At 43.8% G+C, this 72,089-nt stretch overlaps 3 protein-coding genes and 1 long non-coding RNA gene across 4 annotated transcripts; 1 reads left to right on the forward strand and 3 right to left on the reverse strand.

The window, feature by feature from the left end:
* The first annotated feature begins 12,163 nt into the window (after positions 1–12,163).
* LOC136477233 (endoglucanase 20-like) lies at positions 12,164–15,095 on the forward strand. Its single transcript, XM_066475337.1, has 8 exons — positions 12,164–12,467; positions 12,596–12,808; positions 12,876–13,079; positions 13,661–13,738; positions 13,830–13,976; positions 14,109–14,217; positions 14,337–14,503; positions 14,583–15,095. The coding sequence occupies exons 1-8, from the start codon at positions 12,225–12,227 to the stop codon at positions 14,946–14,948; spliced, it is 1,527 nt and encodes a 508-aa protein (XP_066331434.1). The 5' UTR covers positions 12,164–12,224; the 3' UTR covers positions 14,949–15,095.
* Positions 15,096–15,166: 71 nt separating this feature from the next.
* On the reverse strand, positions 15,167–23,223 carry LOC136477234 (uncharacterized). The gene is made up of 5 exons (XM_066475338.1): positions 22,748–23,223; positions 16,833–16,870; positions 16,382–16,649; positions 15,883–16,166; positions 15,167–15,798 (listed from the first exon to the last, which is right to left on the reverse strand). Exons 1-5 carry the CDS (start codon positions 23,048–23,050, stop codon positions 15,354–15,356), a joined length of 1,338 nt encoding a protein of 445 aa, XP_066331435.1. The 5' UTR covers positions 23,051–23,223; the 3' UTR covers positions 15,167–15,353.
* A 1,094-nt stretch (positions 23,224–24,317) lies between these two features.
* LOC136473416 (protein unc-13 homolog) lies at positions 24,318–29,186 on the reverse strand. The gene is made up of 5 exons (XM_066471066.1): positions 28,721–29,186; positions 26,896–27,759; positions 26,171–26,614; positions 25,770–25,962; positions 24,318–25,700 (listed from the first exon to the last, which is right to left on the reverse strand). Exons 1-5 carry the CDS (start codon positions 29,096–29,098, stop codon positions 24,778–24,780), a joined length of 2,802 nt encoding a protein of 933 aa, XP_066327163.1. The 5' UTR covers positions 29,099–29,186; the 3' UTR covers positions 24,318–24,777.
* Positions 29,187–49,908: 20,722 nt separating this feature from the next.
* LOC136473417 (uncharacterized) lies at positions 49,909–56,133 on the reverse strand. The gene is made up of 3 exons (XR_010762613.1): positions 55,805–56,133; positions 51,690–51,794; positions 49,909–50,246 (listed from the first exon to the last, which is right to left on the reverse strand). It is a non-coding gene; the product is annotated as an uncharacterized lncRNA (long non-coding RNA).
* Between the last annotated feature and the right edge of the window lie 15,956 nt (positions 56,134–72,089).

The raw sequence follows: 72,089 nt of genomic DNA on the forward strand, positions 1-72,089 counted from the left end.
CCAACCAAGACAAGACCAACAAGTAATGTAATACAATGGCTCTCAACACTATATACAATGCCATTAATTCTAAGGTGTTTGAGCAAATCAGGGATTGTGAAAGAGCAAATGAGGTGTGGAGGAGATTGGAGGAAGCATATGAGGGCACACTAGCGGTGAAGAGTGCTAAGTTGTACATTCTCAAGGATAAGTTGACAAGCTTCAAGATGAAGGAAGATGAGAGAATTCCAGAAATGTTCCATCGGTTGCAAGTGATTGTAAATGACTTGAAGTCCTTGGGAGAGAAGATCAAGGATGATGATGTCTCTCATCGGTTCTTGATGTGCTTACCTCTAAGATTTGAGATGTTGAGATTACTTATCATAAGAGGAGGATTGAAGGAGATTACCCCTAACCAAGTACTAGGTGATGTCATGACCCAAGAGACATACCATGTGGAAAGGGAGGGGGATGACAAGGATGACAAGAAGGAAGAAGAAGAAAAGAAGAAGAAGAGTATAGCATTCAAGACTAGCTCATCATCATCCAAGAACAAGGGCAAGTCGAAGAAAGAATCAAGTGATGATGATGATCTTAGTGATATTGATGATGAAGCTATGGCCCTCTTTGTACGCAAGATGGGAAAATTCATAAAGAAGAAGGGCTATGGTGTAAGAAAGAGAAGAGATCACACCAAAAGTAAAGAATATGTGAGAAGATGCTACAATTACAAGAGTCCCAATCACATTATAGCAAATTGTTCCTACAATAGTGACAATGATGAGGATGAGAAGAAGAAGCACAAGAAGGATAAGAAAGAAAAGAAGGAGAAGAAGGAGAAGAGAATGACCTTCCAAAAGAAGAAGAAGGGTGGAGGCTATGTGGTCACTTGGGATAGTGATGGCTCTTCAGATAGTGATGACTCTAGTGATGATGACAAGAAATCTATCAAGAAAGCACTAGCAAGCATCGCCATCAACAACAAGCCCTCCATCTTCGACACTCCATCGACATGCTTCATGGTAAAGCCTACCAAGGTAAAATATGATGTGAGTGATGATGATGAATGTGAAAGTGATGCTTGTAGGAGTGATGATGATGACAAAGAGTACTCTAAGGAGGAGCTCATGGACATATGTGAGAAAGTGCACACTTGCTTTGAGATGAAGAGAAAGGAGTGCAAAGAATTAAACAAGAAAGTCAAATTTCTTGAGCAATCTCTTGATGAGCTCAATGCCACTCATGAGAGGCTAATGGAAGCCCATGATAAGCTTGGCAAAGCTCACTCTAAGCTTGAGAAAGCTCACTCCTCTCTCGTCGAGCAAGTCAAGAAGGAGGAGGCCAAGAAGGAGCAAGTGATCGTGTCTTGTGATGTGGGACTAACATGTGATCTTATTGATGAAACTTTTTATAAGCCCATTATAGTTGCTCCCACTAACACTTCTTGTAGCACTACTACTTCTACTTCACCTTTGAGTGATGGTCTCACTTGTGATGCCTCATTAATGGTGGAAAATGATACCCTCAAGGAGGTGAATGAGCTCGCTCGTGCCTTAGGCAATGCCTATGGTGGAGATGCCTGCTTGCTAAAATGCTTGGGTAGCCAAAGGTTTTCTCTCAACAAAGAGGGATTAGGCTATACTTCCAAGAAAGGCAATGCGGCCTTTGTCACTCCCAAAGTTAACTTTGTGAAGGACAATGGTCGGTTTTGCAATAGATGCAAGCAAGTTAGGCATGCAGAGCAATATTGCAAGATTAACAAGAACAAGCTACCTATTGTATCCTTAATTAAATTTGATTCTTGTTACATGCTTGTTAAGGGTGCCAATGGTGTGAAGGCTAAGTTCATTGGTACACCAATTGTGGGCCCAAAGAAGAAGGCCATTTGGGTACCAAAGACCTTGGTAACTAACCTTCAAGGACCCAAGCAAGTTTGGATACCTAAAAAGAATTGATCTTCTTTTGTAGGTCAATTATAAAGCCGGAGGAAGACATTGGGTGCTTGATAGTGGGTGCACACAACACATGACCGGTGATCCAAGAATGTTCAATTCAATCAATGAAAACAAGAGCAATGGGATTGATAGTATCACATTTGGTGACAATGGCAAAGGCAAGGTCAAAGGGCTTGGTAAGATTGCAATATCCAATGATTTGAGCATCTGCAATGTGCTACTAGCAGAGAGCTTGAACTTCAACCTATTGTCGGTAGCTCAATTATGTGATCTTGGTTTTAAGTGCATATTTGGTGTGGATGATGTAGAGATCATAAGTGTAGATGGCTCTAACTTGATATTCAAAGGATTTAGATATGAGAATCTATACTTAGTTGATTTCAATGCTAGAGAAGCTCAATTGTTAACATGTTTGATCACTAAGTCTAGCATAGGTTGGTTATGGCATAGAAGGCTTGGTCATGTTGGAATAAAACAATTAAACAAGTTGATCAAGCATGACTTAGTTAGAGGCTTGAAAGATGTCACATTTGAGAAGGATAAGCTATGTAGTGCATGTCAAGCCAGAAAGCAAGTTGGTAACACACATCCTAAGAAGAGCATGATGAGCACATGTAAGGCATTTGAGTTGATGCACATGGACTTGTTTGGACCAACCACATACACTAGCATTGGTGGAAACAAATATGGATTTGTAATTGTGGATAATTTCACTAGATACACATGGGTATTCTTTCTTATTGACAAGAGTGATGTGTTTGCAACTTTCAAATCATTTGTTAAGGGCATTCACAATGAGTTTGAAACAACCATCAAGAAAGTTAGAAGTGATAATGGTAGTGAATTCAAGAACACTAGAATTGATGAGTTGTGTGATGAATTTGGAATTAGACATCAATTCTCGGCCAAGTACACTCCTCAATCAAATGGCTTAGTTGAAAGGAAGAATAGAACTTTGATTGACATGGCAAGATCAATGTTGAGTGAGTACAATTTGAGTCATTCATTTTGGGCCAAAGCAATCAACACGGCTTGCTATTATAGCAACTGACTCTATTGTCACCCCATGATGGAGAAGACACCTTATGAGCTTTTGAGTGGAAGAAAGTCCAACATAGCATACTTTCAGGTTTTTGGTTGTAAATGCTAAATATTAAAGAAAGGCACTAGATTGAGCAAGTTTGAAAAGAAATGTGATGAAGGTTTCTTGCTTGGTTACTCCACTACTAGCAAGGCTTATAGAGTTTAGAATTTGGCTAGTGGTACTCTTGAGGAGGTTCATGATGTGGAGTTTGATAAAACAAATGGTTCCCAAGAGGAAGATGAGAATCTAGATGATGTAAGAGGCACTCAATTGGTCAATGCAATGAAGAACATGGACATTGGTGATATAAGGCCTAGAGAGATGATTGATGTTGAAGATGACAAGAATCAAGTACTCTCTAACTCAAATTTGCAAGCTAGTGGTTCTCATGATCAAGTTCAAGCAAGAACTAGTGATGACAAAGTGCAAGATCAACAACAAGTGGCTAGTTCATCATCTCAACTAAGTGATCTATCAAATACAAGTAATCAAGTGTAAGTGCTTCAATCAACCAATGTTGCAAGAGATCATCCCTTGGACACTATCATTGGTGATATTTCAAGAGGTGTGCAAACTAGATCAAGATTGGCTTCATTTTATGAGCATTTCTCATTTGTGTCATCCATTGAACCTAAGAAGATAGATGAAGCTTTGAAGGATGTTGATTTGGTCAATGCTATGCATAAAGAGCTAAACAACTTTACAAGAAACCAAGTATGGGAGTTAGTTGAAAGGCCTAAGGATCATAATGTGATTGAAACCAAGTGGGTCTTTTGGAACAAGCAAGATCAAGATGGGATAGTAATAAGGAACAAAGCAAGATTAGTGGCTCAAGGTTACACTCAAGTTAAAGGTCTTGACTTTGGAGAAACATATGCCCCAGTTGTAAGATTGGAAGCAATTAGGATCTTGTTAGCCTATGCTTGTGCCCACAACATCAAGTTGTACCAAATGGATGTGAAGAGTGCATTTCTCAATGGGTATATCAATGAGCTTGTGTATGTTGAGCAACCTCCTGGTTTTGAAGATGAAAAGAAACCCAACCATGTTTACAAGTTGAAAAAAGCTTTGTATGGATTAAAACAAGCACCTAGAGCATGGTATGAGAGATTGAGGGATTTCCTACTCTCTAAGGGATTTAAGATGGGAAAGGTTGACACCACTCTCTTCACCAAGAAGCTTGGAAATGACTTGTTTGTAATGCAAATCTATGTTGATGATATCATATTTGGGTCAACAAATCAATATTTTTGTGAGGAGTTTGGCAAGATGATGGCAAGTGAGTTTGAGATGTCTATGATTGGAGAGCTTAGTTACTTCCTTGGTCTTCAAATCAAGCAAATAAAGAATGGCACATTTGTGAGTCAAGGCAAGTATATCAAGGACATGCTCAAGAAGTTTGGAATGGATGATGCTAAAGCTATTAGTACACCAATGGGGACAAGTGGAAGCTTGGATAGTGATGCCAGTGGCAATATGGTGGATCAAAAGATGTATCGGTCTATGATTGGAAGCCTACTCTATGTGATCGCATCAAGACCGGATGTGATGTTTAGTGTATGCATGTGTGCTAAATTTCAAGCCTCACCAAGAGAGAGTCATTTGAAAGAAACAAAGAGAGTATTAAGGTACTTGAAGCATACACAAAATGTTGGATTGTGGTATCCCAAAGGAGCAAGATTTGAGTTAATTGGATATTCGGACTCTGATTATGCGGGATGCAAAGTTGAGAGAAAGAGCACATCGGGCACATGTCAACTATTGGGAAGATCACTTGTGTCTTGGTCATCAAAGAAGCAAAATAGTGTAGCACTTTCAACCGCCGAAGCGGAGTACATTTCGGCTGGTAGTTGTTGTGCTCAATTACTTTGGATGAAGGCTACTTTGAGTGACTTTGGAATTAAATTCAAGCAAGTGCCATTGCTATGTGACAATGAGAGTGTCGTAAAGCTCACCAACAACCCGGTTCAACATTCAAGAACAAAGCATATTGATGTCCACCATCATTTCATAAGAGATCACCAACAAAAAGGGGACATTTGCATTGAGAGTGTGGGCACCGAAGATCAACTTGCCGATATCTTCACCAAGCCACTTGATGAAAATAGGTTTTGCAAGCTAAGGAATGAATTGAACATACTTGACTTCTCCAATATGTGTTGATGCACTCCCCACTTATATGACATGCCTCTCCTTCGAGCAAAGCAAGGTAAAGTTTATTGACATGTCATCCATCCATTGCTAAGGACTTGTTTAGTGCATCTAGTCATTCTTATCATGTCCTAGTCTCATTCATTAAAATCAAATGAATTTGATGCTTGTATGGTACAACTATTGCTTTTATGTTTGAAATGATCTAGTGGTAGCTTGGGAAAATGATCCTCATTTCACATGGTTTCACCCCAACCTATCTATAATTTGAGCTCACCTTTTTGTGCTAATTATTGACAAAGGGGGAGAGAAAATCACAAAGATAGTAAGATAGGAGAAGCAAATAAATGAAATGACATTGCAAATGAAATGACATTGTAAGTGGAAAAATAAAAAAAGGCACACAAGTAGGGGGAGCAAGCTCATAAACTTGTATGTTGCATTTAAATGTGCATTTCATATATTTGCTTGCATGGCACAAGTTCTAAATTTCAAAATCCATGCTTGTGTGGTGTATGCTAGTTATATGCTTGAATGGTGAAATGAAAAACTAGCATGCATAGGCTAAAATAACTAGACTTATGTTTATTTTGTGGAAACTAGACCCTTGCTTGTAATGTTGATCTTATAGGGTATTCTAGTTTTTGTGTATGTATAGTTACTAATGGTGCTAAGGATGGTATATTGGTGCACTCCGATTGGTATCACGTTTCAAAGGTCCATCTCTTATACCTTAAAATCATATGATAGAAATTGTCTCCTATATTTCCTATCTAAGCATATGTGCAAGCTACAATCCAAACTCTTAGCACATATGTAGGGGGAGCAATTGCTACCATTTGGAGTTCATGAAACTTGTCCATATTCTTTTACACATGATAAATATGCTTGGGCAAGCAACATGGATTCAATTAAATCTTAATTCATATATTTGTGTAAGGGTTGTCATCAATTACCAAAAAGGGGGAGATTGAAAGCTCTAGTTTGGTTTTGGTTAATTGATAAAACCCTAAGTGCTAACCTAGTTTATCAAAGTGATTATGAGATAGGTAGCACTACTCCAAGTGATGAAGCAATGGCGAAGATCATGACAATGGTGATGGCATGGTGATGATCAAATGCTTGAACTTGAAAAGAAGAAAGAGAAAAACAAAAGGCTCAAGGCAAAGGTATAAATAGTAGGAGCCATTTTGTTTCGGTGATCAAGACACTTAGCGAGTGTGAACACATTTAGGTTAGATAGCCATACTATTAAGAGGGGTGAAACTCGTATTGAAATATGGTTATCAAAGTGCCACTAGATGCTCTAACTCATTGCATATGCATTTAGGATCTAGTGGAGTGCTAACACCTTTGAAAATGTTTGTGAAAATATGCTAACACATGTGCACAAGGTGATACACTTGGTAGTTGGCACATTTGAGCAAGGGTTAGAAACTTCACCGGTGGAGTGTCCGCCCGTAGAGTGTGGACAATCTGACGGTGCCACCGGCGCCCTATATAGAAAAGATAGGGGTTCATAGAGTGACCGAACGCTGGTGGCACAGTGACCGAACACTGGGGTCCTGCGTCCGGTCAGTAGCAGCAGTGAGCACGCATCTCAGTCTTGTGACCGGACGCTGGCGTGAAGAGTGACCGGATGCTGGGTACGTCTGGTCAGTGCTGACGTACGCTGACGTGAGGCGCACAGAGGAAACGTTGAGTGACCAAACGCTGGGTGAGTCCGGTCGAGCATGACCGAACGCGTCTGGTCGTGATTTTGTGCGAATGGAACCTTACTAGAAACGACCAGACACTGAGGTCCAGCGTCCGGTCACCTCGTAGTAGCGCGTCCGGTCATCACTTAACCATTGGGATCGGGCGCTCAGTATTTGAAGAGAGGAGACACGTGGCGTGTATCGCGCGACCGGACGTTGGGGTCCAGCATCCGGTCAATCTGACTAGAGCGACCGATCGGCCCGTGTTCAGTGCAGTGAGTAGCCCAACGGCTCTATTTCGTGGGGCTTCTATTTAAGCCCCATGGCCGGCTCAAGCTCACTCTCTTGGCCATTTATATTGACATAGCAACCTTGTGAGCTTAGCCAAAGCCCTCCCACTCATCTCCATCATTGTTTCATCATCATTGTGAGATTGGGAGAGAATCCAAGTACATTGCTTGAGTGGTTGCATCTAGTGGCACTTGGCATTCGTGTTTCGCTGTGGGATTCACTTGTTACTCTTGGTGGTTGCCGCCACCTAGATGGCTTGGAGCAGCGAGGATCGTTGATCGGAGGTTGGTGATTGTCTCCGGCTCCGATCATGGTGATTGTGAGGGGTCTTGTGCCTTCCTCGGTGAAGAGCCAGAAGGTAACTCTAGTGGATTGCTTGTGTCATTGAGTTATCTCACTTATGGGTAGGTTCTTGCGGTGTCCAATTGTGTGGACGAGGTTCGTGCAACACCTCTTAGCCGCCGAACCACCAAGTGTTGGTCGACACAACGGGGACTAGCGTGCCGGCAAGCACGTGAACCTCGGGAGAAAAATTGGTTGTCTCTTGCCCTTTGGTATTCTGCCGATGATTGATTTAGTATTCATCTTGTGATTGGTTCACTCCTCTACACGGAGGTATAATCACCCTACTCACTCATTTATATTCTTGCAAACTAGTTGTGGCAAGCTCTTTAGTGTAATTAGAATTGAGAGCTTGCTTTGTTATTTTAAGTTCATCTAGTGGAGCTCTTTAGAGTAGCAAGATTGAGAGCTCTTAGTGAGTAGTAACTTTACAAGTTGTGTGCCTAGTAATCATTGCAACTAGAATTGTTGGATAGGTGGCTTGCAACCCTTATAGAGCTAGAGCAAGTTTGCATTTCGCTATTTGTCATACTAATCAAATTGCTCTAGTTGATTTGTAGATTTTTAAATAGGCTATTCACCACCCCTCTAGCCATATTAGGACCTTTCAGAGGGCGGTGCACACAGCAGCGGCGACGCGACGACAGCGGCAACTGCGCGACACGGCGGTAGGATGGCCAGGCGCAGGTGAGCGGCGGGCGCAGCAACTCGCGGTTGGTGGCTAGCGGCGTGCCCACCGCGGCCAGGCTGCGGCAGCAACAACCAGCCAGCATGGCCATGTGCATGCGTGCGCACGCGCCTAGTGCACCGACGCCGCGACATCGGGGCTGGACAGCCTGGTGATCGCGCCCAACATGAGAAGACGACCCGAGTTCATGTTATGCATGGATTTTAAAGCGTTCAAAACGTCTAAACTGTTGATCCAATCCCCAAACCACTTTTGCTATACCTTAGAGGGTATATTAGGCTACTAAAACAAACCTTAATACTACCCTACTCCTTAACCCAATTTTTCTACAAAAAATGCTAAACATCACAATGCCTAACCTTCCAAAAGTTCATGAAATTTTCTAAGTGTTAAATGGATTTCTATTTCTAGTTGCACTTTTAAGCTATTGAATATAGTACTTAACAGCATTATCTCTCAACACCAAGTATTTCATTGTCATATACAAATCTCACATGTCAAACTTTATTAAGGTGTTACATATATGTTTTATAGTATTTTTGTTCAATAAAAATTAGTTAACATCTCTACTTGCTAACTTTATAAATCGTGAATTAACTTTTCGTTTTACATTTTTATGACTCATTTAAGTTACAATGCTTTACCTATCCATCACGTCACATGCAATATCACTTAAGTATGATGCTCATGACATGTTTTAGTAGATGATTTACGGTGTAACACCGAGGGTGTTACAACTACGTCATCTCGGGAGGCCACGCCGCCATCCCCTTCGACTGCATCGTTCTGAGAGGCCGGGCGTTGGAGCAGCTAGTGACCCACGATAGGGCCGTGGCACTGGTCAGGGAGTTCGTAGACAAGGGGAAGGTGGTGGCCAACCACCGGCGCCATTATAACATGCTTGTGCAACACTCGATCTACTTTTGAAACATCCAAATGAAATAATTGCAGCATACGTCAGATGAAACACTTGAAACATGCATCTGAAACACTAGCAAAAAACACAAATACACATGAAAAGCCATTGCAAAACCTATGCAACATCCAAATAAAACACTTGCAACATATGTGTAAAATATATGCAACATTTAGATAAAACACTTGTAAACATACGTCTAAAAACAGATGAAACATTTGGAACATACATTTACAACAATCATGTATAGCTATTGCAATATCCCGATCTACTTTTGCAACATCCATATGAAACACTTGCAACTTACCTATGGAAATATTTGAAACATACGCTTGCAGCGCAATGTCACCTTGCTGCTTGGACCAATTGAGCTCTTTGTTGTGGACCTTGACGCTGGCGCGGAGGTCGGCGTGCATGGAGCTCGCCGGTGCAGTAGCGGCGCGGGCAACTCGCCGGCGGGCCAACGTCACACGAAGCTCCTCCCCTAGCTTGCTTGCTGAAGCATCTATCGTGGAGGCTCACCGGCTCGGTGGAGGCGGCCGCAACGAGCGGGCAGCGCGGTCGAGGTGGCCGCGGCGGGCGGATGTGCGGTGCAATCGAGTGGCGCAGTGCAGGTGAAGCATGGTAGAGAGATTATTTTTTCGTAAGGTGAGCGGACGGGAGCGAGCGGACGTGCAGTAGCGAGTGGGTAAACCGTGTCCATCCGTCCAGACGCCCTTACCAGAGCATTAGCATTTTTTTTTATGTTTTACAGTGGTTGGAAAACATGAAACGTTCATTAGAAAGATGGAATGCTATAACAAAAAAGTAAAAATAGGAGATCCCGAGGGAGGAGTACTAAATATGAAGGGACAGTACAAGAACAATCTTTTGTTGATATTTTTGTTTTTTATTAAAAAAAAAATAGGCTAACTAGGTAATTTCACGAGAAATTTTCTAATCCATTTAAACATTTTTGCCTCAATATTATGTGACTTAATGAATTGGCCGGAGATTTGAAATCGATACATGTTTCTCCTATTTGTCCTCTCGCTAGTGCGTTCCTGCCAAGCTGTCCACGCCTACGAGCATCAACTGCATGTAGACAGGCTCCACTCCAGTTGCAGAAGCGGCTCGCTCGCGCTCCTCACCAACGTCGTGGCCGGCTGCCCGCGGGGGCTGCGACCATACGTCCATTCTCCGTGATTGGTACGACTGGTGGGTTGGGCTCCCGGCCGAACAATACGTACGCGCTCGCTGTTGCATAACATATTGATCTATCATCTATATTTACTAAAATTATTTAATAACTTTTTCCCTCAAAAGAATTATTTAATAACAATATAACGTAAACGTGAATGGAAAAGCTTCAAATGTCATGCACCGGTGGCGGTGCATACTATAGCATTAGAATATTTTTAATTTGACGACCTTTTATATGAAGTCACAAAAGGCCAGGAAAAAGATTCTCAAACAGTAATGCTCGGTAAATGAAATATTTATCATCGTCGCCCCTCAAGACTCTGAAAGTAGTTTTAACTGTGCTCATCTACATTTTGTTCATCTTCGATCCGCTTGTTTGCATTACTACCCAAAGCTCTCTATAGAGACGGCCCCTCTATTTTTCTGTCTCAGCAAATCAAGTCGCCTCTACAAATTAGATTTTTAGAGGCGGCTGGGAACAAGAGCTGTCTTTAGAAATCGTTTTTAGAGACGGTTATAAATACAGCCGTTTCTACAAATTGTTATCTAGAAATCATAAATCTGGACCTAAAATTAGGAATTTTTTAATTCAGGGGAGACCCCCACACGCGCGCCGTCACAAGTCACAGATAAATCGTTGTCAAGAGATCACAGACCTAGCAAAAAAGTAGTGATTTTTTTAATTCTTGGAGACCCCACAAGGCAGCCACACACGCACACCGTCACAAGTCACGAGATTTTCTACCACCTCAGGCTTCATGGTGTATCTCCTCGAATCACTCCATCCATCAACCACTTGTATCCATCTGAGATATTCTTTCTCCTTATTTTATTTTCATCTGATTTTGAAATGAGTATTTGAGACCATAAATATATTCAAATAAAAAGCTGTCAACTATAAAGTTGTATAACTTTTTGAGATTTACAACTTTGGTTTTGGTCATTTCTCCCTCCACAGTGGTTTGAAAATTTTGGATTTTACTGTACAATTCCTAGTTTTAAAAGCGTTCGAGCCGTCTCTAAAAATCATTTCTTACATGCGGCCGGAAATAGAGCTTCCTCTAAAAATAGAGGTGGCTAAAAGCAAAATCCGTCTCTACAAGGCGTTTGAGGTTGATCCGTCAGTCTCTATAAAAGAAAAGCTCTCGGTGCTTAAAATCATTTCTGTAGCTAGTAGTGTTATCTTCATTTTTAATAGGAAAATGGATGTGGTTTTTAATTTGTTATAATAAACTAGTAGTAGTTTCGTGTAAAATTTTAAATTCTTGCTCACCAATATAGTATATATAAGCCAATACTGTTACAGTTTGTTATCGCCAATCATTACAGACGACGACACAGGCCGCACCCAATACGCCATTGGATGGCCCTCCCGAAAACCGCAAGTTCATCTCTTGCTACCCCGAGCCAATGATATCCATGTTCCGCAATAAAGGAAAGGATAGTGTCAAGCAAATTTTGCATGAGCAAGCAAAAGATGCTTGGCTTGCTTCACATGCATGGGGATGAAGTGAGATCAAGCTTGCCCAACAACGCCAGGGCCGGAGTGATGGGCCGGGGAGTGAGCAGTGACGTGCGTAGTAATTAATAATCTGGCAGCAACCATCTTTTTTTTTTCTTTTTAATTTCTTCTTACATTTACAAGCAGCTAAACCTGAATATACAAAATTTGTAGCGTGAATGAAAATCAAAACGATCCATTGCTTGGCCTAACTTGCGTAGGTAGATCGGTGCAAGTGTGCTGTATGGGCCTAATAAGTAATAACTGTGTGTGAGGGTCAGCTGTTCATCGATCAGCTAGCTTGCTCTCTCTTCTTCTTCACACTATAAGTACGGTGCCTAGCCATGGCAATTCGCATCTCGATCGAGTTCGAAGAATTCAGAGGGAGAACACACACAACACGTACAGTTTGCGGTAGGAAGGATATATCGAGCTAGCATGGCGGTGAAGGTGTGGGTGTTCATCGTGGCACTGATGTGCATCGGTGCAGTAGGGCTTGGAGCTGACGGCGGCAGTGCGGCCAGCAGTAGGGATGGCTGTCGTCTGAGGTCGCCCAACTACCATGGCGCTCTGGCAAAGGCCATCCTGTTCTTCGAGGGGCAGCGGTCGGGGCGGCTGCCAGCGAACCAGAGAGTCAAGTGGCGCGGGGACTCGGCGCTCACCGACGGCCAACCCGAAAACGTGCACTGTTATTTGCTCTTTCTTTTAGCATCGATCGGTCGCCATTTCTGAATTTGCATTTCCCAAAAGAATTGAATTGAAGCTAAGTTCGTCGTCGTCGTTGCTGCTCCATATACATGTATATATAGGTGAACTTGACGGGCGGGTACTACGACGCCGGAGACAACGTGAAGTTCGGTTTCCCGATGGCGTTCAGCGTCACCCTCCTGAGCTGGAGCGCCGTCGAGTACCGCGACGAGGTGGCGGCGGCGGGCCAGCTCCGCTACCTCCGGTCCGCCATCCAGTGGGGCGCCGACTTCCTCCTCCGTGCACACACCTCCCCGACCACCCTCTACACTCAGGTTTACATAGTAGTATATGTATATCTATTATCAACCATCAGCTGATGATGTTGTTGATCTTTTCTAGGTTGGCGACGGCAACGTCGACCACCAGTGCTGGGAGCGGCCAGAGGACATGGACACGGCGAGGACGCTGTACAAGATCACCCAGAGCTCGCCCGGGTCCGAGGCCGCCGGCGAGGCCGCGGCGGCGCTCGCCGCCGCGTACCTGGTGTTCAGGGACGACCGGGACAAGACCTTGGCCACGCAGCTCCTGGCCGCGTCCAGATCAGTGCGTCCTCACGTTTACGCCTCATCTTACTGTTTTTTTCCTCGATCCATGCATGCACACGCACGACGCAACGCACGCACCCTATCCGGCCGTCGGAGTATCGGAGCATCTGGATTTCCGTTGCATGATTTGTTGTTTCGTCTGATTTTGATAATACATCACCACTAAAGTTAACAAAGCTTTCCACGAGCGAGCAGCATCTTGCGTGCGTGCAAAGACCCTGTCACCAGTCCTCACAGTAAAATCTCGACCTCGGCGAACATTTTTGGTGAATCTTGGGCATGACACTGAACATTTTTGGTGAATCTTGGGCATTTTAACTATCCAGTAATGCCAGTTACCCTGCAATAATCCTGTAATTTCTTTTTGGTGAATCTTGGGCATGATACTGAACACCTTTTTTTTTCTTTTGTTCTGGAAATCTAGAACTTTCATACCGATATTTCAAACTCTAGTCCATCTGACAAAGATTAATTCACACCCAATTTCTTTGAATTAAATATGCATGCATGCGCTGTTTTCTGAATAGCAGTAACTGTTTTTTACTCCATGGTGACCAACATATATCTGATATATATCAGCTCTTCGACTTCGCCAATGACTACAGGGGATCCTACCAGTTGTCCTGCCCATTCTACTGCTCCTACTCTGGCTATCAGGTGGATTATATATTAACCGTCGAATGAATCACAATTCATGCATCTTTTAGCCCTCATGCGGTTTTCGTTTACCCCTCTGCTTGTACCCCAGGACGAGCTCCAGTGGGCGTCGGCATGGCTCTACCGGGCAACCAAAGACAGCAAGTACCTCGACTTCCTGCAGAACAACCAGGGCGGCAGCGCCACCGAGTTCAGCTGGGACAACAAGTATCCCGGAGCTCAGCTGCTTGCAACACAGGTGACTAACTTGATCATCTTGCACATCCCAAAGTCCCAACTGATCATTATTCATCAGTCACTAACTTGATGAACCTCTGGAAGACGTTCATGTGCATGCATCACCAACTGATCATCTTCCTGTCTCCTTCAGGAGTACTTGGCTGGGAGGACAGATCTGGAAGGCTACAAGAGGGGCCTGGACTCTTTCGTCTGCGCTGTCATGCCCAACAGCGGCAACACGCAGATACGCACCACCCCTGGTATGTGTATGATTATGAATCAACTTCACCTTCAAATGACCTGGGCAGATGATCACTAGACAAGTATGGTTTGCTTGACAAGATTTTTCTCATCTGCCTCTCTCACTCTCACACTGCAGGAGGGCTTCTCTTTACCCGCGATTCTGTCAACCTGCAGTACACAACCACCGCAGCCCTGCTGCTGTCAATCTACTCAAAGACCCTGAGTTCTGTAGGTGACCAAGTAGTCCAGTGCAGCGCAGCAAGTTTCTCTCCTGATCAGATCAGTTCATTTGCAACGTCACAGGTAAACAACAGAACACACATACTACTACTTCTTCCCACTCGTTTCTTGGTTTTTGCCGGATTACAATATCGGTTTTCAGGTGGATTACATCCTGGGAGACAATCCGAAGGGCATGTCCTACATGGTCGGCTTCAGCTCCAAGTTCCCAAGGCGGATTCACCACCGCGGCTCCTCCATCCCGTCGATCAAGGCTCTCCCCAGGAAGGTCACCTGCAACGAGGGCTTCTCGTCATGGTTCCCGACCAGCAACTCCAACCCCAACACCCATGTCGGCGCCATCGTCGGCGGACCTGACAGGAACGACCAGTTCAGTGACAACAGGGAGGACTCCACGCACTCCGAGCCAGCAACGTACATCAACGCAGCATTTGTGGGTGCCTCTGCTGCTGCCCTGGGGCAGAACCAGCTCAAGGAGACTGGACGACATAGCCTCAGCCCTAAGTGATATAATCTAACTACAACAGAATATGTAAGGACAGGGTCTGGCAAAGTCCCAAGCATGATATTGTCTTGTAACATCAAGGCTACTTATAACTACCCCTACCCTTGATCATCCTGTATGACATGATAAGAAGAAATAAATAAATATAATGGCAAGTTTCTAGTAGTAAACTATATATCTGCCGAGTCAAAACATCATTCAGCAAAACCCAATCAGAAGACTAGACAAGTACATCAGCTTTACCACCAATCTCGTTTCAATTTGATGGGAATGAAGTGTTTTATCTACAATGATTTGCTGCAGTACTCCAGCAATAGCTGGACAAATCAAAACTGAAGTGGATTATTCTATTTTCTTTATACTGCCATTTGTATAGTAGTGTGCCACTAGGTTTCTGTCTGCCTCCCTTCATGGTTGCTGGTCAAAATGAACCGCTAAGCTGGTCAATCCAGGAACCGCTAGAGATGCCCAACTCACTGCAGTACCAAAGAAGAGTTCCCAGAACCAAAGATCCACCGCGAGAACTGAAGAGAAGATGAGCAGAGCAAGCGTCTCGTATCTATTCAAAGGCCAGCCCAAAGCCTCAGCCAATGTCTTCAAGAACGGAAGGGATTTGCTGTCTATCTCCCGGCTTCTTATTGACCATGCGGTGACCCACTGCACGTCGGCTGGGACCATATTGAGCTCTTCTCGAAGACGTCTTCCCAGGTCTGGCATGTGTCCGCCACCATACAGGACTGCTATTCTCTTGTACCCATGGTTTATTGCTTCCTTAATCTTCTCAGTAGCAACTCTGTTCCTCTCCCCAATGATAACTGATTTCTCCTCAACGGGTGTAGGCACAGCTGTGAATCTTTAATAAAACAAAAAAGGAAAAGAAAATCAGCGAATACTTTACTTAAAAACTTATTTGCCTGATTGGTTTCAGATTACTCACTCAGATGTCAGTTGCTTTGCCAAGAAAATCTTCAGTGCAGCTCCAAAATCTAGCCTAGACAATGCCTCCAGCTCAGGAAATCCATCTTGGTTTTCCACTGGCAGACACAGCCCAGTGATGACGAGTAGCCCAACAAGCGGCATTGGTAGCACACGTGAGGCCCATAGTAACTTCGATCTCCAAAAGTCAAGACCATCTGGCATGTTACTTGGCTGCAGCAATGCTTTGGTTGATTTCAGTGTCATGTCTACCGCAAACGTGAGAATACTTTCACCTCTTTCACTCTGGATGAAAAAAAGGCACTGCAATTAAAATATACTCTAATAAAAATGGCCAGGGTAATACAATCAGGGAACATGAATGCTAACTGGTTCATACTGAGTACCTAGTATGACAAGCAAAACAACTGTTACCATGTGACACTAGTTTTGTAACTAATGTGGTGACCAAACATTTCAAAAAGCAAAAGACTAATGACGTGACTAAATAAAATAATTACCTGAAGCTGCTTGAATGTTTCATAGTCAAGGTCAGCATGCTGCCATTTCTCATTGCCATAATCAAGACAGTCTAACTGATAATCCAGTGAAAGGATCCGAGCCATTTGCTTCTGTATGAAACCAAGAATACTAAATCCTCTACGTGAAGATTTCATCTTCTTAGCAGCCATTGGACCTTTCGGATTGTTCAAATTCTCCCGACTTGTAACCATTTCATACAGGACACAATCATAATCTTCAAGCTCTTGCTGCAGTCTATCAAAGTATCTGAAGAAAAATCGCAGATCTCAGCCAATTCACTATAGTAATAGTAGCTATAAACACTGATGAATGGCGGGATGTTTGAATAAGTGAACGATGATAATGCACAAGGAATGTACATCAACATGTCAGCAAAACTTAATTTGAGAAAATAATACTTGAACATGAAACAGGGCAAAAGGCACACACTCTTTGTCGGCAATGTGGACTGTAGAAACCAAATCAACCTGCAGCATAACAGGAGTTGACAATTGATTAGAAACTAGAGAAATTTCATCAAAAAAGTTGGCAGTTCTAGGACATTGACTCAACTCAACACTGTTTTGCACCTATTGGATTCTTCTATCAGCTAAGTGGCAATCGACAAACTTATGGAAATGCTACACAGATGATGCACACATTCATTCCATATCACAGCAATTTGTTGGAGGTAACAGAGAAATAATCAGCCAGGGCAACTCTCCCAGGCGACTGCATTGCAATATATATAGGATAAGTACTGCATTGATTACATACAGCTCACTAGAGCTTTAACTAGACAGAATAGCTGCCTGGGTACCCGCACAACTCTTGGGCTACCCAAGGACTTAATGACATAGATTAACTAAAAACTTAAATACACTAAATGTGCCTGGGAAGCAGGGCTTACAGCTACAGTTCTCCCCCTAAGACCTGCTTCAACCCTTCTTGATCTGCTTGATGCCAATTCTGCTTCTCATATCTTCAAGCTTGGCCTTGCCCAAAGCCTTAGTGAGAATGTCTGCCAATTGATCAGCTGTAGGGATGTACTCAGTCCTGATGCTGCCTTCTTCAATACAATCCCTGATAAAATGTTGCTTAACTCTGATATGTTTGCTCCTGTCATGGAAGACAGGGTTCTTAGCAAGTGCAATTGCAGACTTGTTGTCAACCCTCAGTTCCACAGTCTCCACCTTTCTTCCCAACAAATCAGCCAACAATCTTGACAGCCACAGGGCTTGTGTTGCTGCTGAAGTCATAGCCACATATTCAGCCTCACAACTAGACAAAGCCACCACCCTCTGCTTGATAGATTGCCAGCTGACCAAGCTGTTGCCAAAGAAGAACAGACAACCTGTTGTGCTTTTGCTAGAGTCAATATCACCGGCTAGGTCTGAATCACAGTAGCCCACAAACCTAGCAGAATTTGGGGCTCTTTTGAACTGCAGACCATAGTCCAATGTTCCAGCCAAGTACCTCAGCACCCTCTTGACTGCTTGCTGGTGCTCAGTGGTCGGTTTCTCCAAGAATCTGCTCACATAGCCCACTGAGAAAGCCAAATCAGGCCTGGTATGAACCAGGTATCTCAAGCTTCCAACCAGCCTCCTATACTGAGTTGGATCCACCTCCTTGGCAGTGCTATGCTTGCTGAGCTTCAGGCGCTCTTCCATTGGTGTAGCTGCTGGATTGCAATCAGACATGCCTCCCAGTTCTAGGATTTTCTTGGCATAGTGAGTCTGCCTCATGGTGGTCCCATTCTTGCCTTGCTGCACTTCAATGCCAAGGTAGAAACTGAGCAAACCCAAGTCACTCATCTCAAAGGTGGATTTCATCCTTTCCTTGAAAGCCTTTACTTCATCTTTGACTGCTCCAGTGATGATCAGATCATCAACATAGACCCCAACCAGCAACACTGAGCCCTCTGAACCTTTCCTATAAATTGCTGCTTCATGTTTGCTCTGTTTGAACCCCATTTCCTTCAGAGTAGAGTCCAACTTAGCGTTCCACGCCCTGGGTGCCTGCTTCAGCCCATACAAAGCTTTGTGCAGGCGATATACCTTGCTTTCTTCCCCAGGAATAGCAAACCCAGGTGGCTGCTGGACATATACTTCTTCCTTGAGCTCTCCATTTAGAAAAGCTGACTTGACATCCATATGATGAACAGTCCATCCTTCCTGGGTAGCTAGAGCAAGCAGCAGTCTCACTGATTCTATGCGCGCAACAGGAGCGAACACATCCTCATAATCAACACCCTCTTGCTGCACAAACCCACGAGCAACAAGCCGAGCCTTGTGCTTGATCACATCTCCTTTCTCATCTTTCTTCAGCTTGTAGACCCATTTTAGAGAAATTGGCCGATGGTCAGCTCGGGGAGACACAAGCTCCCAGGTGCCATTGCGCTCAACAGCGCGCAGCTCCTCTTTCATTGCTGCCTGCCATGCAGGATCATCTTTTGCCTCTGCATAAGAAATGGGTTCCCCAGAGTGGGTGAGGTGGAGCTCTGCGAACAAGCGCTGCGCCGGCGGCGGAACTTCCTGTTCCCCGCCCAATATGCCATCTATGGTACGATAGCGCAGCTGCTCGTCGTTGTGATAAGTGTCCAGCCGTTCCTCATCATCTTCCAAGGGAGTCACGTGCTCCACTTGTGGGCTGGCTGGAGCTGGTGGTGGTGAAGGCGTTCTGGATGTCTCAGACACCTCTTCTCCTGCATCAAGCACCGATTCTGCTGCTGGGAAAGCTTCAGGTGAGGCAGAATGGGGCTGAGGAGATGAGTGTGACTGCACTGAACCTCCAGCTCCAGGGACTTCTTCCTCCCAAGGAAATTCCACCACAAAATCACTACCAGCTGCCCCAGACGTACCTACTGCTGGTGATGTCCAATCCCAACCTCTTCCTTCATCAAAAACCACATCTCGGCTGACACGTACACGCTGAGATGCTGGATCAAAAACTCGATAGGCTTTGGCTCCTTCAGCATAGCCAATAAATACTCCAGCTTCACCACGATCATCAAGTTTCCTGAGCTGAGACAAACGGCGAGTATATGCCACACAACCAAACACCTTCAGATGGCCAACAGTGGGTGCTCGGCCATGCCATGCTTCATAGGGAGTGACATCACCTAGAGCCTTGGTTGGTGACCGATTCAGAATATGCACAGCAGTCATCACTGCCTCCCCCCAAAACTTGGCTGGCATCTGGCGCTGCTTGAGTAAGGCACGTGCCATGGCCACCACGGTTTGATTTCTACGCTCCACCACGCCATTCTGCTGTGGTGAATGAGGAGCACTGTAATGCCTTTTGACTCCTTCATTGGCCCAATAAGCAGCAAATTCTGCAACAGTAAACTCTCCTCCATTATCTGTGCGCAGAACTTTCAGTTTACGCCCACTCTCCACCTCTGCAGCAGCCTTCACCTTCTTGATAGCATCTGCTGCAGCATCCTTAGATGACAGCAGCACTGCCCACATGAATCGTGTGGCATCATCTACAAGCAGCAGAATATAGCGATTACCTGCCGAAGTTGCTGGTGTAACTGGCCCACAGAGATCACCATGCACCAATTCAAGGTGATCCTGAGCACGATATGTTGCTGCAGCAGGAAATGATCGCCTCCTCTGTTTGGTGGTGACACAAGTGTCACACACTTGCTCAACATGATCGATCTTTGGCATCCCTCTTGCCATTTCCTCCTTGCCAAGCCTCCGCAGGGCCTCAAAATTCAGATGCCCAAAACGCTCATGCCATTGCCACGCCTCCTCATCCCTGCGCGCAGCAAGACACACTGGCTGTGCTGTCTTCATATGCAGTACATACAGCCGGTTCGCGCCACGCCTCACCTTGGCCAGTAGGCGACCGCTGCTGCGTTCCCAAATCCGCAGTACTCCATCATCAATCACCACCTTTGAGCCATTCTCATCAAGTTGACCGAGGCTCATGATCGAGTTCTTCAACGCCGGAATGAAATAAACTCCATGAAGAACACGATGCTCACCAGTCTTTGCTTCAAAAACAATTGAGCCAACGCCCTTGATTTCCACCTTGGACGCGTCCCCGAACCGAACCGTGCCTCGAACGTCCGTGTTCAGGTCTGAAAACAGGTCACGCCGCCCAGTCATGTGGTGTGTTGCGCCTGAATCAAGGTACCAGCCGCCAGCCATCTCTTCATCATCTGCTCCCAGATAAGCACACGCACGTGGCTCAAAGAACTCAACGCGCTGCGCTGTATAGTTGAGCTCCGGCGTGCTCTGTTCCATCTCAATGAAGCCGTGAGACAGAAACAGAGCTGCATCTTCCTCACACTCAGCAAACTGGGCACGCCCTTCATGTCCTCCTTGCTGCCCAGCTTGGTTACCGCCGCCACGGCCTCCTCCACGGTTTCCGCCGCCGCGTCCACCACGATTTCCTCCCCCGCCGCCGCGCTCTGTTCCATCACGGCGCGGCTGGGGACATTCACGCGCCCAATGCCCTTCCTGATGGCAGTTGAGGCACGTGTTGGGGCCAACACGGCCGGCGCCATTGCCTTCTCCACGTCCGCCGCCACGGCCAGCACCTCTGCCCCGTCCGCGTCCACCTCCGCGGCTGCGTCCTCCGCCACCGCCGCGCTGGTTCTTGAAACCAGAACCGCCAGCTTCTTCTGCGCCTTTCTTCTCCTTCCTCAAACGCGCACGCCACTGCTCCTCAGTGTACAGCAGCTTGCCGTTGATGGACACCGGCTCTGTCACAGCTTGCGCTTCACGGTCATCCACCGCCTTGAGCCTTCCTGTCACCTCTTCAAGCGTGAGCGCCTCGAAGTCGAGGAACTGCTCAATGGCGATGACGATCTGCGCGTACTTGGTCGGCACCGTGCGCAGAAACTTTTCCACGACACGCGCCTCATCGATGTCCCTGTCTCCATGAAGCACCAGCTGCTGGTGCAGAGTTGACAGCCGCAGGGCAAAATCCTCCACCGGCTCGCCAGGCTTGACGTCAATGTTCTCCCACTCCCGACGCAGTCGCTGCAACGTCGCTCGGCGGACCCTGTCCACACCGATACGAGTCACAGCGATGGCATCCCATGCCTCTTTTGCCGTCGCCTTGTCGAGGAGCGGGAGCCCCAACTCCTTGGGCACAGCAGCGATGATCACCTCCAGAGCTCGCCTGTCGTCGCGAAACTGCACTGGGCCTCCTTCGACAGCTTCCCAGAGGTCGCGCGCCTGCATCCTGAGCTTCATCGTCTGGCTCCACTCATAATAATTGGTCTTGTCCAGCATTGGCCATGATGTGCCGCTGCCGGAATCGCGGTAGACCACCCTGCCTTGCGGCGACTCATAGCGACCGCCGCCACGACGCCTTCGGTCACGCAGTGGTGACTGCGAACGGCGCCTGTCCCGCGGCGGAGTCCGCGGCCGCCGGTTCCTCCGGTCCTCCTCTTCTTCTTCCTCCTCCTCATCTCCCTTCTCTGCTGCTATCTCCGCCCGCAGCTCCTGCGCTGTCCTGGCCGCCGCCTCCGCGGCTGCTGCAGCCTGCTGTGCCGCCTTGACAGCCAGCGCCGCCGCCTCCTCTGCTGCCTTCAGGCGCGCAGCCCTGCCAGAGGGGTCGCCCAGCTCGCCCTCAGTGGCTCCCTTGGTCTTCCTAGCCCGGCGCTCAGAGGAGGTTGACGTCATGGAGAAGATGAGAAGGTGAGAAGGTGTCTAACCTAGTCTCTGATACCAATTGTTGGAGGTAACAGAGAAATAATCAGCCAGGGCAACTCTCCCAGGCGACTGCATTGCAATATATATAGGATAAGTACTGCATTGATTACATACAGCTCACTAGAGCTTTAACTAGACAGAATAGCTGCCTGGGTACCCGCACAACTCTTGGGCTACCCAAGGACTTAATGACATAGATTAACTAAAAACTTAAATACACTAAATGTGCCTGGAAAGCAGGGCTTACAGCTACACAATTCACCAGAGCACAGTGAATAAGGCAAGCCAAGCTAAGTCTTCAGACAACAAATTTCAGCAAGCTGAAACTTCCGAAGTGGCCATCAGAGTGCTGCTGATGCAAACCCACAAAATGGAGGCATTGAAGTGGTAACAACTAACAGCATTTACGCTAATCTCCCTATTTATTGTTAAAGGATAACACAGGAAATTCCACATTATAACTACTACTCATCCCGCAGACAAGTTCACAGGCGATCAGCAAGTTGAAGCAATTAATGTTGGAAATGTTGTGACACGAGCAATTAATCGGCGGGAGGGTCAACATTCATTTTGTGTATTTCTTATTTGGATAACAGCTTTTTTTTTTTGTGCATTTCACGCTAGCACATCGGATTTCCGTGTCGACGGATGCAGGCGAGCGACACACGCACTAAGAGGCAATAGACTCACGTGGAGGAAAGGGTGGAGGAGCGACCACGGGAAGCGCTTCTTGAAGCGCACAACCGCCGTCTGCAGCTCCCCGCCTCCGCCTCCCGCTCCTCCGGCACCGCCAAGCTCGGGGCGGCGGTAGCGGAGGTAGTCAGTGATGGAGCTGCTGGTGGCGAACCGCTCCGCCCCTCCGTCGCCCACCACCCCGGACGCGGCGGCGGAGGCGACGGGGCGCAGCCAGAGGGCGCGGCGCCGGCGGCGCGCGCGGGAGGAGCGCAAGGCGGCGGCGAGCGAGGTGGAGGGCGCCGAAGCCGTCGAGAGCATCGCTGGCTGGGGTTAGGGTTTGGAGAAGAGAGAGGGAGTGTTGAACCGGCGGTGGTGGGTGCGAGTGATGAGCGTGGTGGATGGATGCTGCTGCTGCCTGTGCCTGCCCTCCTCTCCTCGTCGGGCTTCCTCTCTCTCCGAGTCTCCGTCCGGGAAGATGGGGTTCGTTCAGGACTCGCGTGCGTGTGTGCAGTCACTGAGCTGTGGGCCCGCCAAGGATCTGATGAGATGGGTGGAGCAGGCGGTTGCGTGGTTGGCTGGCGCGAGGCCACGACCTCTTGTGAATGAACGTTTCGGATCGGGCAGCGTGGCAGTGTATAAATCAGTCATGCTGATTTTCACCCAATTTTACTGCGTTAAACATTATTAAGGTCCTGTTTGATCCGTGGCTAACAATTATGGTTCAAAATTAGCACTAATAAAACGATTAATAGGTGAGCTATTCTTTAGCTAAACATTTAACTGGTTCATCGAACTCACCCGTCTCCATTTCTATATTTCATTTTAAAAACGACATAATGGAAATGGTCCTTAATTTTCGCTCTGGGTCTCTATTCTCCACAAGGACCATTTGATAGGAGAGCGCTTGCCACTCATGCGACTCCTTTAAATCCTCCGTCTATCCACTCTAGGATTTTGTTGAATATAGAAAACAAATATAACACGAGCTTATACAAACTTCAAAAGGCTTGACACGGCTATACTGCAGTAAGGATGTTTAGTGGATCATATTTTATTTAAATTTAGTCTAATTTTGGCCTCTCAACTATCACGTGGTCTAATTTTGACCCCAAACCACAAAACCGTCTGATCAAGCAACCTCAACTTTCAAATTGTTCACTTTTAGCACCTGGCCACGGTTGAGGCCGTTTTCCGCCGATGTGTATCTGGTTTTGACCCGCTACGCTTGCGTTGACCGCCACGTAGGACGGCGGCATGGGTGAAAATAGAGGTCGGCCCACTCGGCTCTCTCTCACTCTCAGTTCCTCTCTCCCCAACATGACAACTTATTTGATGGGCTCTAACCGCCGGTGAAAATAGAGGTCGGCCCACTCGGCTCTCTCTCACTCTCAGTTCCTCTCTCCCCAACATGACAACTTATTTGATGGGCTCTAACCGCCACCCCATCACCAACTCTTTCCCCTTTCTTGGTTAAACTTATTTGACAACCAATATTTTGAATTTCTAAACTTTACCACTACTTGTTTTAGGAAAAAGAAAGGATAGAAAAAAAAAAGTTGAGGGCAGCCTAACTTTGTGGAAGGACTAAGCTAAATACATGTACATTTCAATCACAGACAAATTTTTCAATTTATTTTCAATTATTTGAACAAGCCGGCAGTCAACTGAAGTATCCCACGTATACAAATCTGCCATGTTTTCCTCTGTGTAGTCAATGGCAATCATAATAGGCAAGTAAATAAACAGTTCCATATATTCAGGTACTTTACATTCTGTTGTATGGCTCCTCTTCACAGCTGAGCATGTCACAAGCACACAAATGCCAGGGCTCATTAATAATCGAATGAAGCTGTAGAACTCACAGAGCCAAATCTCCTGTTTCCATCGTTGAAATCTGCCGCATTCAGACTTCATAGTTCTCTACTTGCATGTTCATGCTGTGTTATCCTTCACAACTAGGCAGTACAATCCAATTTACAAGTTACCACATATTTTGAAAGCTTGCAAAAATACGCAATAGTCTGCAAGTTATTTTTTTGCAGAAATCAAAGCGTCTTTGGCAGATCATATGTTTTCTTGAGAAACTTTGTAGCTGTCTCATCATTTCGATAGCATAATACACGCAATATTGTGTTGGGGTTATCTGGACTCCAACGAGCAGGTACAGGAGGCATCGGGAACCTAGAATTGGCTGTAGGTTCATAAGATTCAGAAATTAGCTGCTTGAACCGTTCAATGAGGGTACCGGTGTCTGTCCGTAGGAGTGGCAGAATGTTCTTCACTTCTGAGGAAGCCTTGCCAACTAATTCCTCAGGTAGCCCATCACAATACGATAAATATAAGCCTCTTAGGGCTCGGAAATCGTCCTCTATTGCCTGATAGTCCTGACAGCTGAAGGCACGCGTTGGTCCACCAGCAAGAAGCACCAACAAAAAGCCATCAAAAGAGGCTTTCATCAGTGCAGTTATGAGACGATTTTGCACTTTATTGTGCACTGTGGCAGATATAATCCTAAGGATAGGACCAAGCTCTTTTAACAAAGGCAGTATCCTGTTTGATGCAGGGCCCCCAACATAGAGAGTATCCAGGAGAACGTGACTCAGATCATTGAACATCACCATATATGCAGTTGTCTCACACAGCTGTCGAATTCCTTCTTGGCAAGCTGCCTGGGATAGCCCAAAGTTTATGTTCAGACCATCAGCAATATCAGGCTGAGCCAACTCAACATTCTGCAGCCATTCTTTCATCTTCATATGCAGGTTTTCTAGCTCAGTTTGGATGTAGTAAATGGTATTTATTCGTAAACATAGTCCATGAAGGCTCGAGGCTTCATTCCCAGTTGTGGATCCAACTTGTGAACCTCGCTTCATAAGAAACTGTGGTTTTTCGTTTTTCTTGAATAACTTGGAACCAACGTCACACCTTGTCAGATGAGGTAGCTGAGGAAAAAGAGTACTCCGAGTTCCTGTAAATTAATACAAAATGAACTCACCAAGATTATTTTGCTCAAGAACTGTCTTAGCAATATACTTACCACAGCCTGTTTTCACTTTAGAGACATAATAATGTAGACATTTATCGAGTCCAGCTGTCAGATCAGCAAACAGAGTAGCGTGGATTGGTATAGACAAACGGAAAAATGCATCCAAAGTTTCCTCAATTTTGTGCAGCATCTCCACAGAAGAGGGAGCAAAACTGTCCCTGTTATTATCCTTTGGGTTCCAAGTCTGCATAGCAATTACAAAATTAATGCCGCATTATAAAAATTCATTGCATCCTAGAATGTTGCACAGATATTACTCCCTCCAATTCAAAATACAAGGACTTTCGAGTTTGTCCTAAGCCAAACTATTTTAGGTTTGACCAATTTATAGAGAAGGGTTCTTTTGCCCAAACCTTATATTGTAGGTCAGAATAAAAAGAAAACAAGATCACCTCTTGTTGTAGGTTCTGGTCAGCCCAAATCTTAAGCTTGTCTAGTTGTTCTCTTCCCCATGCTTTCACCAGATTAGCCATTACAGTTCCAGTTTCATAAGGTGGCATTTGTCTTACCAATGACTTGCCTCTATCATCACCGTCCATAGAATCTTCAAGAGCAATATGAACTAGATCCTTTTCTAACTTGTCAGCCGCCTTAAGCACTTGAGCTGTATCTGGTGTGAGCTCTGTAAGCCCAACTATAAATTTTTTCAGCTCATTTCCAAAGCAACCATGAAGGGTTGCAACAGCAACACCTGCAGCAAAGGGGTGCCATTTCTTCAGTATTGGACTGTATACATTTTTCTCCTTAATAGCGAGCTCAGTTGTTTCCTTTGCAAGAATTGACAGAACAGGTGTACAGTTTATGGATGACTGATTTGAATCTGCCTCTTCCATTTTCTGCATGAATCAACACTACACAAAAGATAAGCACTGGTACAAGTGTTGAAAGTTCAACCTCTTAGATTAAGAGGCGCATGTGAGTTGAGAGAAGCAATTTTCAGATAGTTATCAGCAGTACTCAGTGTCTAAGGTTTCAGCCATGCTTTACAGAATCTAGCACATTTGGTGACAATAGGACATACAATCACTAAAAAGAAAAGAAAAAAATGAACTTTGAATTAACCATACTTAAATAGTGAAAGAACTTAGCAAAAAGAGTCATCTTGTTTCGAACTTACTTGAGCAAGTGCTTTGCGGAGTGATGATTTTATATATGTTTCAATCCTGCTGCGCACCACATCAATATCTCTGTTTGTTCCACTATGGTATTCATAAGATACATCTTCAAGAAGAATCTTTGCAGCTGAGATTCCTATTGAAACAATATATTGCATGGAATAAATATTACTAGTATTGAAAGTTTCATGGTATGCAAGCAGCCTTTTCTCTTCCCATCCCATTATTGAGCTTAAAGTGGAGCTCAATACATCACAATAATCTGGATCTTTTGTTATTTTAGCATCTTCTGCAACTTCAACTAATAGATTCTCCATAGCAGAAAGCAACCCATTATCTGCTTGACCCAACATGACAAAATGGTTGAACAATGCCCAGGTAAAGTAAATGTTGTGGAGCATTTGAGTGATTCCAAAAACAGGCCAAGTCTTCTTCAACAGCTCCATAATTTCATCAATCTCATCTACTACAGTGCCTTCCTCAACATCAAAGCAAGCTTCTATCAACATTTTGTAGATATGGAGATTAAAGGGAAAACCATCTGCCCAATGACACTCATCGGAAGTTTCACAAAGGGATCTACACGCAAGGGACATGACAGCGCTGTGCAGTCTTTGCATGGATTCTGAATTCCTCCCAGTTTCAACTTTCCCAGCATATGCTTCATGTATTATTCGCCGCATTCTCTTCGCAGAAATGTCTGATTTCTTTAAAGGAATAAGTGGGTGAACCAGCACACCAGCCTCGAGAAGCTTGAAATTCCTAGTCTGCCAAGCCTCGTGCTCTAGAGGGTCAGGGAAATCTGATGCTTTACACTTCTGCAGGAACTCTAAGGGCAAAACCATAGATTCTGCAGGTGTGCCAAGCTGTTTCAAGGAAGAAAATAAACGTAAGTTAAACCTCTATGTATATACGCAGCACAAATGGTTCTGTAAAATTGTAGGTAAATGACGGGCTATGAAACCAACAGTGACTGAACAACCCCTGTCAATAGTACTCTCAAGTAATTTACTTTTCTAAATAGAATGCCAGCTGAAGCTTGGTGATTTCTAGGAACTATCATAAAAAATGAGAGAAGGAAAAAATGAGCATACAGTACAGATTTGGCATGTCCAAACGGAAAACCATAGTTTACATTTATCACGTATAGTACTAAAATCCACAACAAAAAAATTAAACTCAGGTTAGCAGATAAATCTGTCGGCCACCTAGTGCACACACATATTAACCAAAAATCATCATCGAACATTGCCTAACAATCCAAGAAGTGCATAACAAGCAACTATAATTGTAAGAGTGCTTCGTAAAACAAGGCAAGAAGACCATCCAAATGACTACTTGGGCACCATAATACGAAATAATTGGACATCCCAGATGTAACATAAGAATCAAATTTACACATCGAGGATCGAGCTGCTACTGATCACCAAGAGAAAAGAATGTATGATTTATATTTATAAGCTGAATGGAAGCCCCTGGCTGCAAATTGCAATTGTTTGCCAACATAGTCCTTCCTTCATTACTCAATTACACACGTGAAACACCCTGATATGTAAGGACAGAAACATAAGTACTCGTCATTACTGAAATCAGATACGGTCAAGTACAGAAAGGACAGAAGATGATAACAAACCATTTGCCACAGTTGAGCCTGCAACCTCAATCACAAACAGAGCAGGGAACTAACCGACATGCTACCAACCGCACGGAACTAACCCGAACCAGCCGACAACGCAACAAGCCAACAACCCAAAAAAAAAGGGCAACCTCTGATGAAGAAATTAAGCTGCATTGTCCCTTTCATTCAAGAAGCTGGGGGTTCCTAACCTGCCCGGCGGCGACGCGGAGCAGCACCCGGCGGATCCTGGCGTCGGCCTGCTCCGTGACCCCCATCCGCACCCGCACCAGCTCCAGCACCGCCGCCCTCCCGACCTTGGACGGCGGCGAGGACCCGAGGCCGAAGGCGCCCTTGAGCTTGCCAGACGCCGCCGTCGCGGGCTGAGGAATGTAGGTGAGGGGCCTAGCGCCGGTGGCCCGGGAGGCGGCCACGAGCAGCTCGTAGGCGGTGGCGCGGAGGTCGGCGGCGGAGAGGGCCACGCCGAGGTCGGGGAGCGGGGCCGGCAGCGGCGGGGAGGTGGCAGCGGCAGCGGGGTCACTGGAGCTGGAGGAATCGTGGAAGCGGCGCGCCGTTGCCGTTGCCGCCATTCTCTTTTCTCTGCGTCTGCGATGCTCCCGCGTCTCGTCTATTTGCTAGGAAGTAGTAGTAGATTGCTGATGGAGCAAGTTTAGCGCGTGTTTGCTTTGGTTGGGTGCAAAACACTCGGGGTTTAATTTGCCAACTTAACCGACAAAAGCTACGCCAGCTCACCTAACAAATTATCTTCCTATTTATTTTTTCCATGGAATAATCGTTCATCTTAAGTTACTCGCTGGTTTTGCGTTACAACGATATGTTGATGCCCGACACATCAACTTGCTTGTGAAAATTTGGTGGTTTTTTTTTTCTGAACAGTTTTACTCCTTTGCAGGTGACTGATAATCCGCGTAACCATCAGTCACCTATTTATTTCTGAACACGGTAGCACGAATCTGGTTTTCTCTCCAACTTTCTCTCACTGTAGCACGAGTACTGTAGCATGCGGAGACAAGAAAAAAACCCGGCTTCTCTGGCTTTGATGAACAGTGCGTGTGTTAATGAGGGGAGAGGAGGAGAGAGAAAACCGGTTTTGTGATATAATGTTGCTACAGTGTTGATGTCAGATGAGCCGGAGTCGACAAAAGCCGTGCCAAACGGGGCCTAAATAACGGCAACATGGCTCATTTTGGTACGGTCCAAGAAAATGTGAAATGTATGGATGGAAATTAAATATAGTTAATATTATTATAGTTTATAGGTGAGGACCGAACAGAGGGGACACATGGGAAGGTGGTTGCCGATGGTTTGATGGACCAACTCCATCTCATGTCCTCGTGTATCCATTACACAACACATGATGCATACACAACATCTATCACCTCTCAGTTTCAACGCGAGCCACACAAGCATCAAGGGTTTTCTAGAGGGGACAGAAATTTCATGTTAGGAAGGTGAATGGCATATCTCATATTTCAGATCTCAGCTCCACATGTTTATCTAGAAACTTAGGTCGATGAGTTGGTGTGGCACCGCGTTCCGAGCGAGAAGGCATGTCAGTCTACCACGTCACTACATTCCTGCTCATGGATCAGGGTATGTTGGGATTGTTGGTTTGATCTCCCAACCACAGTGGCCCAACGGCCACTTGGGCCTTGACCTCGCGCCCTGATCGGGGGCGCCCAGTCCATCTATGGCTAGCGGGCCCCGTCACACTGCGCATTAAATAGTAGTGGGGTCGGCGGCTCTCAGTACGAGGTTCGCCTGAGCCGTACGCCCCACCTAGAAACCCTACTCCGATCTAACAGAGGGGCGCAACCAGTGACGAGAAGCACCGCCGCCGCCACTGCACTGCGCCACCACGGTCTTCACTGCGTTGCTCTCTCTTCTCCGACAGTCGTTGCCTAGCGCAGAACTTCACCGATGAACCTGATGGCCGGATCCCCTACTTAATGGATGGTCAGTGCCTAACCCTGTCCCTCTCCGTTCACACCATTACTACGAGAAACCCATCGAAACCCCACTGATCTACAACTAGATGATCCAAAGAGTCCTAACAATGGTACTGGAGCCAGTTTTAGTATGTGGATCTGGATCAGGGAAAGAAAAGCAAATCGAACCCTAACCCTAGATGGGGTACGGGAAAAGTGGGGATGAGATTGAACACGGTTTCAACAAAGAACCCTAACCCTAAAATCCCCAGTCTAGTTCGTACATCTAGATCGGGGACAGGAAAAGAAAGAAAGAAAGATTGACCGATCTGGATCGGATCGGGAAAGAACAGACAGTAACCCTACCCCTAACTGTGATCTCGAATCAAGAAAGAAAGGATGGATTGGAAGGGGTTTTCTCCTACCTGGGGATCCCCTGCGCCATCACCACCTCCTGTCGTTGCACTGGACGCCGCGTGGGGAAGAAGAACAGTCTCTAACCCTAACTGGGTGAAGTTGGAACCCTAAACCCGCGACCAGATCTCAGGGAAAGAAATAGAAAGAAAAGAGAGAAGAAGGTGATCCAAATCGATTCGAAATTTCACCAAACCCTAACCCTAGAATCCCCAAATCCCAGCAAAGATGAGAACGAACATAGGATCCTACCTGGGACTTCATCCCGCCGCCGGCATCGCCACTATGCGGGAAAAAGACTGCGGCGTCGGTTTTCGCCGGCGTGCGGGAAGACGGCCGAGCTACGCCACCGCGTGGGCTCGGTCTGCAAAGGGCACCACCGTGGCTCTCCTCAACGGTGCCGCGCGCGGCTCTAGCCGCACACGCGTGCCGGCGAGAGGGGCCGTGGCGGCGCCGCCACCTCCACTTCCTCCTCTAGACGCCGTGTGCGGCTGCTGGCTACACTCGGCGCGGATGAGAGAGAAAGGGAGGGAAAGAATGAGGCTAGGGTTGAGGGAAGCTGCGGCCGGTGGGGGTTTTTGATCCTCCGAGATAGATGCCTGGCAATCGGATTTAGATTGATGGCGAGCGTTGCTCCAAGCCGAATAGAGCCCAGGCGGGCAAGAGGAATCCCGGCCCAGGCCCAGGTTGCGGCCTGGGCGCGGGGGAGGCGTCGCGAGCGCTACGCGCTGTTCTGCTGGGCCGCGCGGTTTGAGCGTGGGCTGCTGAGCGTGCCGGGACTTGCTGGGCCGCAAGCGCGCGTAGTGGTGGGCCGCGTGCTGCTGCTACTTGCGGGCCGCGTGCTGCTGTAGCAGCTGAGCCGCGCGCACTGCTGCTGCTGAGCTCCGGCTACACAGTGCTGGACCGGACCAGAATGCACAATGATGATTAAGAATTGTTTATTATTTTTTTCAGAAGCAAATTTTGATGATTTCATTCAAAGAATGATTTAAAATCTCTGATAATTTTATGCACCAACGTGTTAGAATTTTCAAAGAGTAGAAAAGTACAGAAAAAAATGCTTCTGAAAAGTATGAAAAGAAATTTTGTCAAGTTCCGCTGCAAAGTTAAAGGTTTATTGTCTTTTAATTTGAAGAGCAGTTATAGTTATTCAGTAAATGATGAAAAATTTATCCTCCAGTTAAAATTAGAACCAGTTGGAAAATTTTAATTAGAGGAATAGTCGGTTGATAGTTAAGATAAATTATAATATTATTATTTTCTGACCAACGTTGATGATAACAATATTATAAGTTTATTTATGAGTTTAAGTTTAAAGTTAAATTATGGTATTGTTATTTTCTGACCAACGTTGATGATAATAATGTTATAATTCTATGAGTTTTATGTTTAAAGTTTAAATCTCTGATGAATTTTGCATCAAAGTGACCAATTTTTCAAAGAAAAGATAAAGATCAAGGAATGCTCTTAAACTAGAGAAATGTATTTTCATGTTTCCGCTGCGATGAAGTTGATTGTCTTCTAATTAAATTCGAACCAATGGGAGAATTTAATTTTGAGGAGCAGTACTATGTTTTCAAGATTATTGAATTTTTATACGTTAATTCCATTTCTGCCCAACGGTGATGTGGAATTAATGTAGAAGAATGATGTTTTATTCTATTTCTGCCCAACGGTGATATAGAATAGAACATAAAGTTTACAAAGTTTAATGAGCATTATTGTTGAATATTTTTCAGACAAAAGACCTCCATGCTTTCATTCTTGAAGGCAGAAAGAGAAATGAGCTGAGTACTTGTGACTCAGATGATGAAATGCCTAAGGGCAAGTTATATATGAAAGAATGCCATTGGTTAAGGGACTGTGTTCTCTTTAAAGAATGGCTTTAAAAGAAAAGAATTCTAGGATATTGATCTAAGAAAAGAGATAGATCAATGAGAGTCTTCATTGAGAAATGTCTTTTATGTACTCTCTATAGAGAAGAATTTATTTTTAGTTTCACTTATGAGAGTTGTAAAAGTCATATACATGTTTAATTTGACTAACATTGGATTAAACATGTGTGTTAAAAGAATATTCGGATTTATTTCTGAATTTGATGATTGAACACGAGCCAATCCTGGCAATTATGTCCGTTCAAAGGAATATCTCGCATGGCGGGAAAAAGTTTATGATAGTACCCGCATGGCGGGAAAAGTTTGAGAAAATACCCGCATGGCGGGGTAAAGTTGGCATAGTACATATGTTAACCAATCCTGCATGGCGGGAGAGTTTGGCATAGTACTTATCCCGCATGGTGGGAGAAGGATGTGATGACTCGTGTGCTCTAAGTGTATCCCACACATGGAGAGAAGTTTGAGGTAGCTTTTATGCTATCCTAGTATTGACCGTACACTCTGATTGTGTCATGGTCATTAAGTACTCAATGAGTTTAAGAACAAAAGAAAGTTGCATGTGAACCAAAAGATAAGAATGATATGCAAGCATGACTTGCAGAAGTATTGATAATAATAGATTATGTTGAGTTTTGAAGTGTAATGAGAAAAATGTACTCCCATACGAATTTTGTTTGCATGATGTAATCATGTGGATGAAGTAAGTAATCAAAGTTTCCTCATTCACAAAAGTTCTGAATGTTTTGAAATTGTGGTAGAAAAGTTCATACCACATTTCGAGGGGGAGAAATGTAAGATTAATTAAGAAAGACAATTAAGAAAGATACTTTCCCATACTTAAGATAATGCAATGCATACTATGCATTGAAGGTAAAAGTGATCTATAAAAGATGATTGTGATCTTTGAGGGAGTAAGACAGTCATAATAACGATACCCCTAAAGTAAAGAAATAGCTAAATTCCTGGACCTTTTTATAGTTCCGATAGGAAGATAGCATAGTCAGCTAGTATTTATACTTGACGAGTTCAGAGTTATCAAGGCGGTGCTAAACACGCCATATGAGTTTTTAGCAGATTAAACCCAAAATAAGAAATTTGAAGATACACCATCTTTACAAAAGATGGAGTAATCTGGGGGAGCATGGTATGTAGATACCTAAGGCTTGAATAGAAGTGGGATTACATATCCACTACAGTGTTTTTTAGAGCAACAAATTGCTTAATACATGTTGATGTTGTATGGGTATACAACACCTGATGTTAGCTCTTAAAGAAGATGAATAAGTAAATAAGAATCTTATAATACAGGAGGCTATAGAACAATTGCCTTTTGGCAATGAAGAGTAACAATAGCCCCATATGAAAGAAGTGCCACGAGGCCCCAGAAGGTCTCAAAGAATAAGAAAATCAGATATTTCTGGTGACTAAGAAGTCAATGTTAAGAAAGAAATTCAAATAGAGGATAATTTCACCTCATTTGAAAAAGCCATGAGAGGCGTTCACTCGTCTAAATGGCAAGAAGCAAAGGAAGATGAAATGAAATCGATAAATACCAACGATGTTTGGGACTTAGAAGTAATTCCCAATAGAGCCAACACAGTAGGCTTTAATGGGTCTACAAGACAAATGTGACTCCAAAGGAAATATGAAAAGCTATAAAGCGTCACTTGTGGTGAAATGATTTACATAAAGAGAAAGAATAGATTATAATAAGCTTGCAATGATTCTTTTATAATCATAATGGTATTAGTGGTACATTACGATTTACAGTTACATCAGAAGAATATAAAGACACATTCCTCAACGAGGATTTATATGAAAACATTTACATGGCATAACTCAAAAGATTTTGTCGTGGAAGGAAAAGAACGTAAAGGGATGTTGCCTAAAGAAATCCATTTATGGATTAAAGCAAGCTTCAAGACAGTGGTTCTTGAAGTTTGACAGTACAATAAGAAAGTTTGGGTTTTAAAAAGAATGTAGAGGACAATTGTATTTATGCAAAGTTTAAACATGGGAAATTTATTTTCCTAATCCTGCATGTGGGTAGCACCTTACTCGCTAGTAGTGGTGTTAATCTACTGTTGGAGAAGAAGCAGTTCTTGTCCTCAAGTTTCAATGAGAATGGTCTTGGTAAAGCATCATTCATTTCAGGAATTGGAACTTACCGAGATAAAAGGAAAAGGGGTATTAGAACTATCTCAAGTGTATACTTAGAGAAGATTATAAAGAAATAAAGTATATATGTGAATAAACCTGCGCCTATTCCTATAGTCAAGGGTAATAGTTTTTAGAACTTTCAGTGTTCCAAGAATAAATGTGAGATCGATCAAATGGACGTCCTATATGCTTCAGCTGTTGGAAGCTTACTGAATGCTTATAAGCAAGAACTTACCCTTACACAGTTTATGTATCCGGGATGTTTTGGCAGAAGTCCAGTCCAGATGTAGATAACTGGAATGGAGTTGAGAATGTTTTGCAATTGTGCAAAGATTTATAGGCCTCATGGTGAGTAAGAAAGAATAAGTACTCTCAAATAGTTGTGGGTACAAAAGTTAAATTTTAGCGAGATGTTTAGTGAAACCTACATAGTAGCTAACACTCGCAGTTGAAGTTTTATTGTGGAAAAGCTCCAAAGAAACAGTTGTGGTGTCATCAAAGATGCATAACCATGGTATAGCTTGTTATGGGGCTTAAGGACAGGTGAAGTGATTAAAAGAACTTACACCCGGAATTGATAATGGTATACAACAGCAATAACCATTTAAGTAGTTTGCTCCTATAACAACGGGTCAAGTGTGCTGCCAAACACATTGACGTTAAAGTTGTACGTTGTGAAGGAGAAAGTCCAGAATCATACTAAAAGTATTGAACATATAAGTAACAAGCAAGTGCTTGCGGATCCGCGTACAAAAGGCTTACCACCCAGTGTGTTTGGAGAACACACAGTCGACATGGGTTTATGGTATAGCCTATGATTTTTGGACAATAAAGGGCCCAAGTTAAAGAATCTGTTTCAGAACAGAGATGTGTATTGTAGCTGTTAAGTCTATCGGCGATTGACCGTGACGATGAATCATACTCTATGCACTAATCTGTGATGGAACAAATAAAAGTGAAAAGGATTAAAGTCAAAGTTTAAAGTTAAAGTATGAGTTGAGATCAAGGGGGAGAATGTTGGTTTGATCTCCCAACCACAGTGGCTCAACGGCCACTTGGGCCTTGACCTCGCGCCCTGATCGGAGGCGCCCAGTCCATCTATGGCTGGCGGGGCCCCATCACACTGCGCATTAAATAGAGGTGGGGTCGGCGGCTCTCAGTACGAGGTTCGCCTGAGCCGTACGCCCCACCTAGAAACCCTACTCCGATCTAACAGAGGGGCGCAGCCAGTGACGGGAAGCACCGCTGCCGCCACTGCACTGCGCCACCATGGTCTTCCCTGCGTCGCTCTCTCTTCTTCGACCGTCGCTGCCTAGCGCAGAACTTTACCGATGAACCTGATGGCCAGATCCCCTACTCAATGGATGGTCAGTGCCTAACCCTGTCCCTCTCCGTTCACACCATTACTACGAGAAACCCATTGAAACCCCACTGATCTACAACTAGATGATCCAAAGAGTCCTAACAGGAATATCCTAAGTATTAGGAGAGTCCAAACTCTAGACCCTCCGTCCCCTAAAAAGAGTTAATATGAGATTTGTGCTGATCAAGCTTTCTTAAGATTGATTAAATTTATAGAAAATATTAGCAACATTTATATATCTAAATAAGTCTATAATGAAAATATAGTCAACGATTTGAGTAATGATACTAATTATGATAAAAAAATATTAATATTTTCTTATATATATTTGGTCAGAAGTGAAAATTTAGTCAACTATTATGGATCAGTCCATAGCAAAAGGTACACATATACATATACTAGTAAGGAGTATAAATTATTTTTTTTCCTCCGTTCCTACCGCCGACGCCTTTGCTCCTCCTAGCACCAACAATCATCGTTGCCCCACCTCTCGTATGCTTCAAGATATTCATCCTCCTCGAGATGGAGTGGTCGCACGTAGGCAATATGAGGAGCAGCAGGCAAGATGGTGAGATTTGGCCTACTTACCTATGGAGAAGACGTCAAAGAGGAGATGGCTGGGAGCAAAGGCATGAATGCCACATCTAACCGACTACAGGAACTAGAGGAGCGGGGATCTAGACACCGCAAACCACAAAAGGAGGCCCAGCGATGGGTGGGGGGCGGGGAAGGCTGAAAGGGGACCTGGAGATGGTTTTTTCTTTATTCTAATATGGGGCACACCTTATTAGCTCCTTTAGGATTTAGCATAGTGAAGATAAAACAATAATTAAATTATATATGTATATGTCCTACCTATATATACGGACAACTTGGTCTATATACATTGTCCATGCTCTGATCAGCTTCTTTCTTGTGAGAAGAAAAAGGCAAATGTATGGGTGGAAATTAAATATAGTTTGATAAAAAAAAATATTATAGGTGAAGGACCACACAGGAAAAGTGGTTGCCGACGGTTCGATGGACCAAGTCGATCTCATCCATGATGAATACGTAGTATCTCCTGCCAAATTCCAGCGGAGCTGCAAGCGACACTGCGACAGAAACATACAGTGTGTGTTTTGGTTTGACGGACACACACTGAGTAGGCTGTTCGTCCGGCACGTAGTAGTGTCGTCCGATGGTTTCGAAGAACGAGTTGATTGTACTAGTTAACTTGCAATTGGGAGTACGGAAGAGTTAGATCCGTTCTATTCATAGGAAACGCCGACGCCAGGTTCGGAGTTGGATCGGATCGTTGCGTATCCATCCGTCCCGTAAACCAAACACTGATAAGTATGGAGAAGGTGAATGGCCCATCTCGCATTTCAGTGCAAGGTCGATGGAGCTGGCGGCATCACAGTCCGGCGAGAAGGCATGCGAATGACGTCGCTGCTTTCCTGCTCGCCGACTTTCTCATCAAATTCCCTATGAATTACTAATTAATTAGTAGGAGATAGGAATGCCATCCTGAATCCTGTCAAGAACAAAAAGTAATCGGTATTTACCATAATTTTAATCGCCGACATGGACTTGTGCATCAATGCAGAATCAAATGAAACAGAATAACAATATTGTCTAGAGCAGGAAACAAACATATCAAAGCAGGAAACAAACACAGATATAATTTGCTCCCACGTCAACATCATCTCCAGCAACAGCTTTGTTGGTTCATGCATGCACGCTCCAAACAGGAAGTTAAATGTCCAGTGTTCAATGTGTCATAGCCGTTTGTTCTGGACGCTGTGCTTTCCAGATATTACATCTTTTTAAAGGAAAAACAAACAAACATTACAATTTCTCGGTTACGGAGTACAATACAATTTATAAATGTGTAATAGCAGATAACCGACGATCATATCAAAGCAGTGTTAAATGTGTCATTGCTGTGGTTTCCAGATATTACATTACATCATCATTGGGCATGGGTGCAGTCTGACGAGCCAACCAACAATCTGTGCCTGCATGATAAAGTTGAAAGACATGAGGACTCCGATGCAAGCCAAGCTAGAATGAACTAAATCAACTTAAATATTGGACTTGAGCAATGCAAGAAGCTGAGGCATGCGGTACATACATACATGATACATACATACATGTGTATATATAGAAATGGAGACGCAGCATGGATGGAGTTGGCCCCGCCGCTGACATTGACCAGGTTAGCGCAATGTCGGCAATCAGCATTATTTATGGTTTCACTCTCGCAGGATCCTGTCATTACTGTCAGGATTGCCCGCTACGGCTACTTGTAGTTGTTCCTGCACGTTACCCTCGAACTGCACACAGTCGGCGAAGCTTTTGAGCCTAATTTCCTTGAGGTTCGCGAGATACCTTAGCCCTGACAATTCCTGTAGTCCCCACCAACCTCCAATCCGTAGCAGCTCAAGTTTAGGCGTCGTTCCGTATTCAAACTCAACAAATGCAAGTACGTTACATATCATAGGAAGGTCAAGCAGCACGAGAGACGGGAAAGATCCCAGCTGTTTGAAAACGAGCTCTTCACGCTTGAACGAACACCGGCCCATAACGAGTATTGCAAGATTTGGTAGCTTCCCAACGGCCTCTATGGCATCTTGTTGCAATTCTGCAGACCTTAGATGTAGCCTTGACAGATTTTGAAGGTGATGGATGCACTCTGTTAATCTGACTAGCTAGTTTACCACCCAGCTTGAGGGTTTCAATGCTTCTTGGAGGCCACAAACTCCCATCCAAAGATGAATCCAACTCAAGTGGACGAGAAGTAGAACAGTTGACTGACAAAGATAGCAGAAGATTTAAACTAGCAATGGCAGACCAGAATTCCTTGTTTGTTCCTGATATGTTTTCTATACATAACTTACGTAGCTGATAAAGCTGTGAGAGTTCCTCTAGGGTGTCCTTCTCTTTCTCAAGTACTCCTGCTCTGACACGGGCCAATGAGCACAGGGCATTCAAATTTCCAATCCCTCTCGGAACAATGGCACCACCATGCCCTGTTCGCTTGGCTGATAAGCCATGACTGAAAGTACTGTTAACTGATTTGTTGTGAGAGTTCGTTAGCTGAAAAAGTACAGCTTATAAGCCAAGCGAAAAGGGCGACAAATTCTCTACGGCTGTCCGTCTAACATCCAGTGTGTTTAGGTTCCTTATTAAATTCCCCAAAGAGTTAGCCAGTCTTCTAACTCCCAAGCATCGTTGCAGAGAAATATAATTTAGGTGAATGAGCTCCCCGATTATATATATATCGTATATCTAGGTACATAGCAAACACTGTATCTAGAAAAGCCAAAACGACCTATAATTTAGGACAGAGAGTGCATGTAATTCCATGTCTGATTGATATTAGAATCCAACAATCATTTAGAACGAAGAAATGTGACGTTTTATGTAGTTGGTTACTCTATCTAGAAAAAGAAGAGCTGTCTTACTAGCTAGTTCGTACCTTCCTTTTGAAGAGTTCAAGTGCTAGATTTTCTTCCAGACCACTAAGGTTGCACATGTTCTTGTCCACTTTTGAACAATGTTTGGCTATACTTTTTTTCCCTCGTAGTAACTATGATCCGTCCAGCATTTTCCAAGCAACTTTTGACCAAGTCCCATTCTGAGATGGATGATATATCATCAAGAACAATAAGGCACTTGTCTTCATTTAGAAGCTTCATTAGCTTTTGGGTCAGCTCTTTTAGTCCCATCTCAGATGTTTCTTTACTCAATTCAGGAGAATCCATTGCTAACTTTCTAATAAGCAACTCTGGGTTGAAAGGGCGTAGTGCAGTAGCCCAAGCACGCTTCCAGCCGCCAAGCTCTGGGCTTCTGTACGCGCTTTGGACAAGAGTGGTTTTTCCGATACCCCCCATCCCCCACACTGAAATAACCTGCTTACTTCCCGGTTCTCCAACTAATTCAATCAGCTTAGATTTCTCTGTTTTTCTCCCAAGGAGCACTTCATCAACTAGTGCCATCGTCTTGCTACGCTCAAACTTGTTTCCAGCATTTGACTCAAAAGCTTTGTCTGTACCCTCATCTTTAGGTTGTTGTTCTTCCTCTTGTATTTCACTGTTGGACCTTGCTGAGTTCTCAATAGTGGAGACTGTACTTGAGTTAGAGATGCGCACAACCTGAACAGAAAGGAGATATCTTTCAGTGAGTACATACTTTTCTGAACAAATTCGCATTTTAGCAGGAGCTGAGATATACTGATAGAGTTACCAAATAATCTATATGTATTCATTATAGATATACTGAACAAAAAATTAATACCTACAACTAATCAAAATTCATTATCTTTGCGTGTTCTCTCTCTCTCTCTCTCTCTCTCTCTCTCTCTCTCTCTCTCTTCACTTTCTAACACAATACTCATATAAATACTTTGTGATATATATATTCGGTTGTGATAGATTTACCAATTAATCTATATGTTTTCATCCATGTTCATAGTTTTTCCTCTTTGTATCACCGCTATATCTGTATTCAATATGTGCTTATTAGCTGAAATCTTAGCTTAAGTCATATCAGTTCTTGTCAGCTCATGTATCGCTTCATCAAAACCTATATTTTAGTTTTCAAATTTTCATCTTTTTAGTTTATACAAGTTTTTTTAATCAAATTTAGGTTAAAACTCTAGTTTTTTGTACATTTTATTCAAAACTTTACTTTTGTATTTTTATTGAATATGTTCTAGACCACACCCTTAGTTCTAGATATTGAATTTCCTATATTAAAAATTTATGTGTGCATTAGTACCTTTTTATAAATAGAGTGACTACAATTAAACATAAATTTAAATATGTTATAATGTTTCAATCAAAATGTGCAATTTATCTAAAGTGACAACTTACACATAGAGTATTAATATAATTTAAGATGTATTATTACTGTCATTGTTATTTGATTAATATATATGAGATACATATATAATTGGTCTATATGGTGGCATGCATTATGTATATTTACTTTGGGCTAGTAATTTGTCACACCCAATTTTAAGGATAAAATTGAATGCACAATACTCATGTGTGCCTAGGAAACAGTCACACACACAAGTCGACAAATCATAAAAAGTATCATCACGGTGTCTCTTACATCAGATCCATAATACAACTTAGTCTTACATCACACAGCGAAAAATAAAAGATAATAAACTCTCGTGGGCTTCAACACAGGGAAGGTCAACTGATTGACCACAAGCCTAAAAATCATCCGGGAATTCCTCATACCTGTTGTCATCTGTTACCCATCCGGGATTTTTATCCAAATAAAAAAAATAAACAAGTGTAAGTACATCCCGTACTTAACAAGCTAACATGGGGTTATGAAGCTCAAAAAGGGTGACACAGGTTTACTGCAGTTAGCATTTTTAGTGAGTCAAGCTTTTATTCTCAGGTATTATTAAGTTATGCTTAAGCTCCCATTTAATCCCATAAAAACATATATCAGTGTCAAGTGTACCATATATCATCATAGAACAACTTAAATGATCAACAACAAGTATTCAGTTATTCTGTGAGTTTTTCGGGCCGCTCGTAACCGTGAGCACGGCTGTTATAATAGTTTGTTACCCTCTGCAGAGGTGGTGCACATTCACCACGAGTCGTGATCCCCATATGCCCGGGTTAATTACTCCCATGTCACTGCCAAGGTGAGCGGGCAAGGTACACTATGAAGCCATTTCATAGGTTTCCCTAACAAGTTAGGGCCGCTAGGTTTCCTTGGCAGGCAGATGTAGGAACCTCCTTTCCTATGGCACATATCCATCGCGGCTATACTCATAGGAACAGAGGCAGCCCTATACCCAACGTGGCAAGCCCCATTTACGCCAAAAAGGTAACCTCTAACTAGCTAGAAAAGATTCTATTACTGAGCTAAAGTCAGAGCCATATGACTTTCCTGGTTGCACAGTCAGTTCCAGCTTTTGCCGACAGATAAGTCCTTATGGAGAGCTGGGAGCAACATGAATAAAGGTCATTTGCACCTTTGCCCTATGGAACAGTCGTTATGAATCATGTTAAACTCTTAGTTCCATAGTATCATTCATCATCATGTATATCAAGTTCAGTTAGAGCACTAGCAATCTACCCATATGCATTTAACCCATAGAAGACAAGGAACAAGATAAACAATCACTAGGATGTCCTTACGGGTATCAAAATTAGACACATGCAATTGAGTAATTGATTAAAGTGAAATAGGATATCAAGGAAGGCCCATGCTATACTTACCTCGTGCTAGTCCTGCTGGTCGTCGAAGAGTTCTTGGTCTCCAACGTTTTCCTCACTGTCTGAACGCGACCAACACGGCAACATACAATATTCCAAAAGCATTCATGCAAAGCAAACATTCCTATCATTAGAACAGTACACCAATAGTATTGAAAACAAGATAAAATGTTTGTAAACATAATCTACGTCTCGCTACGATCACGTCAACGCGAAGTTCACGAAAAACGAAGCTAAAATGCGAAAGTTATGATTTAAACGGGTTTTCCTATAGCCATATATTTAATTAAATCTAATCATGGAATTAAAAAGTTCCAAACTTGACTAACAGTGGTTCTAACATGTAGGTTTTGGAATTACGAAGCTAACGCAATTTGAATGGATCAATTCGGAGTTAAAACGACAATTTTATAAACGAAACAGTTCAAATGGCATTTCTGTAAATACTGAAAACGTATTTTTGACTTAAACCGTGAAGTTTACGCTTTCCAAACGAGATTGCGCATTTGGGGAACTACGCCTTGGACTGTGGGTTAGGACTTAGAAAAGTCTAGGGTCTCTTATGCAAATCAGCCACGCGAAGGGGTATCGGATGATCTCGGTCGTCGGATCATGGATGGAGGGCTCGGATTAGACCTGGGGGGAGAGAAGGATTCCAGCCAGGCATAGTGACGCCGGCGGTGAGGCGCCATTGTCGGCAGCGTGGATGTCTCGGTCGCACGTGGTCAGGGGGCTAGGGTTCACCAAATGCGAAACCGAGAGCACCGGTGAAGGCGGGGGAAGAAGGGGGTCTCGGCCATGCCGATACGGCGGCCAGGAACAGCGGGTAGCGCGGTGGCCACCATGGCCGGTGGCCAAGGCTTGTGGAGCTCGCGGCCAGGGCTCGAGAAGCCAAGAAAAGAGAAAGTAGGGGTACCGGGAGATAGAGGGAGGCCAGGGGGTTCTCACCGTGGGGAGGAAGGAGGACGAGGAAGCTCGGTGGTGGCGGTCTGTGCGAAGGAGAAGATGGTGGATCCCGGCGACCACGGAGCGGCGGTTGCAGGGATTCCTCGGTGCTTGGCGAGCGCGAAGACGAGAGCGGGGAGCAGCAGGGTGCGTGGGGGATGGCTCGGCTGCTATTTGTAGCGGCCAAGGCGCGAGGGGGGGGGGGGGCGCTCCCACGATGTCAGTCGTGGGTGGCGGTTGCGGCCAGGCCGGGCGCGGGCAGTTCCGAGCCACGTGGGGAAGAAGGATGGCGCCGACAAGCAGGGCCCAGGCATCAGCGGCAGGGCATGGGGGAGCATGGGCGACAGTTGCCTGGCGCGGTGATGGGCTAGCGCGGCTTGCTGGGCTGAGCGGCCGAGGCGCGCGGCTGGGCTGGCGGTTGGCGCGGTGCTGGGCCGCGGGGCAGGGAGGAGAGCTGGGCTACGATGCTGGGCCGCGGGGAAAAGAGAGGGGGCCAGCGGGCTGAAATTCAAGAAGGGAGAGGAAAAAAAATTCTTTCCTTTTCTATTTCTTCTACAATTTTCCAAATCCCTTTTTAAATTCAAATTTCAATTCTTTTTGAAATCTTTAACAAATTCCAAGCATTCCCAAAATGATATGCAGCAGCATGTATGCATCAAAAAGTTTTCTAACCTTATTTTTAAATTTTAATTCCACAAAATTTATTATTTCTCTATCTTTTAATGCACACACCTTTGCTTAAATAAATCATATTTACTAATTTTAAAAGAATGCAAATTTTAGGATGTTACAATTCTACCCCCCTTAAGATGAATCTCGTCCTCGAGATTCGGGTGATTGCTTACTCAAACAGTTGGGGATAAGTCTTTCTCAGATCCTCTTCTCTTTCCCAAGTAGCCTCATCCTCTGTATAACGATTCCACTGCACCTTGCACATCTTTACTGTTCGGCTTCTCGTAACTCTTTCGGCAGTTTCCAAGATCTTTATCGGATACTCTTCATAAGTAAGATCTTCCTTGACAGCAAGTTCTTCCAAAGGAATTTGTTCTTCTGGTACCCTCAAACACTTTTTCTATTGGGAAACATGAAACACGTCATGCACACTGGACAAGCTCTCAGGCAGTTCCAACTGATAAGCTACTTCTCCACGTCTCTCTAGGATCTTAAAAGGTCCTATATACCTTGGTGCTAACTTTCCCTTCATATTGAATCTTCTCACACTTATCATTGGTGACACTTTCAAGTACACATAATCACCAATCTCAAAAGTCAGCTCTCTTCTGCGGGTATCCGCGTAACTCTTCTGTCGGGACTGAGCTACTCTCAAATTGTCTCTAATCATTCTCACTTGTTCTTCCGCGTCTCTAAGGACATCGGGACCAAACACTTGAGTTTCTCCAGTCTGATTCCAGAACAAAGGCGTTCTACACTTACGTCCATACAACGCCTCAAAAGGTGCCATCTTGAGACTCTTCTGATAACTGTTGTTGTACGAGAACTCTGCGTAAGGCAGACTCTTATCCCAACTATCACCATACTGAAGTGCACAAGCTCTCAACATATCTTCCAAAATCTGGTTGATTCTTTCAGTCTGTCCATCAGTTTGCGGGTGGTAAGTAGAACTGAAATTCAACTTTGTCCCCAAAGATCTATGTACTTTATGCCAGAATTGTGATGTAAACTGGGTGCCTCTATCTGACACAATTTTCTTGGGAACACCATGTAAGCACACTATTCTTTCTATGTACAACTCTGCTAATCTTGCACCATTATAGGTAGTCTTGACTGGTAAAAAGTGAGCAACCTTGGTGAGCTGATCCACTGTTACCCATATTGAATCATAACCACTTTGAGTGCGGGGTAATCCTACAATAAAACCCATACCAACTTCTTCCCATTTCCATTCAGGAATCTTCATTGGTTGTAGTAACCCTGCAGGTCTTTGATGCTCAGCTTTCACTCTTTGACAAGTGTCACACAAAGCCACATATTCTGCCACATCTCTCTTCAAACCATACCACCAATACTTCTCCTTGAGATCCAAGTACATCTTGATACTTCCGGGATGTATAGAGTAAGCAGACTCATGGGCCTCTTATAGAATTGCATCTCGGATAGCTTTCACTTCTGGTACACATATCCTTTTCCCAAACCAAAGAGTACCATTCTCATCCATTCTAAATCTGGGTGCCTTTCCAAGCACTATATTCTCTGCTATCTCTTTAAGTTTTTCATCCTCCAATTGTCCTTTGCGTATCTCTTTTTCCAAAGTAGGCTCTATCACCAATTCCATTACATTAGTGACCAGGCCCAAGTTGAGATACTCTATTTCAGCACACAACTCTACTGACATAGATGTTATCTGAAGTCCATTGGCATAGCTCTTTCTGCTAAGTGCATCAGCTACGACGTTTGCCTTTCCCGGGTGATAATGCACTTCCAAATCATAGTCTTTGATCAATTCCAACCAACGACGTTGTCTCAGATTCAGATCTGATTGGGTAAATATATACTTCAAACTCTTATGATCAGTATAGATATCACTCTTATGTCCAATTAGATAATGTCTCCAGATCTTCAAAGCATGAACCATAGCTGCTAATTCCAAGTCATGAGTAGGATAATTCAACTCATGCTTCCTTAGTTGTCTAGATGCATATGCAACCACTCTTCCTTCTTGCATAAGCACATATCCAAGACCCAAACGGGATGCATCACAATATATAGAGAAGTTCTTGCTTAAATCGGGCAAGATTAATACTGGAGCTGTAGTCAACCTCTTCTTTAGCTCTTCAAAGTTTGCCTGGCATTTATCCAACCATACATACTTAGCATTCTTTTCTAACAGAGCTATCATGGGCTTGGCTAGCTTAGAAAAGCCTTCAATGAACCTTCGGTAATATCTAGCTAATCCCAAAAAGCTACGAATCTCACTTACAGTAGTTGGTGGTTTCCAATTCAGTATATCTTGCACTTTGCCTGGATCCACTACTATTCCACCATTGGAGACAATATGACCCAGAAAAGAGACTTCCTTTAACCAAAACTCACACTTGCTCCACTTAGCGTACAACTTATGTTCTCTAAGCTTTTGCAAGACCAATCTTATGTGTTCCACATGTTCTTCTTTAGTCTTGGAGAATATTAGTATGTCATCTATGAATACTACCACAAATTTATCCAGAAACTCCATGAACACCTTATTCATCAGATACATGAAGTATGCAGGTGCATTGGTCAATCCAAAAGACATAACGATGTACTCATATAATCCATACCATGTAGTGAATGCTGTCTTGGGTATGTCCGAGTTCTGAATCTTAAGCTGATGATAACCAGATCAGAGATCAATCTTGGAGAACACATGAGCTCCTCTCAATTGATCAAACAAATCATCAATCCTAGGCAAAGGGTATTTATTCTTAATGGTAACCTCATTAAGTGAGCGGTAATCCAAACACATCCGTTGACTACCATCCTTCTTATCCACAAAGATCACAGGGGCCCCCTATGGGGAAGAACTAGGGCGTATGAAACCTTTTTCTTACAACTCTTTGAGTTGTTTCTTAAGCTCTTCTAATTCATTAATTCCCATTCTATATGGACGTTTAGCTATTGGTGCAGTTCTAGGTAATAATTCAATAATGAATTCAATGTCTCGGTCAGGTGGCATACCTGGCAAGTCATCAGGGAAGACATCCGGGAACTCCTCCACGACACGATCTTGTTCATTGACTTCACCATCTAGCTGGTTCACTGTGGCTGTAGGCTGAGCTTGCACTACTACTTCTACACAGATTCTATCCCCATTGAGTGATGTCACAACCATAGATTTCTCCTGACACTGAATCACTGCCCGGTGTTGTTTCATCCAATCCATCCCTAGGATAAGATCAATTCCCACTGTTCTCAACACAATAGGCTTCACTTTGAAGTCTACCCCCCTTAAGGAAATGCTAGTTGAGGGGCTCCAATAAGAAGCTGGCATACTACCTCCCGAGGAATTTACTAGTATGGGGTTTTTCATGGCACACAAAGGTATGCTATGCATTCTAACAAAAGCATGGGAGATAAAAGAATGCGAAGCACCAGAATCAAAAAGTACGGTAGCAGAGATAGAGTTGACGCTGAACGTACCCAACATGACCTCAGGCATCTCCTGAGCTGCATTAGATGACACATAGTTCACCTTCACCGTGTGAGGTGGTCGGGCGTTGAACTTCTGATTGTTGGTCTGGTTCTAAGGTGCTTGTTGGTTCTGCTTCTTAGGACACTGATGAGCATAGTGACCTACTTCTCCACATCGGTAATAGGCATTGGGATTGTTGGGTGCACCACTCTTCACAGGGGACGCTGATTTCCAAACTGTTGCTGATACTGAGGGCGTTGCTAGAACTGGTTCCATTGAGGATACTGACCACGGTTTCCTTAGTGTGTTGGTCCTTGATTCCTCTACTAGAAACCTTGCTGGGGATAAGCACATGGGCGAGTGTTGCTTCTAGAAGCTTGCCCTTGGAGCCTTCTCTTCTTAGCTTCCATCTCCTTGCGCTTATCATCAATCACGATTGCGCGATTCATCAAAGACTGGAAGTTAGGGTAAGTATTAGACATCAACTGGAGCTGTAGTCCATCATAGAGCCCCTTGAGGAAACGGTGTTGCTTATCCTTGTCATTCGCTACATCATTAGGAGCGTAGCGTGATAGTTGTGCGAACTTATCCCGATACTCCGCCACAGTCATTGATCCTTGCTTGAGAGATCTGAATTCTTTCTGCTTTAGTTCCACTAGTCCATCAGGAATATGGTATGACCAGAAATTGTCCTTGAATTCCTGCCAAGTGATAGCAGGAGCATTATTGGGACGTCCAAACTGGAATGATTCCCAATAATCCTGAGTAGCTCCTTGGAGTTGCCTAGAAGTGTACAACACCTTCTCAAGGTCATTGCATTGTGCTATGTTTAGTTGTTTCTCCACAGCACGCAACCAATCATCTGCCTCCATAGGGTCTGAGGCATGGGTGAACATCGGTGGACGACCTTTCATAAACTCTCCACGCTTATCTCTAACCTGAATAGGCGGTGGCTCTCTTGCAGGTTCATTGTCCAAGCGCTGCATCATAGCTTGCATCAACTGCGCTTGCATTCCCAATATCTGTTCCATGGTCACAGGTGGCGGTGGTGGATTTATGAGAGCATCATGCCCATGACCATGGCCTCTGCCTCTTCCTCCTCTCGCGGCCATCTGTTTTCCAACAAATGTGCAAAATTTAGAGATTTTTCCAATTATAGAGAGCTTACAAAAGATAAGAAACAATGCTGAGAATTTTCTGGACAAGATTCAAATTCAGCAGTTCAGTAAAACTGTTATAACTCAAGTTTCAGAGATCCAACAGAGGTGCACCAAGATTCGTTAGAAATCTTAGGACATCAGCTACAACTTTCATTTAGACCACTTTTACAGATTCTAACACGCACATGGTCAAAAGTAGAGCTAAACCGAAACTGTTCTGAGTTCCAGACAGCGCAGGCACAACAACTTGTGTCAGCTAGATCTCACAATCCTGAATAGCTAATGACGTGATTCTAGAGACACTAGAAAGATATAGAGGTCTAGTTATCTCCACAAAAATTTCAGAATTTTTATCATCCTAGATTTCGAGATACCAGATAAAGAACACAGGCTGCTCCAGAATTTAGCACAGCAGAGATAAGATAAAGCGAAAAATCTGCATTAAGATTTTCATTCTAACTAAAAGTTCCAATCTAAGGAAGTTGTGGACATGCCCATAAACTTCCAGCAATCAAGCAAAATACCAAATCAACTAAGTTCACAAATTAAACATCTAATCAACCAAGTTCACAAGACCAACAAGACTAAATAAGAACACAAACTAACGACGTGGTAATCTAGATCAAGACACCTAACACCTATGGAGCGGTGTCAATCATGGTGAAGGACCGGCGCTTCTTCTTGTAGATGGAAGGCTGTCCAAGTTGTGCTCGAAGTTCATCCACTTGTTTCTGAAGACGTCTCTGCGCCCTCTAAGATGCACGCAGTTCTCCTTTGACTTCCTCATCCACTCCCTGCATAGCGTGGACATGCTGCACCGTTGTCTCCAAAGTTGGGTCATTCTCTGGTGGAGCCAAAACCTGCCAAACACCCTCATGATCATTTCGAGGAAGGAACCTGAAGCGATCCTCCCTCATGGCCTCAAAGCGACGACCATGGTAGTGGATGTAGGCATTCTGGGCTGCATCCTCCATGCCATCCAAAGCATGGGCTCTCCTGGCAGGGGCACAGTGGGCAGTCTCCACCTCATGTCCATTCTTGATATCATTCCAAGCGGTGACCACTAGCTCTACCTTCCAGAAGGTAGCCTCCAATGGATGCTGATACTCGGCGCAGTGGTAGCTGATGGAGGCGTGCAAGTCGGGGTAGTAGTCGTCCAGCATGTGAGTGAGGAGAGTGTGGTAGTAGGCTGTCTCTGGAGCTGGCTTGAAGTAGTACTTGTACTTCCAACCAATCTCCTCGTCCTCCACGGGGACAGCTGGGGAGGGTGCAGGTATAGGGGAAGTAGCCGTCGACTCCTCAGGTGTAGCTACAACAGGATAGACGGGCACGGCGACTGGTGTAGGAGCAGGTGTAGGAGTCGGTGTAGCCATCTCCTCGTCGTCGGAGATGATCACAATCTCCCTCTCCGCCGGTGGGGCACGCGGGGTGAACATGGCACGATAGCCGGTGGTGATGAGTCGAGCAGTCTTCGGATTATAAGACATCTATAGATTTAAAGTGAGATAGAATTAGAATCAACAATTTTAAATAATAGATTAAGGTATGAAAAGCATAAATGTTTTAATAAAATAACAAGAATAAGACAGTAAGCAAGAAACCAGAGGAGCAAAGATGCTAAAACGTCTGTTTTCTATCTAGGCTTGCGTCCTACAGTCAACACGGCTTTGATACCAATTTGCCACACCCAATTTTAAGGATAAAATTGAATGCACAATACTCATGTGTGTCTAGGAAACAGTCACACACACAAGTCGATAAATCATAAAAAGTATCATCACGGTGTCTCTTACATCAGATCCATAATACAACTTAGTCTTACATCACACAGCAGAAAATAAAAGATAATAAACTCTCGTGGGCTTCATCACAGGGAAGGTCAACTGGTTGACCACAAGCCTAAAAATCCTACGGGAATTCCTTATACCCGTTGTCATCTGTTACCCATCCGGGATTTTTATTCAAATAAAGAAAATAAACAAGTGTAAGTACATCCCGTACTTAACAAGCTAACATGGGGTTATGAAGCTCAAAAAGGGTGACATAGGTTTACTGCAGTTAGCATTTTTAGTGAGTCAAGCTTTTATTCTCTGGTATTATCAAGTTATGCTTAAGCTCCCATTTAATCCCATAAAAACATATATCAGTGTCAAGTGTACCATATATCATCATAGAACAACTTAAATGATCAACAACAAGTGTTCAGTTATTCTGTGAGTTTTTCAGGCCGCTCGTAACCGTGAGCATGACTGTTATAACAGTTTGTTACCCTCTGCAGAGGTGGTGCACATTCACCGCGAGTCGTGATCCCCATATGCCCGAGTTAATTACTCCCATGTCACTACCAAGGTGAGTGGGTAGGGTACACTATGAAGCCATTTTATAGGTTTCCCTAACAAGTTAGGGCCGCTAGGTTTCCTTGGCAGGCAGATGTAGGAACCCCCCTTTCCTATGGCACATATCCATCGCGGCTATACTCATAGGAACAGAGGCAGCCCTATACCCAACGTGGCAAGCCCCATTTGCGCTAAAAAGGTAACCTCTAACTAGCTAGAAAAGATCCTATTACTGAGCTAAAGTCAGAGCCATATGACTCTCCCGATTGCACTGTCAGTCCCAGCTTTTGCCGACAGATAAGTCCTTATGGAGAGCTAGGAGCAACATGAACAAAGGTCATTTGCACCTTCGCCCTATGGAACAGTTGTTATGAATCATGTTAAACTCTTAGTTCCATAGTATCATTCATCATCATGTATATCAAGTTCAATTAGAGCACTAGCAATCTACCCATATGCATTTAACCCATAGGAGACAAGGAACAAGATAAACAATCACTAGGATGTCCTTATGGGTATCAAAATTAGACACATGCAATTGAGTAATTGATTAAAGTGAAATAGGATATCAAGGAAGGCCCATCCTATACTTGCCTTGGTTCACAAACTCGTGCTGGTCCTGCTGGTCGTCGAAGAGTTCTTGGTCTCCAACGTTTTCCTCACCGTCTAAACGTGACCAACACGGCAACATACAACATTCTAAAAGCATTCATGCAAAGCAAACATTCCTATCATTAGAACAGTACACCAATAGTATTGAAAACAAGATAAAATGTTTGTAAACATAATCTATGTCTCGCTACGATCACGTCAACGTGAAGTTCACGAAAAATGGAGCTAAAATGCGAAAGTTATGATTTAAACGGGTTTTCCTATAGCCATATGTTTAATTAAATCTAATCATGGAATTAAAAAGTTCCAAACTTGACTAACAGTAGTTCTAACATGTAGGTTATGGAATTACGAAGCTAACGCGATTTGAATGGATCAATTCGGTGTTAAAACGACAATTTTATAAACAAAACAGTTCAAATGGCATTTCTGTAAATACTGAAAACGTATTTTTGACTTAAACCGTGAAGTTTACGCTTTCCAAACGAGATTGCGCATTCGGGGAACTACGCCTTGGACTGCGGGTTAGGACTTAGAAAAGTCCAGGGTCTCTTATGCAAATCAGCCACGCGAAGGGGTATCGGATGATCTCGGCCATCGGATCATGGATGGAGGGCTCGGATTAGACCTGGGGGGGGGAGAGAAGGATTCCGACCGGGCACAGTGATGCTGGCGGTGAGGCGCCATTGCCGGTGGCGTGGAGGTCTCGGTCATACGCGGTTAGGGGGCTAGGGTTCACCAAATGCGAAACTGAGAGCACCGGTGAAGGTGGGGGAAGAAGGGGGTCTCGGCCATGCCGATACGGCAGCTGGGAACAGCGGGTAGCGCGGTGGACACCATGGCCGGCGGCCAAGGCTCGCGGAGCTCGCGACCAGGGCTCGAGAAGCCAAGAAAATAGAAAGTAGGGGTACCGGGAGATAGAGGGAGGCTAGGGGGTTCTCACCGTGGGGAGGAAGGAGGACGGGGAAGCTCGGCGGCGGCGGTCCATGCGAAGGAGAAGACGGTGGATCCCGGCGACCGCGGAGCGGCGGTTGCGAGGCTTCCTCGGTGCTTGGCGAGCGCGAAGACGAGAGCGGGGAGTAGCAGGGTACGTGGGGGAAGGCTCGGCTGCTATTTGTAGCGGCCGGGGCGCGAGGGGGGGGGGGGCGCTGCCACGATGTCAGTCGTGGGCGGCGGTTGCGGCCAGGCCAGGCGCGGGCGGTTCCGAGCCGCGCGGGGAGAAGGATGGCGCCGACAAGCGGGGCCCGGGCGTCAGCGGCAGGGCACAGGGGAGCGTGGGCGATGGTTGCCTGGTGCGGCTTGCTGGGCCAAGCGGCCGAGGCGCGTGGCTAGGCTGGCGGTTGGCGCGGTGCTGGGCCGCGGGGCGGGGAGGAGAGCTGGGCTGCGGTGCTGGGCCGCGGGGAAAAGAGAGGGGGACAACGGGCCGAAATTCAAGAAGGGAGAGGAAAAAAAATTCTTTCCTTTTCTATTTCTTCTACAATTTTCCAAATCCCTTTTTAAATTCAAATTTCAATTCTTTTTGAAATCTTTAACAAATTCTAAGCATTCACAAAATGATATGCAGCAGCATGTATGCATCAAAAAGTTTTCTAACCTTATTTTTAAATTTTAATTCCACAAAATTTATTATTTCCCTATCTTTTAATGCACACACCTTTGCTTAAATAAATCATATTTACTAATTTTAAAAGAATGCAAATTTTAGGATGTTACATAATTTTTGTATATATTTGAATGGTGGAAGTGGATATTTAAGAACATATATTGGCATACTTTATGGTTTTTTATCTTTTCTCATTGTAGTATATGTTGGTAATTTTAAAGTAAATTTAAGGTAATATTTAAGTTTACCTGTAATAATAGTGGTGGTAGGTAATTTGTCAATTTAAAGGCCTACTTAATTATATAGGCGGGTAATCTAGATGCATATATAGGGGTTATTTTAGATTATCTTTCATAATTGAACAAGTAGGTAATTTCGATACAGAGTTAGGAGTTACTTTATATTGCTTTTATAATGAAAAGTATGTATAATTATTCAGAAAATTAAATTGATCTAATGGCTATCTTACTTTACTAATCGGAGGTCACACTGAAGCCATCACATTAATTGTCATGAGACGTGTTAGAAAAGAAGATAAATCATAGAAATTCGTACAAAAGTCAGAATAGATCTAGCCATCAATTTGGTAAGACTCTAATTACCACTGATAATAAAAGTCATTGGATCTATTAAGTTTTCTACAATTATGCACATGTGCCATTATAAAAACAATAAACCCCTAAATTTGCATCTAAATTACCTGCATATGCTATTACGAAAAATAATCTAAATGACCCCATGGATGTGAATCTAAATTACCCACCCTATTATCGCCCTCAAATTTACATCCAAATTACCATGTCGTTATAAAAAATGTTTAGATAACCATAATTACATGTACATATGTTTCTAAGTGACCCATTCCTATCACTGCTAGTATATAAAAGACCAACTTAAATTAAACATACACGTGCCATCATGAATATCAAGTATACTTGCATACATAAGCAATAAACATATATTTTAACAATGATTGAAGATGTTTCTTTAGCAATACATATACCATTCATCCAATTTAAGATTGTATTAACATCCATAATAATAATTTGTGTAAGCTATGCTAGATAAACTTATACATTTTTATTACATCATTATATCGCATCTATATTGGAAATATAATTGTAAGAACTCCACTTTTTATGAAAAAACTGCTACCATACATATAAAATTATTTGATAGGCAAAATTCAACATCCTGAGGAGTGGAAGAGATTAGCTCAAACCAATGGTAACCATGGACACCTAGTTTTTGAAATTCCTTTGGAGGTAATATTGATTATTGTTAACCTTAAATCTTAATATCCTTTAGCCCATTAGCCCGTCCTATATTTCATTTCTAGCGTCGTCACTGATATTCAACGGCATGGTGAATGCTCAAATGACCTTTTATGCCATCATAACAATTGATAATGTAGTCTAAGTTATGAATCCTAATTTTAGTTAAATACAGAACAATCAGTTTGGAATAAGGTATAATAAGCACAATTGTTTTGATTTAATATGTGGATAAAAAGTTTTTGGCAACTAATAAGATAAAAAAAATGAAAGTCAAAATCTGGATTCATGATGTCAAGAGAGATAATGGATTGTAAGCTCAGGTTTCAACTAAATGTATATTGATGACACATAAACTGCCATGCATGTAGAGGGAGAAAAACTATAAATATAGATGTGAAAAAGCATATAGATTGATTAATAAAGCCTCTCACAAACGGTAGAGCTTATAGAGTATATATAGAGGTATCACATCAGAATGTTAAGAGTGTGTGTGTGATATATTCTATATATATATATATATATATATATATATATATATATATATATATATAGAGAGAGAGAGAGAGAGAGAGAGAGCACCAATAGATAGTAATTATGATTGCTCATAGGCACTAAAAACAAACTCCGTAAATATGTCTCATTATAAGGTACTAGCTCATGCACGATCATGGGTTGATAAGCTAGGTATTGTCAACGATAATTAGAGTTCACCAAATTGGTGGTTAAATGTTTCAAAATCTTGTGAGAATTTCTAGAAATTATCCTCTTTTTTATGTGTCTCGTGAAGATTAATATAGAGGCTACACTACAGCCTCCAACTAGTAATATTAAGATGCTTAGATGATAAATGTTGTATTAACTCTATGGGTTTTAGTAATTGGTTTTGTAGCAATTGTTGATATGTTGACAAAATATTTGATGGTCAAAGTATGCTTGTAAAGACTTCTATAAATAGTTAAATACCAATATGACTAATAGAAAAGTGGAGGGATTACTTTATTTCCCATTATGACAAACGGTATGTAAGTAAAAATAACATCACATTATTACATGGATAATTCTAGTAACATAGTTAAAGGATCCAGTCGAGGAACTTTTTTGAAGAGACTAATTGGGATAGATTTTCTATGGTGTTGTGTCTAAAACAAACATGAGGAATCCATTAAAATCAAACATATATATATAAATAATAAATGTTACAGTGGATGAGGAGTTACCTTCATGTGAAACAGGTAAATAGTTTGATGAGATGACAGTTGCTTGAGCTCAGAGATTTGGTATGGTTTCTCAGCACACGTCTGCAACTTTGAATTGCTGTGTGGAAACTATAATTCTGCTCCCTTTGTTGTTGTTGGGGAGATACTTATTGATGCAATTCCACTCCATTACCGTGGACAGATTATCAATAACAATCAGGTAGCTATTGTCACTCACTTGTGTATCAAATACATCATTGATCTCACTCTGGGTCATGCTCTGCATCTTCATGTAAACACTAGCACCTATGGTTTTTCTTCTATGTGTGGTCTCGTCAAGTTTCTGTAACATCCGGCTTTAAGGACAAAACCAGATACACACTATATGTGAGCCTAGGAAGTCAAATCTCACATATAGCCACAAATAAGGGTAATATCAAAATATAATGCTTAATATATAACGTACTTAGTTCAAAGAAGGTAACCTTAGACACAAACAACGGATATACAACTCCGATCTTTAGCTGAAGACTCCAACTCCACAAGGATAACTGACTGGTTGATCACAAGCCTAACTTCTCCAAACTCTAGCAATCCTATACCCATCCGGGATTTTTCCAAAGTATTGAAAAGTAAAGCAAGCGTAAGTACATATCGTACTCAACAAATATAACATGATATTCATGAGGCTCAAAAGGTTGACACTGGTTTAACTACGATTAGCTTTTAGTGAGTCATGATTTTTAGTAATTGAGTAGCAATAAGTTTATCACAAGCCCATGTAAACACATGATCAGGTAAACATGAGTAATGAATAGCATAAATAATTTAATCAATAGTGATCATCTATTCCGTAAGAGTTTCAAGGCCGCTCGTGACCGTGAGTACGGCTGTTATAACAGTTTTACACTCTGTAGAGGTGGTACACTTTCATCATGAGCCGTGATTTACCCTTTCGCCCAAGGCGGCCAACCTTTTGATCCACTACCAAGAAAGGTCGGCAGGGTTCACTATGAAACTTTTCAAAGGTTCATCTAACAAGTTAGGTCCGCTAGGTTTCCAATTGGCAAGCAGATGTAGGAACCCCCTTTTGAATGACATAATTCCTTCATAGCTATACATATAGGAACAAAGGTTGTCCTATACCCGACTCGGCAAGCCCCTCTTGCTCTATAAAGATACCCACTAACAAGCTAGAAAAGGTCCTCATACTTGACTAAAGCTAGAGCCATGTGGCTCTCACAGTTGTACTGTAAGTCCCGGTGACCACTTACAGATAAGTTCTTAGTGAGAGGAATCTAGAGCACCATAAAAATAATGCTCTAGCCCCCTTATTCCGAGTTGCTAAAAATCATATTTTAATGTTTATTGCATATACCATTAGTCAAGTTATAAGATCATGGTTATTGAATTAGAGCACTAGCATCGTACTACCCAATGCAATGTCCCACATGTGTCAAGGTACAAGATATAAAAGCTATGATAACCTTAGGGGTAACAAGGTAGACATATGCACATGAATTAAGTGTATTAAAGGTGAATAGGACAACAAGGATAATCCTATGCTATACTTGCCTTAACTCTGATCTTCTGTTGACTCTTAACCTCCAAAGGATTGCTTCTTGATCATCAATGCAAAGCTCACCGATAGGACATGAACATAAAGCACCACACAAGCATCCAAACAGACATGCATAACATACAAATATGACTAGATTAGAACAGTTCATCAATCAATAAAAAGATTTGAAAACTAATCTACGCATTGCCATGAACACACATATGCGAAAAGCATGCTAATCGAAGCTACAGTGCAAAAGAAACATCTACCGTAAGATTTACTTTATAAGAGAAAAAGAAAACTATAGGTTTTATTTATTTTAAATAAATCATGTATAAGATAGTTCAGATAAATAGATGGATTGAATTAGGTCAAATTATATTTGATTTGGAAAACCAAAATAAAACAAATCTTATTTGATTATTTAGAAAAAGATCGAAGTAGAAAATCTAAATTGTTTTTAATTGAAAATCTAATTGCATATAGATTGATTAAATTAACATTTTATTTGAAAGCACAAAACAGGCTACACAATGTTATTGTTACATAGATTACATCATTACGAATCTAACACAACTTGAACGGGTCAAAACGGAGCTAGAACGGAGATTTTTTTTTTGACTAAAACAAGGTCAGTGGTAGATGTGTAAATATCCGGAATAAATCAAAAATCAGATTTAAATCAAACCAGGTACGACAGGTTGGATATCTAGAAAAGTGAGGGGGTTCTCTGCAAAACGGTGGAGCTGACCGGGTTGATCGGTATTTGACTTCGGTCAAAACAGATCTGGGTTGTAGATTCAATGATGGATGGCTAAGGATGATTAGATGTATGTGTATTTCCATTGTATTTCTAGATTTGTTTTTTAAAGGAAACAACCACAAAACATATACATGATGTCATGTGATGTCATCAAGCTAGGAATCGGAATTAGAGCAAGGGCACGATGCACGGCCGGTGCTTCGACGCAGCAACGTTTCTTGCGCATGCGTGCAGAGGGAGCGCAGGGAACTGCTCGCTCATCTCGGCTGTGGGTTGGGCATGGCGCCGCTGGAGCAGCCGGCATTGGTGTGGGAGGTGGTGTCGCCATGGCCGGAAAAGCTTGAGCCTTGCTGGAATCAAGAATCCAGCCTCGCTTGGCCACATGGATGGTATGGGGATGAAGAGGAGGCATGCCGAACTCATCTAGTCTGTTGGCGTTCACGGCGGTTGAGCAGAGCAGAGGCATCACGGAGCTAGTTAGCGCGGCTCGGACTCGACGTCGATACCCCAGCGAAGCAGCACGGTCGACACAAAGCGAGAGGGATGTCCAAGACTAACCTTTGCGCGATGAGCGGAGAAGCTATTGTGGCGGCGGCAGAACGGCGACGGCCATGGAGATGAAGAGCGGTGGTGGTTTTTAGGGTTTAGGCGCTCAGGTGCGGCAGCTAGGCACGGCGGCGGCTACGGCTTGGCTTGGCGGGTGCGGTAGAGACCTTAGGTATCTATAGGGGCGCTCTGCTTGGAGGCCACGCAAAATCTCAGGGGAATCGGGGCTTCGGTGGCGCGGATTTTCACCCAGGCGGAGTCCGGCTCGATGCCGACTCAAGGTGGAAGACGCCACCGACGCGTGGGCCCGGCACGTTAGCGACACAGGGACAAGGCCCGACTGTCAACCAGAGAGGAAGGGAGGGCGACGTCTGCACGGGCTTCTGTGCTTGCGCCGGAGTCCTGGGCCTCATCCTCACTGGGCTGGAGTGGAGAGGCGGAGCAGGCCGCTGCTGGGCTTCCCGGCCAGAAGAGAGGGGAGAAGGAGAGAGAGAGAGGCCGAGGGCCTTTGGGCCAAAAAGAGTGAGGGGAGCGATTTTTTTATTTTCTTTTTCTTTTCAATTCAAAACCATTTTCAACTTTTTTTGAATCCATTTGAGTTTTTAAGTGAAAGCCACTCATTACAACAAATCATATGCACTAGTATGTATGAACAACAATGTTGCTAAATTCCTATGATGAATTTTAGTTTTATTGAAAATTTTTATTTTCCTATGTTTTCATGAGCACAAAAATTCGTAATTAAATCATTTTAGCCCTATTTCTAAAGAAGCGAATTTTAGTGTGTTACACTTTTTCTGGAAAATTCTCATAGAATTGCCTCACAAGGCTCCGGATGAGCTCTGTTGGGTCAAAAGAGTGCATGATTGTAACCCATGCCCTGAATCCAAAGCTAGCACTGACAGTTGAGTCATCATATACCTTCTGTATTGCAGATATCATCCCAGTAATCACTGCTTTCTCCCCACATCGGGATCACCCTAAGATCGTTGTCGCCATCGTTGATCAACTGGCACAGGTTCACCTTGGGTTGGTTTGTCTTGCTCCATGGCAGTGCGCATTGCTTCGTTAATGCCAAACATTGCTGCACTGGCGATGCTAGCTTGTTCCTCTGCAGTAGTGGTTGCCCTGGAGCCAGAGCCCTTGATGAGGCGGTAGCGCAGGTTCCTGCTGCTCACCTCCTCCACTGTGGTCCTGAGCTTCTTCACCTCCATGTAAGGATGAAAATGGTCGGAAACAGTCGAAAAACTCCTAAATTGTTTTCTACTTTTACATTTGAAATACAAAAACGAAAGCGAAAACGGTAAAACCGGACACGAAAACGAACGCGAACTTACGAATTATCGAGAATTTAAAAAACGAACCAATTCGAGCGGATTTATGTCGAACACCGTCGATATACGAAAACTCAATACGGAATACCGACCCGTAGACCAAGTGCATGACTAAGTGCATACATGATCAAGTTCAAGTGCATATAATAATTAACAAGTGCATATTATAGAAACATGAACTCGAACTGAGTCCGAATAATTTTATTAATCTTTTTAGAATAGATGTAGTATTTTATTTTAAAGATTTATTCAGATTTTTCTTTTGAGTAACAAAGATTTATTCGGCTGATGCAAAAACTATCAAATGATTGACTTTGTAGGTGGGGTTAAACCGATGAGCTTAATGGGCTATGGCCCAAGTGGGCTTTCGTGTAGATGCTGCTGGTTTCCTGACATTTAGCACCATCCCGTGAGGTGAAGAGAGATGAGGCTAGGCGCCGTTTATAAGAGAGGGCAGCTGAACACCAGTAGAAAGAACGCATCGGCGTGGTGAACAACCTATAATTGGGCTGTATGACCTGTGCAGTTGGCCAAATTCGGTTCCGAATTTTCAATTCGAAATATTTCAAATTAAAAGTAGAAAAGTAGAAAACGGTCGAAAAATGTCTAAACCGTTTTCTACTTTTACATTTGAAATACGAAACATCTAAAATGCAAAAGCGAAAACGGTAAAGTTGAACAAGAAAATACGGATTCGATCGAATTAAATATAGAAAACGATGCGGTTCGGTTCAGGATATTTCCGTTCCGTTTTCATCCTTACCTCGTTGGCGATGTCACGCCGCTCCCACAGGACGCGAGGGATGCACCAGCAGGACGGCCTCTCGTCAGAGTGAACGGAGAAGTCCATGACGGAGAAGTCCATGAGGCTGTCCTCCACGTTGTAGGCAGCCTCACGGACCTGCTTCACCCAGGTGAGGAGCACCTTATGCTTGTCGTGCTCTTCGTCGGCAGCCATCAGGAAGGCCTGCATCACCTCCAGTTCATCCGTAACGAAGGCCACGTCCTGCTCGACGCCCAGCTGAAGGGCGATCTCCTCTGCCAGAAAAGATTTGGCATAGCCCAGCGCCCCATCAAGGATGGCCTTGCCCAGGCTCAGCGTTGTCGCCTCATCGATGCAACTCTTCGAGGATGGACTGTGTGTGCAGTTTGATGTATGTCGTTGTGGAAAGGGTTTGTCGGTGCGAAAAGTGATCAATAAGTAAATATTTATAGTCTTGTCGTACGTTGTGATCGGATATGACCTAGCACTCAACGATATAAGATTTATACTGGTTCGAGCAATAGGCCCTACGTCCAGTTGAGATCGGTCGGTGACTTTATTCCTGAGTCCGGGTGCTCAAAGTTTACTGTGGGGTTACAAACGAGTAAGAAATGAGAAATTGGGTGTTAGAGGCCCGGTCAGACTCTGAACCGAGTGGAAGAGAGTGACGGATGCTCAAACGTGCGCTAAGTATTGAAACGTCTGTGTGTCCGAGTTTATCTGCTGTTGAGAGCGTGTAGACTATGTAGCTGTCGAGTCCTAGAGCTATTGAGCTGTCGAGTCGACCAGTCTTGAGGGGGCTTTTAGGAGAGAGCTCATCCCCTTTTATAGTTGAAGGGGATGGCCTTACAAGTCAGAGAAAAAGAGAGAGTGTGTACATATGCTGCCTAGTCTTATTGCCCACACCATCGGATACGGGATGACCGTCGGCGCCCACAATACTGTTTATGTTTAGACACATCTGGCAGGCTCTACCATGTTCGCCTGGTACGGCAAACGACGGCGCCCACAATATTGTTTATACTCTGACGTGTTTGGCAGGCTCTACCGCGTTCGCTTGACATGCCCCGATGGCACCGTCCTACAGGTGCGCAGGGCATGGCAGGGTACAGTCCTCGATATTACGATTGACTTGAGCATCTTACCTTATCTGCTCCGTCTGCTCCCCGAGCCCACACTAAGCGGGTGTGCCCGGTCAGTCGTCCCCGGTCAGTTATTCCTAGTCGGTCCCGACCGTGTCGGTCGAAAAAGAGCAACAAGTAGAGGTCTGGCGTATCCTCGGTCGGAGAAGGGGGTTAGAGTCGGACTACGGTCCCACCTTGCCTAGGCCTTCTAGTCGGGGACTGGATCGTTGTCTTGACCTGTCATTATGTATCTGGGCCGACCCAAGCGCGTGCTATCACTGAGCCGCCTGCTGGGCCGGGTTTTATAGGGAAGCGGGTCCATTGTGGACCCCGGGTTTATAAACCCGACAGGAGCCTCCGAGCCCCTTTGGGACTTCTGTGAAGCCGTGAAGGGGCTGTTCACACATGTTTCGCGTGATATTTATAAAAGTCAGTGGTGTGTGTTTTTAGCTTAATGAAAGCTTGAATTTTCTTTGTAATTCCTATACCCATCGTGCCGTGGAGGTGGGCTGTTATTGGAACTTTGGTGTTTTCCCCCTTGGTTTGTTGTACTGCGTAGGGTAATCGAGTAGGATTTAGGCGCCCAGCCTTCATGTGGAGGACTAGCAAAAGCCGCGGAGGTGCATAGAGTGGATACGGGTGCCCAGCCTCCATGGGGAGGACTGACGAAGGCCGTGGAGGTGTGCTGGAGGGATATTGGCACCCAGCCCCTATGGAGAAGACTCGCTGGTAATTCGTTTTCTGTAGGGTGCGCGCCAGCGCACCTGGTGGGTGTAAGCTAGTGGGTCGCTGTCGGACGAGACGGAGCCCGTGCCCTTGTGGTCGGGCGAGATGGAGCGCGCACCCAAGGGTCGGGTGAGACGGAAGTGGGTGTAGCCCTCGAGCCTACGCCCGACTGGGGAGTCGGTCGGAGGCTGAGCACCTTGGTACACTTTTCTAGGGCTGTGGACTCTCATGTTTCTTCCGATCAGGGTGTTCGTCCGTATCCGTTCTGGCCGCATCCTGTGCGGTCAGTCGGGTTCCTAAGTAGGGACTTGGTAGCTCGAGCCCCCGAGCCACTCGGGGTCGGTCGCATGATTTCCTGCATCACCCCGTCCGCGGTTTCTGTGACTAGAGGGGTTGAGTTGATGCCACTTGCCTCGATGGCTCAAGTGGCGAGCTTCGGCAAGCTTGTTAACGGGTATGTCCAAGTGGAATCCGAATCCGTCGTTCATGACGGGGTCATCATAGCCCTCATGTGGCACTCCACTTCCCCTTAACCCACCTCTCGGCAGATGCCCAAGCCATTTTGGAGACCGACTCAGGTGGTCCGCTGGCCTCGCCTCGATGGAGATTCTATGGGCATGGCTCGAGGTCAGGATCGAACGAGAAGGTCAAGATGACCCTGTCCGCTTTTGAGTGGATCGGGTGAAGGCCACTAGGGCTCATCTGCGTTTTCTCCCCTAGCTCTGTTTGATGTGAGGTGGCCTCGAGCCCTATGCGGGCCGACCTTCGAACCCCGGGTCGGTCGTCGCTCATATCGAATGAGACGACTACCGCTTCGTGACGCGACGTGAAGCGTTGTGATGCAACATTTGGATATGCAACGCTTGGATGTATGGGATAAATGTATAACTGAATGTATGAATGCATGCATGAGAATGGATGAATGAATGCTCATGCACTGGGAAAGTATAACAAGGGTTGGTAAAGTTACCTCGATGGCTCGAGTGACGGGTCCGGGGAGCTCCTATTGGATATGTCAGAGTGGGATCAGTGTGCGTCGTTCATGATGGCATCAGCATAACCTGTATGGGGCATCCCACTGCTGCTTACCTGTCTCTCGGCAGCCGCTCGAGCCATCCGATCAACTCGGGTGACCTATTGGCCTATCCTCAATGGAGATTCCATCAGTGGGCCCCTCCAAACACTGTCTGGGAAGGCGAAGGGTCGTTTGGGTGCGGTTGCGCCTTGTTTCCTATGCCCGGGTTGTGGTAGTGGTGGGCCCCACCCTAGCCACATCCCGTTAGCCAGGCGATGTTTCGTCGGGTAGGCCGCGTCCCGTCAGCTAGGGCCATGTCCCGCCGCACATCTTTCCGCATTAAATAGGGGAAGGGAGAGGGTTTTCCTCCCATTCTTTCACCTTTCTTCAACCGCTACCATTTCTCCTTCCTCCTTTTCATGTGCCGTGGTGGTTTCTAGGAGAGAGGAGGGTAGAGCAAGGGAAAGGAAAAACTCACAGATTCATTCATAATTCCAAGGTGCGATGTTGAACTGGCAGCCTTCCAATGTGGATGAGGCTGTGCTGGCCGACTTTGCCATGAAGGGGCTGCCTCCGTTGAAGGAGGTGGCGCACTAGAGGGCTCCTGAGCTAGGGGAGGTTGTTCCATGGCCCCGGTCCAATGAGGTCGTCTCCTTCCTCGCATTCCACAAGTGCGGGCTCGAGTACCCCACGCGTTGGTTTCTGTGTGGTCTCCTTAATGAGTGGGGCATGAAGTTGCAACATCTCAACCCAACTAGGGTGCTGAACATCACCGTCTGCAAGGCCTTCCTCGGGATGTGTGGCAGAACCTCCTAAATTATAGGGCCCACATGCACCTGTCACTGTCTGATGACCTTTGACATCTATGCATGTGTTTCCATTAACTTAAGAAGACGATCGGGTGTCCTCGGGGAACCCCGAATCATCCATGATTTCCGAGCAGGATCACATTACAGAGTCATTGCAGTATTACAATATTTATTCAAATATCTACACTAGAGTAAAAACAGCGAAAGTCTTACAATAACATAATTTACAAAACAGTAGTTTCGAACCCCACAACTAAGTTCGATGATTATTACAAGACAAAATAGTAGAGTGGCATTATAATATAATACAAAACACACAATGAAACTGCCCTGCCCAAGGGCCACACATTTACTTCTCATCGTCATCACAAGGAATAACTGTCATGCAATACGATCCAAAACAGATCTGCTCATGAGGCTCACCTGCAACAAGGGTCAACGAACCCTGAGTACAAAAGTACTCAACAAGACTTAATTGAAATAAGAACTCATAAACTCAGGAATGCAGGTTTAGGGATTCAAGGTATGGCTTTAGCAATAATCAAAGTTATTTTGCGTAAAAGCTCTTTAATAAAAATTCTTTAATTCGACATTTATAACTTCATAAAATCATATACAAAGCTGACATGATCCGTATGGGGATCATGAAACTTCATATCCAACACTTTCTCAGCCAACTTCAAGTTCCAGTTATTAATACTACGATGATGAACAATGAGTTGAGTCTCTATAACTGAGGAGCAACGACGATTCGAACCGATTATAAACCTAGCTGGGAATTCCAGACCACACGACATATGTAGGTCCCTGACCTCCATATACCAACCTACCCTAGGATCCTCTAAACAAGAACGGGTCTGCGCCACCCGAGAATATAGTACTCCACCAATCTAGCCCATGGCCACGTGGGTACACGCTATTCCTGCCATCTCTCCACTCCCAGTGCGCGAGTAGCCATTCTCGTACTAGAATTGCCAAGTTAAGGCTTACTAGAGTATGTGGTTAGTACTACAAATTCTCACCTCATACAATTCAACAACGGACGTGCCTTAATCGACACAAGCGGAAAGAACCTACTCACAAGACCTCCATGTCTTGTGGCTCACACACACCGAGTCCGCTCGGTCTAGTTTTATTACTCCATATTCCCATATCACATGTTAACATAATTAACCAAAGTTCCATTTAAAATTTGCAGGTGGCAGCTAATCACCCGACTTTCATCGTTCTAAACATAGCTAAGCAAAACTAGGCATATACGAATTTAAAACTAGTAATATGGTAAATATGGAATAAAAAGGTTGGAAAGGTACCAATTTGGTTTGTACTTGACTCCTAATCACTTAATGCAGTAAAAAGAAGCAAAAGCGAATTCAATTTGTAAAATACAAGGTAGGGTTGTATGCATCCGGGGCTTGCCTTCGTTGACGGAAAAGTCCGGTTCCTACGATGTTTCACAAGTATTCGATCCGACCTCAACAGATAGATTAACCTCCTCTGCAACTTGATTACCTACCACGTGTTCACCTTCATTCACTACACGTAGTAACAATGCCATGTTTAACATGATGCTGAATACGAAACATGATGCTCGATGATGGATGCAAAAATTAGCAATTTGAATACAACTTTTCTTCGCGGTACAGTTACAAGTCAAACTAACCAAATCTTTTTCGTACTACTTACATCAACTGCCAAAGATCATTTCCCACTAATGACCCAAGGACATCACTCAATCAAAAATGCAAACAAAACCTAAATCACTAAAGGTTACTATTTGCTTTTATGAATTAATTAATTAATTAAGAATTATGAAATAAATCAACTTATTCCAATTGACCTCAAAATTTTTGAAAATGTTCATTACATGATAATTAAGTGTCAAAACAAATTTCATAATTTTTGGACAATTAAATAAGCCTAGAAAAATCATGGAAATCCATTTATTAATAAATTGAGCAATTTTTATCACATTCAAAAATTACTGAAAAACAACATTTCATATTTTTCCTAAATAATATACATCATAGATAGGTCACACAAAAATTTTCATAATTTTTGGAGCTCTAAATAATTCTACACAAAAATAACAAAAACATACACTATTCATTCAAATATGAAAAACAGAAATTCATTTTGAACTACGTAGTCACTGACATCGGGTCCCACTTGTCATCTTCAACCTCCAGCGCTGACTCCGGCGACACGCGCGCTGACCGGTGATTTCTCACCGACGGCGAGGCCAACGGTGACGACCAAGGTACCAAAACACTACCCTCGACTAGGTGCATCGATCTAGGGCACAAGCTAGACTAGCTATGGACTGGACCGAGCACTACGCTGGCGACGTGAGACCTATAAAGCTTAAACAGATGGCCCAGGAAGCATTAGCAGCTCACCTCAAATGCGACTGAGTAGAGCACAAGGCCGAAGGAGCAACAGAGAGGTGGGTCGACGTTCCGAGCAAGCACGGCGGAGCAGACCGTCGTCGGTGGCGATGCTCCGGTGGCTGTGGTGGTCAAAAGGAGAAATCAATGGCTCATAGAGTACCACAACATCGTGGCGAAGCTGAAGCAAGACTCAGCAGGGGCAGAGGCGCACCGTGAAGCTCTAGCCACGGCGAAGCGCTCGCGACGGGGACGCTGCCGGCCGCAAGGAAGAAGAGCGCGTACAGCAGTTTCCCGGTGAAATCAAACTAAATTGGTGGGTTGGCTGGGCGCGTAGGGATAAGGCGGAGCTATTGAGTGCTACGCTGTGATGGCACAGGCGCTGGTTCGACGGTGGGAGCTCAACGGAGATGAGCAAGGCGACGGGAAAACAGAGGAGGAGGAAACGACAATGACGACGGCGACTCAGGTTATAAAGGATGGCCAGGAAGCGCAAGGAAGCCACGACGAAGCTATTTCCCTCGCTAGCACGACGCCCAGACGGCCACGCGTGCGACTGGAAGCAAGCCGAAGGATCGCCGGCAATGTAGCTTAGGCGGTGAACACTGTTCACAGAAATTACAAAATTACCATTCACCAAAATTCACAAATTACTCTCAAATTTTCATAACAACTCAAAAATCTCCAAAAATAAAAGTTGTTCAAAATCAAAAGTTCTACAACTTTGCTTTTATAACCAACCCCTAATTCAGTCTACATTTTGAAATGATCTTTTGAATTCAAATAGGGGACATTTAAGGAATTTTGCCTTTTCAAATAACTTCAAATTTTACCAAACAACTTGAAAAACTCCAAAAACAAACTTTGTATAACTTGTCAAGCTCTACACTTTTGCTTTAAGGCTCAACCCCAAAATGTGCTTCGATTTTGAAATGGATTTTTAGGGTAGGGTTTAAATATTGAAAATCAGGGTTTTTGGAATTTCAAATCAATACAAAGGTTTCAAACTTGATTCAAACAATACCAAGCAATACTTATAACATAAATATAAACTTGTTTTAGTGAATGCATATCAAAGTTTGCAATATGACCAATGCCTTGCAATGCATATGATGACATGTCAGGTTTTAGTATTTAAACACCCGAGGTATTACAATCCTTCCCCCTAAAAGAAATCTCGCCCCGAGATTCAAAGCCATAGGGTAAGTAATGGAAAAGGAAATGTGTCACGAGAACACATACAAAATCTATCCATAAAACAGTTGAGGTCCTTTTACAAAACACAACTTGTACAACCGAGCTCAACTAACACTACTCTATTCTTATATAGACGCTAGAAACTCTAGAAACTTTTCTAACAAGTAATCTTCTGATTCCCAAGTAGCTTCCTCTTCTAAATGTTGATTCCATTGTATTTTATAGAACTTGATTGTCCTCCTTCGAGTAACACGATCCTTCTGATCCAAAACTCAGATAGGATATTTGGAATAAGTTAAATCTGGTTCAAGTTCCACTCCTTCAACCTCAACATTCTGCTCAGGCACTCGAAGACACTTTTTCAATTGAGAAACATGGAACACATCATGTATAGCTGCAAGATGTTCATGTAATTTCAAGCGATATGCCACTTTTCCATACCTCTCCAAAATTTGATATGGTCCCATATATTGAGGTGCCAACTTGCCTTTAACACCAAAACGGGTAACTCCCTTCATTGGTGATACTTTTAGGTATACAAAATCTCCTTTGTTAAATACCAATGGTCTCCGTCTTCTATCCACATAACTCTTTTGTCAGGATTGAGCTATCTTCAAATTACTTTGTATTTGCTTAACCTTGTCTTCTGTTTCTTTCACAAGGTCGACTCCAAAGAATCTTCTTTCTCTAGGCTCAGACCAACTTAGTGATGTTCTGCACCTATAACCATAGAGTGCTTCAAATGGAGCCATTCTAATGCTTTCCTAATAACTATTGTTGTATGAGAACTTGGCCAAAGGCAAACATTCATCCCACTTTTTGGAATAGTTAAGAACACAATATCTTAACATATCTTCAAGTACTTGATTGACTCTTTCAGTCTGACCATCAGTCTGGGGATGATAAGCTATACTGTATGGAAGTTTGGTACCTAATGAAGCATGTAAGTGTTTCCAAAAGCTAGAGACAAATTGTGTACCCCTATCTGACACTATGGTCTTTGGTACTCCATGTAAGCTCATGATTCTTGCTAAGTACATCTTGGCATATTGGAACGTAGGATATATAGTCTTGACAGGAAGAAAATGTGCTGACTTAGTGAGTCGATCTACAATAACCCACACTGAGTCAAATCCCTTTGATGTCTTGGGTAGACCAACAATAAAGTCCATACTTATGTCCTCCCACTTCCAAGATGGAATAGGTAATGGTTGTAATTCACCAGCAGACCTCAAATGTATAGCTTTCACCTTTTGACAAGTATCACACTTTGCTATATATCTAGCAATCTCTATTTTCATTTTAGTCCACCAGAATCTTTGCTTTAAATCATGGTACATCTTGTTACTTCTCGGATGGATAGATAACCTAGTAGCATGTGCTTCATCCAAAATTGACTGCCGTAACTTAGGAACTTTTGGTACAACCAGGCGATCCTTGAACCATAACACATCTTCATCATCAATGCTAAAGCATTTCGCTTTTTCATTCTTGACTCTTTCCTTAATATGGGCTATACCCTTGTTTTTCTTCTGAGCAGCAACAACTTGATCTCGAATAGTGGCTTCAACAATTATGTTGGTCAAGCTACCTTGTTGAATTACTTCTACATTCAATTTCTCCATTTTTTGGCATAAAGTCAAACCGATTGTTCTCATTGCCAGACAATTGCAATAACTTTTATGACTGAGGGCATCTGCAACCACATTTGCTTTACCGGGTGATAATGTACTTCCAAGTCATAATCCTTAATCAGTTCTAACCATCTTCTTTGTCGCATATTCAATTCAAACTAAGTAAAGATATACTTTAGGCTCTTGTGGTCTGTATACATATGGCACGTATTACCAAGCAGGTAATGCCGCCAAATCTTCAGAGCATGAACCACATTTGCTAACTCCAGATCATGAGTCGGATAGTGTTCTTCGTGTTGCTTAAGTTGCCTAGATGCATAAGCAATGACCCGGCCTTCTTGCATCAACACACATCCAATACCAATACCTAAAGCATCACAATAAACATCAAACGGCTTCTCGATATTAGGTTGGGCTAATACTGGTGCAGTAGTCAACAATCTCTTCAAAGTCTAGAAAGCCTCTTCACAATCAGATGACCAGACAAACTTGACTTGGTTCTTCAACAATTCAGTTATGGACTTTGATACTTTAGAGAAATCTGGAATAAATCGATGGTAATACCCCGCCAATCCTAGAAAACTCCAAACTTGATGAACTGTGGTTGGCGGTTTCCAATCAAGCACATCCTTCACTTTGCTTGGATCAACTGCAACGGCTTCAGCTAACAAGACATGTCCAAGAAATTGTACTTCCTTTAGCCAGAAATCACATTTGCTGAACTTGGCATATAGTTGATGTTCTCTCAAGTGGGTCAGAACAATTCTGAGATGTTCTGCATGTTCTTTCTTATTCTTGGAATATACTAGAATGTCATCAATAAACACTACTACAAACTTGTCTAGCTCAGGCATGAATACTGAATTCATCAGATACATGAAATGAGTTGTAGCATTTATCAAACCAAAAGGCATTACCAAGTATTCATATAATCCATATCTTGTGGTAAATGCCATTTTGGGAATATCTTCAGGCTTTATCTTGATTTGGTGATATCCTGACCTCAAATCTATCTTGGAGAAAACTTTGGCTCTGGCCAATTGATCAAAAAGCAAATGTATCTGAGGTAATGGATACTTATTCTTGATGGTCACTTCATTCAATGGACAATAGTCGACACATAACCTCAGGGTCTCATCTTTCTTTTCACAAAGATTGCTGGACATCCCCAAGGTGATGAACTAGGTTGGATAAACCCCTTCTCAATCAATTCTTGTAACTGAGTCTTCAACTCAGCTAATTCCTTAGGTGGCATCCTATAAGCTCTCCAAGAAATCAGAGCTGTTCTAGGTTGCAACTCTATGTTAAACTGTACATCTCTATCAGGTGGTAGACCGGGTAAATCTTCAGGAAACACATCCGAAAATTCACACACTACCGGGATATCTCTAATTTCTTTGATAGCAGTTGCACAAATCTTGCCCACTGATCTTCTTAAAGTTGGAAGTTGGATGAGAAGTTGAGAATTACTATCAGGCAAACTCACCCTTAATATCCTATTCAAAGCATCTATAATAGCCTTATGCTGATACATCCAATTCATTCCCAAGATTACATCTATATCCTGATCCTTAAGGATAATCATGGTAGTGGGAAAAATATGCCCACCCAGGTTTATGGGTACCTGGTATACCATTTCCTTAGTACATAGACGTCCCTTAGGCGATTGTATAAAGAAATTTTCCTTGGTTGCCCCAATTGAAATTTCATGCTTCATGACAAATGTTCTATTGATGAATGAATGCGATGCGCCAGAATCAAAAAGTATAACTGCAGGGTGATTGGCAACAGGAAACATACCCATCATCACTGGCTCCCCTTCTGGAATTTCTCTAGCTTGAATATAGAACACCCATCCTGTTTTCCTCTCATCTTTGGCCTTCTGAGCATTCTAATTGGGATTCTTGTTTGGTGCCTGACCCTGTTGTTGATTGGCAAGGGCCTTCTGATAATTTTGATTAGCTTGCCTGTGATACGGACATTCCCTAGAGAAATGACTAGTCCTTTCACAACTGTAACATGGATAGTTATGACCCTAGGACGTTGGAGCATTGCCACTAGGAGCATTGGTCGACTGTGAACTCGGGTAGGTTATAGCAGGACGGACATTTGACTGTTGCCCAACTTGGGACTGCGGTGGACGATAAGGAGGACGATTATGATGTACTGGATGATAAATCACCCTCTACCTCTTTTGATTTCCCCCAAAGGATCCAAATGACATACTCTTTTTCTTTTTGAGCTCCTTATGTTGCTGATACTTTGACTCTGAAGCAATTGCAATATTTACTGCCTCATGATAGGTAACATTAGTACAAGTTGTCATCATTGTTTGTAGCTTGGTATTTAGGCCTCTCATAAACCACCTCTTCTTCTTGGCATCAGTATTGACATGTTCAGATGCATATTAGGATAGGTGATTGAATCTTCCCACATACTACATCACT

Source organism: Miscanthus floridulus, chromosome 8 (assembly GCF_019320115.1).
Source record: "Miscanthus floridulus cultivar M001 chromosome 8, ASM1932011v1, whole genome shotgun sequence".
Lineage (NCBI taxonomy): Eukaryota > Viridiplantae > Streptophyta > Magnoliopsida > Poales > Poaceae > Miscanthus > Miscanthus floridulus.

Excerpts from the sequence above, each read along its gene's own strand:
- LOC136477233 (XM_066475337.1), top strand. The coding sequence starts at position 12,225 with ATGGCGGTGAAGGTGTGGGTGTTCATCGTGGCACTGATGTGCATCGGT. Across the intron at positions 12,468-12,595 it reads CCGACGGCCAACCCGAAAAC|GTGAACTTGACGGGCGGGTA; the intron begins GTGCACTGTTAT and ends ATGTATATATAG. Across the intron at positions 12,809-12,875 it reads CGACCACCCTCTACACTCAG|GTTGGCGACGGCAACGTCGA; the intron begins GTTTACATAGTA and ends GATCTTTTCTAG.
- LOC136473416 (XM_066471066.1), bottom strand. The coding sequence starts at position 29,098 with ATGGCGGCAACGGCAACGGCGCGCCGCTTCCACGATTCCTCCAGCTCC. Across the intron at positions 26,615-26,895 it reads TCCGCAAAGCACTTGCTCAA|AAAATGGAAGAGGCAGATTC; the intron begins GTAAGTTCGAAA and ends TGATTCATGCAG. Across the intron at positions 25,963-26,170 it reads ACCAGAACCTACAACAAGAG|ACTTGGAACCCAAAGGATAA; the intron begins GTGATCTTGTTT and ends ATTGCTATGCAG.
- LOC136477234 (XM_066475338.1), bottom strand. The coding sequence starts at position 23,050 with ATGCTCTCGACGGCTTCGGCGCCCTCCACCTCGCTCGCCGCCGCCTTG. Across the intron at positions 16,871-22,747 it reads TCCTCCACCCTTTCCTCCAC|GTTGATTTGGTTTCTACAGT; the intron begins GTGAGTCTATTG and ends GTTATGCTGCAG. Across the intron at positions 16,167-16,381 it reads AAACATTCAAGCAGCTTCAG|AGTGAAAGAGGTGAAAGTAT; the intron begins GTAATTATTTTA and ends TTTTTCATCCAG.